Genomic DNA, 72,089 nt, shown 5'->3' with positions numbered 1-72,089 from the left:
GTATGCCTTGTATTCTCACTTCAATCACTGGAATTGGCGTTTCATAGCTGCTTAGCGGTCGGATTAGTAATAGTTCTGATTTATTTGGCGCACATTCAAGGTCTCCAGTCGCGAGGTACGCCTGCACTATATCCACCGCCGTCTGTAGGCGGTCCTGAATGTCTCCATCCGAGCCGGTGCACGTCCAGAGAGTCAGATCGTCAGCATATATCGCGTGGTATAGCCCCTCAACCTTCTCCAGTAACTGGGGTAGTCTTGCCATAGCTATGTTGAATAGCGTCGGCGAGAGCACCGACCCCTGAGGTGTCCCCGCTCCGGTAACTTTAATGTCTGTTGACCGATATGGGCCCATTCCCACTGTGGCTACACGGTCCTTGAGAAAGGCTCGCACGTAATTGTACATACGGGAGCCACAGTGGGAGTGGGCCAGGTTCTCAAGGATGAGACCATGGGAAACGTTATCGAAAGCTCCTTTGACATCAAGCGCCAAAAGAGCTCTCGTCTGAGCCCTGATGGGGGGGTCAACGAGGTCCTCTTTTATCTGAAGAAGAACATCGTGAGCGGACAAATGGGGGCGAAATCCAAACTGTGTGTGGGAAAAGAAATTTTGCATCTCCAAGAAAGGTTGAAGCCGTTTTAGGATTACATACTCAAGCAGCTTTCCGATGCACGATGTGAGGGAAATCGGCCGTAAATTTTGTATCGACAGGGGTTTTCCGGGCTTGAGCATGAAAGTGATCTCGGCACGTCGCCATTCTAGAGGAAGAGTGCCGGCGTGCCAGTGCTGATTGTACATAGCACAGAGCGTTTCCAGGTCCTCATCCGGGAGATTTCGCAGTAGAGTATAACGTATCCCGTCCTCTCCGGGTGCGGTGTTCCTATGAATGTCTGCGAGTGCGGCTTTGATTTCTTGGACAGTTATGTCAGTGCCTAGCGGGTCACTTTCTTCTCTATACGGATAGTCCGGATAGCTTGGCTTAGAGCCACGGGAGAGATACCTTTGTTCAAGGTCCTTCAGGAGCTGGTCTCCGTCTCCTCCGTACTGGTGGAGGAAAATTTGAAGCTGCCGGTTTTTATGGGATGTCGTGTTTGTCGGATTTATTAGCGACCGAAGGATTGCCCACGTTCTCGCGGTGCCCAGCGTACCACTTAGCTTACCACAAAACGTTTGCCAGTTAGCACTGGTTAGCTGGTCTGCGTATTCCTGGGCTGCTCTTGTAATTTGGGATATTCTGCAGCGCAATTTTCGATTGAACTTTTGCCGCTTCCATCGCTTCGTGAGACGTCGGCGCGCGTCCCACAGATGTAGGAGATGCGGGTCAACCTCGGGGGTCTCTGTCGTCGTGGTTATGCGGCTAGTCGTTTTGTTTAGATCATTGCGTAAATCATTGAGCCAACTGGCATAAGTTTTGGGGCTGTCATCTCCTGAGGCTCGATCCTTACGGATTACGCGAAGTTTGGTCCAATTTGTAATGCAAATTTTCTTTTCAGGGCGTTTGTAACTTGTGTGATTGATGCGGATGATGAGAATATGGTGATCGCTACCCAGCGTCTCGCCAGTGTTCAGCCACTCGCCCTGGACCCCCCTGGTGAAAGTGAGATCCGGGCAAGTGTCTCTCTCGACGCTATTTCCCTGGCGACTAGGCTGGGTATGATCTGTTATGAGGGTGAATCGGTGATTATGTGTGAGGTCCCATAGCCGGGTGCCCTTTGGTGTGTTACTGCGATAGCCCCAGGCCACGTGTGCGGCATTGAAGTCACCGCACACTACGGAAACCGGGCCCAACTTGATGAGTTCCAAGAGTAGATACTGAAAATTGTCCCACCGAGCCCGAGGTGCACTGTATACATTTAAGATGTACAGGCTATTTTGTCTCGTGTCCGCGGGGACAACCTCGATGATTTGATGAGGGATATCTGACGTGAGAGTACTATGGGTATATGTGAGTTTCCTGGACACAAGCGCGCACACTTTCGCCTCGTCCGAGCCCCTAATGGCCTCGTAGCCACTGATAGTTACAAGGGTGGCGCCCGGCTCTTGGAGAAGTAGGCGGTTGGAGAAGTCCGGCGGTTCTGACGATGCGGCAACGTACTGTTGCAGCGAGCCCCGTTTAGAACGGTACCCCCTGCAATTCCATTGCCACATCGTCAGTCCCGCCGTTCTATTTTTCATTTGCATTGCAGGCGCCATCATTCTGTAGCTGGGCTGGGCGAACGTACGGGTGAGCGCGCTCGCTTGTCGCTAGTGACGGCGCTGAGGTTGGTGTAGCGCGTGCGACTAGTGAAGATGAGGAGGAGGAGGATGATTTAGGGGGAAGGGGTTGTGCCATGAGCTCTCTCACGCTCTGCTTGAGTTCGTTAGTAATTTCATGCAGCATTGGTTTCAGCACGGTGGTTTGGAAGTCAACAAAGGCGGCTCGGATCATTTCCTTAACCTCCGTGAGAATGCTTTCTCGCATCTCCTGTATAGCTCGGTGTAATTCTCTTCGAAGCTCCTGCTGGAGGTCGCGGCACAATGAAGTTGTGGACTGGGGAGGGATCTTCGCGCGAGGCGCCTGGGATTGGGATTGAGTTTGTGGTAGGGTCTGAGGTTCGGATGAGTGTGAGGGAGATTTACGCAGTGAAGGTGGCGGGCCCTCCGCCCAACTTACCCCTTTAGGTCCGGCTGGCCCTTCGGGCGCTACTAATGGTAGCTGTTGCGGTAGTGGTGGCGGCTTCTTCTTGGCCGGTGGTGGTGCCACTGGTGGTGGTGACGACGGTGGTGATGAGGATGATGATGATGATGGTGGCGGTACCCGCTCGCGGTTCTTAGAACACTCGCAGGGGCCTCGGCTCCGAGATCGTGACCGGGATCGGGACCGAGATCGGGAACGGGACCGCGATCGGCTTCGTCGCTCTCCAGATTGGGCCATAGGACGTTGCTGTTGCCGTTTTTGTTTCTCGAGTTCCTGGCGCACTCGTTGCTTGTTGGGTGGCTTTCGTGCCCGGCCCGGACAGCTGGGATCGGTTGTCGGATGATCCCCTTTGCACGTCAGGCACCGGGGCTGGCACTGGTGAGGTTCGGTGGTGGATGGGTTTTCAGTCCCACATGTGGTGCAGCGCTTGATGCTTGGCGTGGGGCAGACGTCCGCACGGTGGCCCACTGTGAGGCATACGCTGCATACCTGGGCCCTCGGGGTGTGTATGTAGCATCGGTACTCGGCCCCATAATACCTAACGTAGCGCGGTACCCTGAGGCCAGCAAATGTTATGATGGCCGTGGTTGTTCGCCCCATCATGCGAGCATGGAGGATTTCCACCCCAGGTGCCAACAGGTGGTCTAAAAGTTCGGTTGATGTAGTCCCTGTGTCGGGACCCGTGATGACTCCTTTGCAGGAATTATCGGGGGAGGCGATGTATGTTGAGATGGGGTAGCGACGCGGGCCAAGTGCAAGCGATGTCATCTTGTTAAGGCTGGTCGCTATTCTTTCACTTGGCGTGCTGATGAGGGCGATGTTTTGGGCACGTTGAACACGTAGGTGAAGTTCGTCGACCTCTTGTTCCTTGAGGCGCGCCTCGATGCCGACGGCGCGAGTCAGAGTGTGGCGAGGCCACTCACCGAATGTGAGACCGTTTCTCGGGCGCAGGATGACTTTAAAATCGTCAATGGGCAGAGGTGGTGGTCTCTGGGGTCGTCGTGGTACAGTTTGGTTCGAATGCTGCGTCTCTTGGCGGCGGGCTGCTGGGTCAGAGGTATCGTCGGCGCGGCGTCTCCGCCGGCCGCGAGCAGTGAGCCATGATCCATCCGCCGGGTCTTCTGGATATCCTTCCGTTGCTGGATCATCGCCGTTGGTAGCTTCCACATCCATGATCGTGGTCAAGGCGCGGTTTCCTCCTTTTTTGTGGGGAGTAGCTATTCACTTTATGGGGCTAGTGTCTGCCGACCGGGTGTTCGTTGATTGCAAGCTTTACTTTAATTCACCATCAAAGTAACAAATTTCGCGTTTAGTGCAAACGTAGCACTTCACACTGGAGTTAACAAGAAGACATAATGATTCCACATATCACTTTGTAAAGTATACTCAGCTGCACAGAGGGCAATGTATAGCGCGATTTCAGGCTGGTGTGACAAGTCTCCAGCAAATGTAGTGAAATAAAGACATGACGTCTAAATTACGGCGATTGGAGATTGAGCTATTCCTCTCATTACATCTGCTTCCTGCGGTCTAATCAATTACCATGCGCTGAAAGCAATGTGACAGAACGTGATCGATTGTCCATGCTTCCCAAGCCATTTGGAAATACAGAACGCTGTTCAAGCTACTCATATTCTAAGCAAGCCCTTATGAACACTCGATAACCTCATTTGCGCAAGCTCAGCAGGGTAAAGGGTACGCTATAGAAGCGCCTGCTTGACCAGTATTGGATTCTGGAGCACCAGTGTTCAAAATCTTGCCGATGATGGAGGCATTAGGTTAATATGAGCTCCGGAGTATGTTACCCGGGTTCTTCACTACCTTCGCAAGCCTGCGCATCTTTACCTGTCCCAGTGCATCAAAGCTATAGTGCTCGTATTACATGTTATACCGTAGTATTTTACGGAAGACATAAGAAACGGGCCAAGAAGTTCAATCGCAGTCGTCCACCTTTATAACGTCCACTCCTTGACATGTTCCTCCAGCTCCAGCGGCGATAAGCAGAACCGTACCGATGCCCACGTATAAAGCGGTACGTGTCATCTCTGCAGGCTCGCGTGGCCAGCTGCTTCGTTAACACAACCCAAATACCGCTGTAAAGGCCCATAAAGCAGTTTATGAACGCTCGCTGCCTAGCTCTACTGCAGCTGCGTTGGCGACAATGCGGTGGATGTTAACGACCAGGACGCGTTGTGTCAGGGTCATCATCAAACTACCTTGCTGAGCAGTTTTATTTAGCGCGACAGACGAGCGTGCTCTTTCATTATGAATGCTATTTGGTTACAAAAATTTTCCAAAAAAATTTGCTGCAGTTCACCTTTTTACGAGCCCTAAGGGCCAGACAATGAAATCTTCCTTACCTCAGTAAGGAAGCCTTCATTGTAGTGAGGCTACGTTATGTCACTCTGAAAGGTTCCTTACTGAGGCGCCCTCGGTGAAGGCTTCCTTGGTGCTTCCTTGGTACTTCCTCAGCATAAGAAGCCAAACAATGAAACCTTCCTTACCTCACTAAGGAAGCCTTCATTGGGGTGAGGCTACCTTATGTCACTCTGAAAGCTTCCTTACTGAGGGGCCCTCGGTGAAGGCTTCCTTGGTGCTTCCTCAGCATAAGGTAGCTCCAAAGCTACCTTCATGCGTCCTTACGCCGCTCCTGGCCCTGAACGAGCGCTTCACCTCACTGCTTAACCACGTGGCATTCGCTTGCGCATGCGCATTGTCACCCACCTGCGGAGAAGCGCGAGCACGGTACGTCTTGCCAGGCATGTTCGTTTCAGTCACGCGTGCGGCATGCAAGCATTGCTAGGCGTTGCTAGGCGTTGCAAGACGCCGGCGTGCCAGCGTTGCTGGAGCACATCAAGTTTTGCACTGTAATGTGCAACTTTTTTTTTAACTTTAGTAAACGAAACTAGAAGAAAGCGTCCACGCTTCTCTATATTAGCTATTCAATTTAAAGATTGAGCGACGATACAAAATTTTTTAATAGAATAATGGTGTTCGCGGAAAGATTTGAAGAGATAATCTCGAACCCAGGCACGCGGCAACCGCTCCTTAGGTGAGGACGGGTGAAGGGAGCTTTCAGAGTACGCTTGCTTCCTCCATCGGTCCTTCGCTGTAAGGAGGCCTCACGTAAGGTTAGGAAGCGCTCGAAGGAAAGGAACTAGGGGTGTGCGAATATTCGGGATTTCGAATACGAATCGAATATTTTCCATATTCGAAGCGTATTCGATTCGAGAAATGCATGTTCGGAAATTCACGAATATCCGAGCACGGCCGAATAACGGTGGAAACGGCGAATATTCGGATAGACTGCGAATAATTGAGCAATTAACCAATTGTATGCTTGTTCCGCATTCTCCTAAGAACATGTTTATTAACTGAGAACTTCGCATGATCCGCTCATGATCTCTATGCTCTGTTTCAGTCTATCTGCTTCAGGCATTTGAGACATGATCAGTTTCGGTTTCTTTTTCACCAAGCTTTATAATTCCAATTATTTTGGAATGCCCCATTGCCTTGAAGGTTGCAAAGGCAACTCAGGGTTGCCTTTGCAACCCTGAGTTGCCATTATCTGTATGCTCTGTTTCAGTCTATCTGCTTCAGGCATTTGAGACATGATCAGTTTCAGTTTCTTTTTCACCAAGCTTTATAATTCCAATTATTTTTGGAATGCCCCATTGCCTTGAAGGTTGCAAAGGCAACTCAGGGTTTGCTAACATTGATTCAAAATGTATCAAGGCTCTTTGTGCGGATTGCAAATTTGATGAAGTGGCCAGCCTACGCATGTTTCTTGATCCGCGCTTTATGGCCACAGTTCATCAGGCATCTGGTCAGATGATCTGGCTGAAAAACCTTGTGACAAGGGAGCTCCAGGAAGCCGTCGTGGAACACCATAGGGACACCGCCGTGCCAGCGTCGACTTCGTGTCCACTGGTGGCATCGAGTGTATGGAATGCTTTTGACGATCTAGTGATGAATAAAGAGAAGACACATTTGGCATCTGCCCCTGAGAGGGAAGTTACAGACTACGCGCAAAAGCCTCTTCTGGAAAGGGGCATGAATCGTTGTGAGTGGTGGCAGTCCATTGGCCGCTTCAGGTACCCGCTTTTAAGTGCACTCGCCCGGAAGTACTTGGCGATCCCTGCCACTTCAGTTCCTAGTGAAAGAGTCTTTTCTACCGGTAGAAATGTGACAGTGCATAGAGAGCGTTTACTTTCTGGCCATATTCAGCAGTTAATTTTCCTTCACGACAATCTGTAACAAGCGTTTTACCTGACTGAGGGCATTACCTGAGTCCATTATCTATAATTGAGTACCTCTTTAATTTGAAGCAACCTTGTAAAATGCAATGTTATTTTTAAAAGGGTAATAAAGCGATTGTTACCTCTCTTGCAATTTTTTAATACTACACATGTATTCGATATTCGATTCGATATTCGAAGAGAGTTCTTCGCCTTATTCGTATTCGATTCGTAATCGAAAATTTCAATATTCGCACACACCTAAAAGGAACGTTTTATTGTTTGGGCCAAGCTACCTTCATGCGTCGTACGCTGCTCCTGGCCCTGAACGAGCGCTTCGCCTCACTGCTTAACCGCGTGACGTTTGCTTGCGCGTGCGCGCTGTCGCCCACCTTCGGAGAAGCGCGAGCACGGTACGTTTTGCCAGGCACGTTCGTTTCAGTCACGCGTGCGGCATGGAAGCGTTGCTAGGCGTTGCTAGGCGTTGCACGACGCCGGCGTGCCAGCGTTGCTGGAGCACATCAAGTTTCGCACTGTAATACGCTACTTCTTTAGGTTTAATAAACAAAACTAGAAAAAAGCGTCCACGCTTCTCTATATTAGCTCATCAACTTAAAGATTGTGTGACGATACAACGTTTTTTATTGAATAGTGGTGTTCTGGTGTTCGCCTAAAGCTTTTAAGAGATAATCTCGAACCCAGGCTGCAACCGCTCCTTACGTGAGGACGGGTGAAGGGAGCTTTCAGAGTATGCTTGCTTCCTCCATCGGTCCTTCGCTGTAAGGAGGCCTCACGTAAGGTTAGGAAGCGCTCGAAGGAAAGGAACGTTTCATTGTTTGGGCCTAAGTCACGAACTTAGGAATAATACATGCCAGATTTATTTGGCAAATATTGAAGACCTCCTGAATTCGCTGCTTTGCAACATAGTTCACTCTTTATAAAGAACACGGATACTGAGATCGGTCCTTTTAGGAATTAACGACTTGCCACAACCATGTGTACCTTTGGGGTGTAACATCGAAGGAATGAACTGTGACACCTCGTGCGGTGATGTTGATCCGGTTCTTGAGTTCGCAGTTCGGACTCGGGCATCACTAAGAGGGTCGACTGCTTACGACGTCGAAGGGCCTGAAATATGGTAGCGGGCCTGCGCTATACAGGGGCGTCCGACAAAGCTGGCTGACCCTGCCAACGTCATCTTTCGCCTCTACCAGTGAGAGTTGCCTTTTGGCGATGATATGAGGTAGAGTGGCTTCAAGAAAATGAATAGGTTTGCTTTACATATTTACAACTAACAACGCTGCATGGATATGGGAGCACGCTCCATTCCGAAACATTTTACATATCTGATCTCACTACCTCCCTGATCACACACATGTAAGCACACACATCACTGCAACAGAGATGGGCACCTTTAAAAAGAGTCGTTTTTCCTAGGTAAGAAGGCGCGGAAAATTCGTGGCAATGCCTCGGCCCATCATAACTAATCATAATCATAACACGCGGACTCTTTACTGTTCTCTTTACTATTCTTGTTCTCTGTATTGGACTAAGTTTTATCTGACAAGTTATATCACCTGGTCTTCGCAGTTCCAGTTAAATATAGCGACCATTTCATCCATCTACAGCCAGCTTACCGGGTCCTGAAATGTTGATCCACAGAATGTCGGTGGCTACCTAGGATGCTTTAGTATGATTTCTATTGACGGCATTAGGGCTATTGCTGCTGCTGTCATGGCCGTCACGGTCTTCTCGGGAAGAAGTCCACACTCTGGAGGCTGATTTGGCAACATGGTGCTAGCTCGATGGTCAGGAACGACGTTGGTGCTGTCTTCGCGGTTCGGGCTTGTTTAACGGCTTTGGGGGGGGGGGGGAGGCGTCCTGTACAGGAACGCAGCGCATTTGCACCAAAAGTGTTCTGTTCACCTGCACCATGGGATCGATGCTATTTAGTAGGAACGCTTGACACTTGCACCTGTTTTCCATACTCCGGTGACAACTTTTCGCCGGCTAAGAAATGTTAAACGTTATCGCTCGGCGTAGAACGCACCTGAATGTCTCCGAAGTTTCTCGAATGTTATCGCTGGTTGTTTACGCTGTCTGTTGTCACGGGATCTTATGCAATATGATTGTATATGCGCGGAGAATTGTGCAGTACTTTCTCGAAGGCACGCCCGCATCAGCAATTATGCTTGTACCTTCGACCAGCCTTGTAGTAAAAGTTCACGCACTCGGCTCGCACATTATATTTCGACGATCGCCGAAGTTGCTCGATGCGATTGTTGTGCTTCGGCTGTCACTTGCTCCTGTGGGAACCAGTTCGCGCAATAAAATGTTAGTCTGGTGATTCGCCGCCTTGATACTGTGTTTCTCAACGTTACGCCAACGTATATATATATATATATATATATATATATATATATAGGCGCCACGTGGGTGCAGACTTTACGGTGACGCGGCTACACTCTATGTCCGGTCCTGGGTAATAGCCTGGCTAGTAACGGCACCATTCGACGTACTGCCTAATATAACGGCTATGGGCAGCCCGACAAAGGGAGATATACGTGACACTCTCTGAGCGGCCTCCGAACCACCTAGTACTGCCCATATGCACTAGCTCATACGCGGCCACTGTCCCTGTACGCCCTGGACACCGATGTTCGGGCGCGATACGCGACCGAATGCTCCGAAACCGAACCTGCCGAAGCGCCATGCATAACCAAACTCACAACGCATGCGCGAAGAAAAAAAGAATATATGAAAGGGAGGAGAAGTTACAGATTGACATCGGAGGAGCCGTGCTGACGCGCGTTGTCGAAGTTCCCGTTCTACAGGCTTTTTGTGCATACTGGTTGCAAAGCTTTGTAACAGTGTTGGCGGCGCCCTTCGCGCGCGTAGCAGGGCCATTTGTTTTCACCAGTGGCGGCATGAACGGTGCGTTAAGAGGCCAATGCAATGCCCCGCAATGTGAGCGCGATGCATTTAAGGTTCAGCGAACAATGAACCTGCTGCACCATTCCAAGCCGGTTAGCGCTCATACTGTGGGCACAGCCCAGTACAACATCATGAATTGGTGAGTGGCCCTTCTGTTTCTTTTTCTATTTCTGTGTCGTGAGGTTTACTGACACGCGTGTAGGTGCAGTGCCACGCAGTGTGACTAATACAAAAAAAAAAGGGGGAGACAGCAAGTATATGTAGCTCACTGTACGCTGTCGTCCTTTATGAAAGGGAACACGCGAGCGCGTGGCCAGCGGCATCAACGCGTGGCCAGCGCCATCAACCTATAGCTAAAGAAAGCGCGTCCACTTTTGGCGTCATCTATTGGCAAACAAAATAACGAGCGTGCTTGTGCACCACGCTCGATTTGTTGGCGCCAGACCACGCGCTACAGCCATCGCCCGTTGCGCGAGTGAAGAGGGAGCGTAATCTAGCAACGCTTGTCCACCGGCCATGACTCGTTATTAACGCGATAGCGTTAAGGAGCTCGTGTCGCAGAAAAGCCGTGTCGTCGGCGTCGGCGTCGACGTCGGCGTTTGCGGCGTTGACCGTGAGCGATAAATCACGGCAGGCGCTTCATAAATAAAAAGCAACTTCCAAGATTGGCCCGGTGGGAATCGAACCAGGGTCTCCGGAGTGTGAGACGGAGACGCTACCACTCAGCCACGAGTTCGATGCTTCCAAGCGGTGCAAACGCGCCTCTAGTGAATGCGGTGTTGCCTTCGAAACGAGCCGTGGAAAGTTATACTGCGGTGTATATTGGTAATTATGAACATGTAACGTACAGAAGTCACAATTACACGAGTTGCGAAGTGCGTTTCCGCTGCATTGCTTCTGCGCTTTCCGCACACGCAGAGCCATCTTGCGGCGAACACAGAAGACCCCCTCTCAATGTACGGCGCTGCCCCGACAGGAGGCGCGCCGCGCGCGCATTGGGACCGCTGCCAGGCGCGTCGCGGGACTCCCTCTCCCCTGACGACGCTTCGCCGTGCTCCCGGTTTAGATCACTATCTATCTCTCTGCCCGTGCCGATCACGACGTTTGGCTGGCGTAGATCGTTTCCCCTCCGAGACACCGAGTTGTTTGGTTCGTTCCGTTCGCTCAGGCGCACGTTTCGTTGCCGCGCCAAACGCTGCGTTGCTCGACGCTCACCGCGTGATAGGTGGGCGCTAACTCCGATGCGGGGCGCATCGTCAGTGATCGCTGTGCCGTAGCGCATTGTCGACCCCTTGACGGGTCGACGGGAACGCTGTCGCGTCCCACTCTTGAAGGCGAAGCTTAAGCGTCCTCCAATTTTTTTGTTTGCCAACAGATGACGCTAAAAGCGGACGTGCTTTCTTAAGCTCTCGGTTGATGGTGCTGCAGGCAGCCATCGCAGAGCGCATGCCACGCACTCGCGTGTTCCCTTTCATAAAGGACGACAGTGTACATGACACAGAGCAAGGGAAATACGCGTTCAGCAACTATAATAAATGCCATGTACGTAAATTTTACAACGCTACTCAATCAGGTGCGTCTTGAAGAACGGTTAAGCAGGTGCATAATTTAGTGCGTAATTTGCACTAATTGCACTCTAACCCCGAGACGCAGAATAATTTGACTATATTATATTGCAGGAAAAAACCTCGAGATAATTTAATGGTGCGTGAGATTCGTGTGTGTACATATAGTTTTTCCTATGCATTACGTTGCTCGCGGAATGCGTTACCAGCTGACAGCCTATCTTATGATGGCTACTCTGTTTACATCAGATTTGTTTATTGGTTTACTCGTTTGTTTTGCCGCTTCGTTATGAAATGCCGGCGTATATACATTTTCAACATTTGACATAACGCTGTATGTTTTGTAGGGACAACCCAGAACGTGTATTTCTCAGCAACCAGTCAACTGCCAGAAGAGACTCAAACACAGGCCACAGTAAGTGGGCATCAGTTGCAATTTCAAATTATGGAATCGGCTGGTGGCTTGTACTGAGGTGCTTTTTTGTTATGTTTAATGAGGTGGTGATGTCGTTCTAACGTGCATTTTGACTAAAAAGCGCGATCATGTCTCACAGAGGTATATATGGTTGTCATCTGCGAGGGACATGTGCTCGTGTTCATGAAGCATTTTTATTAGTCAGTATTGTCGCGCGATGAGGCATGTGTAAACATTGTAGTTTGCCAGTGCCAGCAAGCAGTTGCGAGAAACACTATATATTATGACGCTGTAAAGTTATTTCATTATTTCGAAGCAAGGCCTTGCAGCACGAAAAAATGTTCCTATTCCAAGTAATCATGCCTTTTTTACAAAAGTTATTTATCCAAACTGAGGATGGGTGAAATTCGTAAGGTATGAATGGATTTTAATTCATCCTTTAGTAATGCTTCTAAGGGAGACTACAAATGGCATGTGACTACCTCTCGAGTCAGCAGATCATACACATACAGTCATAAATGGTAGTTCCATGCAGTGCCGCACTCTATATGACCGTTCCTTTCAGCAGCATTTGAACTGGTGGCTGTGTTTTCAGAAGGAAAAGTGCACTTGACACTGCATATGTTGGAATTTGGTCTCTTTGTATGCATAGGCTCACTGACACAAACAGTGCAAAAATCAGTAGTATCATCAGGCTGACAACTTCTGCTGCTAGAAATGCGGCACTTCATATCTTCTAGTACTGCATGAAATTTAAAGAACACCTAGCACGTAAAATGATCAAGGAAACTAACCTCTGTTATAGCTGTTTTCCTCAAAGAAAGATTGTCCTTTATGGTTTGTGTTAATCTGAGCTGTCCACTGATGTTTCAATAGTATTATCCCGTAGTGAGTGAGAGATTGCGGGCAATTGTTCATGTTAGTGTTTAAATGATGTTATAATTAGGAGCATTTGTTCCAACAAAGTAATCTAGATTTCTTTATTGTGTAGTGTACAGCTTATGAAAGCATCAGGAACTACTGAGTTTCTAACATGCATATGCATTTATAACTATACAGGTGGCTCTCGGCTGTACCACTGCAGTGCTGCAGAAAGTGCCAGCACCAGCGGCTTTGCAACAGCTGTTTCACAGCATGTCGGTATGTGCTAATTTACAATTATGTTAGGATGGGCTAGTATTGTGGACCACTGCTATTCTGTATTGTGACAGATCCTCATGATAAGTGATGTAATGGGTACAGTGAAAACCTTTGGATGTTTCTACTATGGTACATAGAAATGCCCTCCTTTTCGCCAGTGGAGCAGAGGAGAAGAGCAAGCAGGCACTCCTGAATGTGCATATATTTCAAAACATGAGGAGGACACGTATATATATATATATATATATATATATATATATATATATATATATATATATATATATATAAACTAAATGGTTGGGCGTTCCATCTTTCATCCTGAAGTGACGTGGACAGCGCAAAAATACCACAGGTCACAGAGAAGCACACATGTTAACAGAATTGATACACACGTTAATTCAACAGATTTGATTGGAAAGTTGGAACAAAGAATGGAGTGGAAACAAAGGCAATCGTGCCAAAAAGCACGAGAAGCATCGCGCAGCCACGATCACCAGCAAGAGATCTAAAACACACTGATAAAATTACACACAGGACAACCTTACGTACCGTTTGTTTCAATCAACCCCGATCACACGCAGCCATTACTGCAATCAAGTTGTTTTCTTATGTCACATGAGGGAATGATGTGGGCCCAAAAAACGGTTTACAACTGAAGGATTGTGTTTCATGCTAGCCTCTCCATCTGATTTTTTATCATATTGTTATCAGCCGCTTATGTTAGGGACAAAAAGTAAGAGTCCAGCTGTTTCCTGGTTCGCTATTCCAGGCAAAATGTCTTTATGACTATATGTACATGCGGATGAACCACAGATGAAAAAGATTCAGTACAATAGAATTTCGTTACAAGAGACACTTGGTTGTAAGAGACATCACAAAATGGTTTGGTTGGTTTTCCGATGTCTGCCACGTTAACAACACTGTATACAAGAGACACCTTTGTTAGTAAGGATGACTTTCTAGGCATTCACTACTTCGAAGGGACACAACCCAGACACATTCACTTCGTGCACGTGGTGGGCTCCGTAGAGCTTAAAGATCACGCAATCCTCACGGAAGTCAATTGCGCATGTCTCCTTAAGCATGAACTAGAAAAGGAGGGCAACGAGGACACTGCAGGGCAGAAATTGTCGGCAATTGAAGCTGACGAGCGGCTAAGAGCACCTCAAAGGTACTGCGAGCAACAAGGAGGATTGCAAAGTGAAATGTCTAACTTCCAGAAGTTGGGAAGGAACCTCACACAATCTACTTTCACTAAAAGTTGTGAATGTCTTCTTTAAAGGGCCCCTAAACCACCGAGGTTGAAATTATTTAGTTGCGGTGTTGCAGTTGTACATGGTAAGTCAACAAGCACGTAGTCATGAGAATATTCTTAAACGGTGCAGTACTAGTGGAGTTACGCGTGTTTGATTATCGAAAAATAGTCCCCGCTCACTTCACTCTTTCATCTTGCATGCGCCTTCTGGACGGTATCGTCTTTTCCTCGCCGAGTACACCTCCAAATGTTACGTGACAGGCCATCACATATGAGCTCTGTTGCTGACATGCCTGCCCGTCATCCTGAGATGGTTGCCGCTAATGACCTCGTCAATACAATGGAACCCTATAGTGACTTGCTGTGTTGAAGAGCCTCATAGGGAGACCCTTCTGTTGGCGTTTCTGTTCTTTTCCCCCATTGGCTGCCCACAATGGCATCGCAAGCAACGCGACGAGGAAGCGGGAGTGCATGTAGTTGCTTGGAAACCTTGCCGTCAGTCGTACATTCTCGTTCGACCAATCAACAGCACCAGAAACTGGTGACATCATCAGAGACAGCCTGGTGACATCAGGACGAACTGGGTGGTGCAGATTAAGTCCGGAGAGGCGCACAGGGTCGTTTTCTTGATTTTGTGGTGCGCCGTTTGGCATCTTGGATCGCGACGGCATTCTAATTTCGATGCGGGTATTTACTTGAAATGTTTGGATTTTTGGATTGTAAAACTTTATGGGTCCAACAGATGTAGGGAAGGCTTTAAGTCTTCGCACCGAGACGACGGCCAGGAGTCCTTGGACCCTAGCGGCGATTTCGGCCAGTTGGACGGTCTTCAGTTGAATCTCCGGATCGGAGCTGACTAATAAGGTCTCCCACTGTTCTAAAGACTTTATTCTTCCCTCAGAGAGAGCCTGTGGGCATTCCCACAGAATGAGATTAAGATTAGCCCTGGCTTTACATAGCTTACACTGGCTAGAGTACTGACCCGGGTAGTAGAGGCTGCGTGACACCGGGCTTGGAAACGAGTTAGTTTGCAGGTGACGCCAAGTGGAGGCCTGGCTCTTGTTTAAGGATGCATCAGCCGGAGGACATTTAACCCGCCCTAGTCTGTAGTGTTGTGTGATCTCTCTGTAGCACACTAAGCGGTCTCGCCCCGTGAAGCCTTCGGCTAGCCCACCAGCTCGGAATGTGAGTCCTCGAGCTAATTCGTGGGCCGCCTCATTCCCAGCGAGGGAGGCGTGCGCAGGTGCCCAGATAATTTCAATTTTCCTGCTATCTCTGCAGGTCTGCAGGACTCTGTTCGCCTAGGGAGAAATTCTGCCTCTGGAAAAGTTCATCACCGCAACCTTAGAGTCGCTGACTATAATTTTGGCTGAAGTACTTGCAATTGCAAGTGCTATGGCAGATTCTTCTCCAATTTGAGAGCAATCAGTTGGAACTGTGCCACTGGCTATCAATCTAGTTTCAGCGCTCGCTACAGCTAGGGCCATGCGGCCGTTGCCATAGTCTGCAGCACCAACGTAGAGCACGTCCTTCGAGTTTTTGAAACGCTTCTCAAGAGCCTCGGCCCGTTTCTCTCTGCGTTCCTTGTGATGGATCGGGTGCATGTTTTGAGGTAGTGGTGGGATTATTAGTCGGTTCCGCACGCTTCGCGGCAGATCTACTTTGATGCCTTCCTGCCCCTCATAGTTTATGCCTAACCTAGCTAGGATTTTCCTGTCCGTAGGGCTTCCCGCAAGTCTCTCATACTGCGAGATCCTCACTGCTTCAATAATCTCCTCAAGCGTGTTGTGGAGCCCTAGAGCTAAAAGCTTTTCATTTGCAGTGCGGACGGGAAGCCCCAGCGCCTGTTTTATACTTTTACGTATGATGCCATCAATCGTCTTCTTCTCGAATGACCTAAAACTGAGGAAGGGAGCAACATAAGCTATTCTACCTATCACAAAGGCCTGGCCTAGCCTAACTAGATTCGCTTCTCTCATCCCGGACCGCCTGTTGGCGATCCTGCGGATCAGCCTCATGGTATGCAGTGCGCAGCCGTCTAGTTTCCTTATTATTTCGCCATTAAAACTGTTGGCCTGAATCAAAATTCCCACGACTCTGATTTTGTCCACTTTTGGAATGGGGATCCCCCCAGCTGTGAGAGAGATTTGCGGTTCCTCCTTACTGGCCCTGCCTTTCGGCTGGTATAGAAGCTGTTCCGATTTTTGCGGTGAACATTTAAGTCCCCTAGGTCCGACGTAACATTCAACTGCCTGGATAGCCCTTTGGAAGGTTTCCTCTATTTGGGCATCACTGCCCCTAGCTATCCACAACGTAATGTCATCAGCGTATATGCTGTGATTTAGTCCTTCAATAGCCTCCAGTCTTTCAGGGAGTTTGATCATGGCCACATTGAAAAGAAACGGCGAGAGCACAGAGCCCTGTGGGGTCCCTTTGCTGCCTAATTTAATGTCATCCGATTGGCATTCTCCAATCTGGATTTTTGCTTCTCGGTCTGACAAGAAGTCCCTAATGTAATTGTAGGTTCGTACGCCTACTCCGAAGTCCTGAAGGTTCTCAAGAATGGCTTTATGTGTGACGTTATCAAAAGCCTTCGCTAGGTCAAGCCCTATAATTGCCTTTGCGTCCCCCGTTTCCGCATCGATGATTTGGTGTTTTAGTTGCAGCATCCCGTCCTGGGTGGAGAGCCTGGGCCTAAAGCCCACCATCGAATGCGGATAGAGGTCATTATCCTCCATGTAGTTATTGAGCCGCGTTTGAATAACGTGCTCCAAAAGCTTGCCTGCACAAGAGGTTAGAGAAATAGGTCTTAAGTTCTCTATCTGGAGTTTCTTGCCTGGTTTTGGGATCATCACCACCTTAGCGGTTTTCCACTGATTTGGTAGTTTACCCTCTTCCCAGCACTTCTGCATAAAGTTAGTTAATGCAGTTATAGAGTTATCGTCTAGATTGCGTAGCATTTTATTGCTAACGCCATCCGGGCCTGAAGCTGATTTGGTTTTGAGCTTCGCAATCTCCGCCCGGACCTCCGCCTCGCTGATGGGTTCGTCTAGGCTGGAGTTGCCTACGCCTTCATAGTTAGGTAGGGGTTCCTTGCTAGTGTCCCCTATGTATCTCTCCTGTATGTCCTTCATTAGATCTACCTCCGTACCTTCGTACAAGTGAAGAATTTTTTGAAGGTTCTGTCGCTGCACTGTTTTGCAGCCCTGTGGATCCAGCAGGTAGCGGAGTAGATTCCATGCCCTAGCTAGGCCTATATTTCCGTCCATCCTATCGCAGGTGGACTCCCAGTTCTGCCTGGTTAGTTTGAGCGCGTAATCTTCTATATCTTTATTGAGCCTAGCGATCCGTCTCCTGAGATTGCGGTTCCACCTTTGCCTCCTGAGCCGTTTTTCCATGCTGAGCTTAGCCTCCACATGTGGAGGAGGTGGCTGTCCGCTATCTCCAGTGCAGAGTCCTCCGTTATCTCCTTGGTTGCGTTTTTAACGTCCTGGCCCAGTTTCTTAGCCCATTCATCAATATCCCTTATCTCACTCCCTGCCGTCTCCCTTCTTATTTCGCGAAAGGCATCCCATTCAACAATTAGCTGGTTTCTGCCTTTTCTCCTGGCAGGGCCTGCGCTCACCACTGTTTCTAGAATAAAGTGATCGCTACCTAGGTTTTCCTGGGTATTAACCCAGGTTGCATCTCCCACGTTTTTGACGAATGTGAGGTCGGGTGAGGTGTCTATGCTGACACTATTCCGCGTTCTAGTGGGGGTTTGGGGGTCGGTCATTAAGGTGAGCCCCTCTTGCTGTGCATCCAGCCAGAGTTCCCTTCCCTTAACTCCTTCTTTTCTGTACCCCCAGGCAGCGTGTTGGGTGTTAAAGTCTCCCACCCCTACCAAAGCTTGCCTGTTGGCAATACGCAGAGTTTTTTGGAGAAGAGGTCCAAATCGGGCCTTCCTTTGTTTCGGGCTGCTATAGATATTGAGAACAACGATGCTGCCTTCTTTATTTTTTGCTGGAATGAGTTCAACAAGGACGTGGTCTACGTTGATAACCTCCGTGTCGTGCTTAACGACTGCCAAGTTTCTCCTGACCAGGGTGGTTACCCCGGATCTTCCATCATCTGTACTAAATGATATGTAGCCAGATAATTTTGCCATCCCCGCAGTTTCTTGTAAGCTATTACGTCCGGATTGTCTTTGCCAAGAAGGAGCTGCTGTAGGACCACCCTTTTGCGATGGTACCCACGGCAATTCCACTGCCAAATCGTGTGCTTATTGTGACTGGCCATGATTGAATTGTGGATTATCACCCAGTTGTATTAGGGTCGCAGCCGTCTGAGAACCACCATGTACCTTCTGCTCTGTTTGCCTCTGCCAGTTATTAATGCTCACCAACGCGGCCCTGTGTTTCTGGATTTCTTCCGATAGCGCCTGGATGGCTTGGATGACTGATGCGAGCTTTGCCTCCCAGCTCGCCTTGAAGTCGTCCATTTTCTTGCACAGATCTGCCATTGTGGGTTCTTGTGGCGCGTTCGCGCCTGGTTTCCTTTTCAGAGGTGGGAAGCGGGTGTCATCTACCTGCATCGCCACAGTGCTTTCAACGGTTGGGTGGGTTCCAATCGTGTTAGCTGTTTTGACTGCGGTAGCTACTTTCTTCTCCCTTTTTAGCATAGCGTTTTCCTTTTCGAGGTCATCTACTCTTTTAATGAGTTTCTCTACCGTGATTTTCATCTTGGCGAGTTCCTCGGACTCCGTATTTTTTGGGGAGACCGTATCTACCCAGCTCACCTCCTTTTGCTTGTTGGCTTCATTCTTCGGCCTTGACGACGATCTTGCCCTGGAGCCGGAGTGGACCCCGGACCCGGAACGATCCCTGGAGCTGGAGCAGCCCCTGGAGCTGGAACGGCCCGGGTGATCGAGGCGAGGGAAGGAGCCGGAGCGGCTCCGGAAGCCCTCCCGGCTTCTTGATTGGCTTTTTCGCCCAGACGAGGGTGTTTTCTTCGCCTCCTCTTCTTGGAGCTTCCGCTCCCACCGGCGTTTCGTGACGATGTACGGAGTTCGGTAGATCTCGCGACACTTTTTGTTGCCCAGTTCATGTTCCTTTCCACAAAGAGCACATTTGGGATCGCGCAGGTGTCCATCCGGTGGCTTCACCGTACCGCAGCCGCGGCACTTGACGTCGTCCGGGTTCGGACACACATCAGAACGGTGCCCAAGATGTCCGCATGCGTTGCACACCTCAAACTTCTTTTTGTAGAGGAAGCACATGAGGAGCCCACCTCCGTAATAAGTCCAAAACGGCACATTATCGTTTACGAAGAGTATCAGAACTGAGGTCGATGTCTTCCCCATTCTTCTGACCCCTCTGATTTTGGGGTTCCTTGAATAATCCAGGTTGTCCAGAATCTGTGCTTCCGTGTGTTCCACCGGGATCCCATGAATAACTCCTTTGCCACTGCCATCGGGGGCTGACAGGTAGGCGTTTACTTCGTATTTTGCCCCTGATCAACCTGAAGTATTTTTATCTTCAGGTACCGATGCATCCTTTCTTCACTCATGGTGCCCACCAAAATGGTGTTTTGCTTGGTGTTAAGTTGAATAATGTCTTCCTTAGCCTCCTTCAAATTCACGCCCGCAGCGGCTCGAACAATCTCGTATATCTTCACGTCTCCACCCAAAGATAGAGCTTTCAATCCTCCGCTTGGTCGGATTATCACCTTATGCAGGCCAGTAGGTAGGCGTGGTTGCTGTGACGCCACGGAGCGCAGCCCCAATTTCCTCCTCGCCATCTTGATTTATTTGGTGCTCACGTGGCCGTGGCCGCCATCGTGTCTCTCTCTTCGATCCGAGCCGGCACCTTGGCTTCCTCCTTCGCGGCCGCCATCTTGGCTGCCGCGTTGCCGGCTTGTGTTGATCGTGAACCAACCGATCTCCTCGGAAAATTCTTCAGGAGAAATATCTTCCCCTTGTACAACAACCTCCATTTTCGCCGAAAATATCCAGCCATGCTAAGCCCCAGGGGTCGGCAGCGCAACGCACCGACGCTTGGCCGGCGGGCAGTGGTCGGAGTCGACGCTAGGTCGAACGCAGCTGCCGGGACGACTAGCCAGAGTCGAAAAATAGCCGTAAATTGGGTCCACTTGCCGCAATTTTGGTATCCAGGTGATCCTGGTGACTTCCGCTGATGATTCCAATCGAAGTTGGCTTGAGCACAAGCATAAATCCGCCAGGAACATCGAAAAACCTGAGAGCGCACGCAAGACACATCCGCACGCCTTCTCGTCTTCTTCTTGAAATGTTTGAAAAATATCGAGAGGTAGCTTAGGGGCCATTTAAGCCACCCTGAGGAATTATTCCTTCAGATATAGCAAAACATATTTTAGTGATGATGCATAATAACGTGATATAGTCTGGCTCCTCAGTATTTTAAAATTTTTGGTTTCAAGAGACATGTTTCCCGTGCCCTTTGAGTGTCTCTTCTAATGAAACTTTGCTGTAATGTGCACACAATTGTGTAACTCCTGCTGCAAGTATTATTCATTAAGCCTGGTCACTAATGTGCAAAGCTTGCGGTTACGTTTCGATGTCCGTATCTCTGAGAGCTATGTTTGCTAATTCAGGCTGTTCTTATTGGTCCTTCGATGCCGTAGAGAATACCTACGAAATTATGGGCCCCCATGACGAGAGCCCTCAAGGGGCAAACGACATCTCTGTTGCAGAAGTGAGCCCGGTACGACCTATAGTTACTATGACAGATGACACGGCTGCAATAGATACAGAGACCGCCATGCCTACTGGAGCTACAACAGTAGGGCAAGCAGCAGTGCATCAGCATCAGCAGAAGTGTCAGAAGGAACCGCACCACGCCTCGTAGGGCAACATGTGTGCTACCACTGTGACTTTTTTTTGTAGTGCATACAACTCATTTGCTCAACATATAAAAGCTTTTCACCCCGACTGCGAACCAGGGTTCTTGCGCAGCAGGTGCAAGGCTACGTTTGGTGTTATAACATAGCGCACCTTCACTTTAAAATATGCAAAGCTATTACAGTTGTTGCCTCTCCGGCCAGCCCACATCGCGACAACAATGTGGAATGCATGGTGGGACACACATCTCCCCATTAGACGATCGTAGAGAGACTGTCAGTGTTGTTGCTAGATTAACTGGTCTTTGTAGGCAACTAGAAGGACAACACAGGTGTTATCAGATCGTTGTTGATGTTGCTGAAGAGGTAAAAAAGGTGTTTGATGCAGCTGAAGTGCCAATTGATATCGGCCAAATCAAAAGCGACCACCTGAGAAACTATCGAAATTTGGGTATCTATGTGCCGCCAACTCTGGTAAAGCTCCCAGGGTATGTAAAGGCTTATGTACTGAAGTCAGCAGACCTCCTTCAACATGTCCCAAGGCATCCAAACATTGTGTACTATGTAAGGAAGCCGTGCAGAATGCAGACTGATTCTGTACTTAGTGACTGCTAGGATGGAACAAGGTTTCATTCACATCCACTTTTTAACAAACACAAAGAAATGTTCTTCTCAACCTGTATTATGATGACATAGATCTTGCCAACCCGGCTGGTATAAAAAGAGGCAAATTCGGTAAGCTCAGTATAGATGGGTGCGCTTAGCTACCAGTGACATAGAAGCACATGGCGGGCATGCTGCGGAAACTGCGGCATTTGTCTTCATTGCTATACTAATACGGTACGTTTCCGCTAATGGTGGGCGAATATATTAGCCGCGTTACAAGCATCGGTGCATAAAAAGGGTACACTTCTAACGTATCCGTGTAAACGTGGCCACTATCGTTGCCGTTCGCGATTTGTTGCGTGCCCAGGAGTGCAGACGAGATGAATCGAAAGACGCCCTTTATGCTCTAGTTGGTGGCCAAAACCGTTATGAAGCCTACAAATAATAAAGCCGAGGCAAGTTTGGCCATAGTTTTTTTTTTCATAGAAGTACGGAAAGTGATGACAGGAATGAAATGGGACATCTGCTCAAGCATGTTGGGTGCGTGCAGACCGCTTGGTATGTCTTCAAGAGTCGTTCACCTAGCATTTGACAGGTGGTAAGCACGATCAGTATTAGCTAGACTTGGCACACGACATATCGCTGCAACATGTTCAGGGTGCGATCATTACACGGGAAAGAAAAAAAATGAATTTCGACGACAAAATTCAGGGGTGTGATCATTATGCGAGCGCGATCATTACGCGCGTAAATAGGGTAGCTTTGCTGCCTGTTTGATGGGCTCCTATAATTAGACAATGTTGAATTGTGTCTGTTATGGTTAGAAAGTTGTTCGAGTGGTTACTTACTGTTCTAATTGCAAAGCCAATTCATTCTGCCATGCCTCCAGCCATTGCTGAATTAGTTTTGCAAAGATATGTGTATATCTCGAATCGCATTGGAACAAATTTCTTTAAACACACTTTACATGTACTGCACCCAAATGCATGACTTACCAGGACATACAGAACTTGTCAATGAAATTCTAATGGCTGTTTTCTGAAACAAATGTCCAGTAAATAAAGTTGTGGCCAGTCTAAAATAACGTAACAGGTTTCATGTATGTAGAGTATGCTCCATGCTCATTTGATATCCATTTCAGGAATCCTTTTTTGACAAACATGCAGCAGTTCCTGGTCCAAGTGTTTTCTGGGGATTGTCTACAAAAGCACACAGTTGTGGGGGACCAGATGAGATTATTGAGCTCCAGGATTCGTCCTTGGCAAAGGCTCTACTTTTTTGTGTCTCACGGTGTATTACATAAAATAACTGACATATCGCTCTGCATTTGGACAAATTCTGGGATTAGTTCAGAGTGTCGTGCTCAAGAAAGAAAAAGAATTCCTCACTGCTGGGCAAGCAGCAAGCTCCTGAAAACTTTGCACAAGCTATAATGGTGATGAATGCAACATTTGTGACATTCTTAGTCATTTTTAATGGTGTAGAACCATTGAAAAATGCAGATAAGCATTTCCTTTTAAATTTGAGGTATATCATTGATTTCTTTAAAGACAGCTTCCTACAAGGGCGTGGAGCTAGATTTCAGTTTTAAAGATGACAGTTATTAGATAAGAACTGAAGAATTACATGGAGTGCACATGGCGTAGGACCAAAGTGCGTTGAAAATCACACAGACACTGCTGCTGCATCACTGGCCACAGTGATTAGTGACCTGTAGGGCAAAAGAGTGAACTGAAAGGAACATTATGACAATGGCATGCTCCCATGTCACCACTTGCCATGGTATTTTGCATGATACAGTTCAACCTCCAGAAACGAGACCGCAACTTGGCCGTAAAAAAGTTTTCACAAAAATTCTTCATAATACTATTAACACAGCAGTATCTTTTTTTCAGGTTTGAAGTTGCCGGACGTTCCTTAATGCAAAAAGTTAGAAACAAGGAACCCGTCTCGTACTTACACATTTTTAACAAGTTCGATGGGGACAGAACATGTCTTGACATGCATCTTCATCGCAGTATCAAGTTTCTAAACGCCTTTTATAATAATTAACAGTTACTTATATCTGAGTGCATTGTATGCACGTAGCAGGCGTAAAATCAGGTCAGTTTGATACGATGCCTTATATGCAAGGCAGCCCTATATTCAAGAAACTTCAATTAAGATAGGTACGTTAGACGCTCTCTTAGCTTAGTCTCTTAGTCTCTTAGGTCTTTATTGCTTGTGGTTTAAGCATTGCTCAATACTTTTGTGGATGGCAGTTTCAACTGGCACAGCACTGCACTTTGCCCCAGTCACAAGTGTCTTCAAAGTGGTGTTTACCAGTTGTGTTGAACCGTTTGTGCCTGCACAGAGCAAGCTATTTAATAATATTTTTTTGCATTCTCCATATTTCCTTAGTGCTTGCACGAAGTTTATATAAGGCTCTTACAAAATGTGCGTCGCTTAAGAAACTGTTATGTTAAGCTTACACCTGCAAATATTAGTGCTCAGATTGCCACACTTCAATGTAGGTGCACAGCTAGCTTCGTGTATGTTCTCTGTTCTCATGTTTGTATAAAGCTTATATAAGCCAGCTACAAAATGTATGTCAGTAAGCACTGTGCTATTCTTTAAAGAAGTGCTTGGTTGGTTTTACACTTGTGAATTAGCACTGAGGCGGTGGTATTTCAGTGTAGGCCCACTGCAAGCTTTCTGTGTGTTCACGTGTTTGTATTAAGCTTTTACAAGGGAGTTGCAACATGCACGTCACTAAGCACTGTGATATTTTTTTAAAGAACTGCCTTGTTGGTTTTACACCTGTGAGTAATAGTACTTGGGTGGCACTAGCCATGTGTAGTTACACTTGGGACCATCGGTGTACATTATGCTCATGTAAAGCAGATACAAAGTGCATGTCACTAATCACTGTGATATTCGTTGAAGAAGTGCTGTGATGGTTTTACATCTTTGAATAATAGCGGCTAGGACACTGTACTTGTGATGTATTGTTGAATTTATACAGTGCCAAGACATGGGCTGTATACGTACCAAAAGAAATGCATGTCATTATATTGTTGTGATCATGATTAATATCTTGATTTTATTAAACTCTAACAAAATTGTTTGTTGTAGCAATTGAGGTAAGGCAATTTGCTATGCAACCAAACTGAGCACCGTGACTTACGCACATAAATAAACAGCTAATTTAACAGTATACTGCTCATATTCTGCTAAACCAGTGTACCAAATCTTGTACTACAATGCTGGACAAAATTACAGAGCGGACTGAGATGTACAGAAAGGGTTCTGCACTGGCTCAAGGATTGCCCCACACTGGAGTTCGTAATGTTGCGTTTAGTGTCGAGCAGAAAGTGCACTTGTATTAAAATGGGACAGTCAGTGCAGAAACATAAGGCAGACGAGCAGATGTGGCACATTTATTTCAGGCCCTCCACGCCTACTGCTCCATTTCTAGTTTTCCTGTGCTCTGCGTATAAGTCCCTGTTTAGCCAACATTTTAACTCCATCACAGTTTTTCTACAGGGTTTGTAGCAATAGTAAAGCAAAAAATGCAAAGGTGTTAAAGGGCTTTCGAGACCCTGACATAGCAACTTCAAGGACCTCATGCGATGCGTTTAGTAGCTCGGAAAGGCAATAACTTGTTCAACAATGACATCGTTAATTCTAATGCAAACAAAGGAAAAGAAAACAAATCGCATTTCACTGATTTCAAACATTTGAAACTGTTAATTTGCCTTTCACCACCCATCACTAAACGCACATAGTTCGTTAACGCATACACAAGGAGCCACTTCAATGCAGCGCTCGAAGTTTTTCTGCAGTAGCAGAATTAGCTGGTTGGACCTGCAACATTTGGAGTCTTTCAATACTGTTTCATTTGACAGTGTATGTGATGTCATTTGTCGCCTCAGCGTTTAATCATCAAATAAGCAATGGCCATTTCTAGTTTCTTTTTATTGCGTCTGTAGCTCTCAATTTACTCTTCAACGGCTTCTCTTCGAATGCCTGAGCTGTTGAGCTTCCTGCTTCTTCTGCTCCTCCAAGTACATTTCTTATCGCTTCCACGTGCCTAAAACTGGTATGCACAGCTCCTTTGTAATTTACACTTTAAGGATGTCGCTTTCCTTCTATTACTTCCACAGACAATTCTCTGTGATATGCGAGAGAGTGTCACAGAAGAAAAAAAAGCGCTCGCTAATCTCTGTCTGGTATGTCTAGCCAAGTTTACAAATGTAAGGACTTTTCACTACTTCTAAATATTCAAGGGTTTTCAACGTCTTGAAGATGAGATTTTAGAAATCAAAGGTTTTCAAGGATTGCTAGAAACACTGGATTCTAGCACCTAAATAATGTGACAAGCTTATTTGGGAACGAATTCAGAAATTCATGCTTTTTAACTAATGCTGCACTATCTCTCTACATTGAAGCCATGAGAGCGCAACCATTTTGGAGAAAAGAAAAATACTGAAAGCCTTTAATACCACTCTTATTTATTCTATGGAGTTTCATATTACCTAGTTAAGTTTACTAATGTGCTTGGGTTTGGTGGGCGTTTCTTCGACATTTTCTGCGAGAAGCAGGTGACTAACCCCTGTATTCAGAAATGCATCTTAACTTGAAGATCATGCTTGACTTGGTATGAGGCCTGGTGCGAACGGCCCCAAGACGCCCAATGCTTTTCTTTCGGTGCGTTCACGATATGCGTCAGTTAGATCAAGTCAAGTGTGGGCTTCAAATTAAGATGCATTTCCGAATATGGGGGTAAGTGTGCACTATTCGGGGCAGCGCACTGTGCCAGTGACACGGAGAGGAAACGGGGAAAACAAATTTAACCCCCCCCCCCCCCCTATGCTCCTGAACTTTCGCGTACCTCTGGTGTGCATGTGTCGTGGAAGAAGAGCCAGCGCAAACACAACGACGACGAAGAAACATCAACCGCACCTGCGCTTCGTGGTGTGGCCCATGTTTTTGTGTCGTCCGTGTGTTGCACTGTTTCTTCTTCTAAAAAGCTCAACCAACTAGCCGGCAAGTCCAACCTGTGCATATATATTGAACACACGGATGAGTGTAGAAGGTCTTCGAAGCTTCCAGAACGAGCACTGGCACAAGGTACGAGCTGTGCACGCGTAAGAAGTGGACACATTAGTCATGTGAACATGCGTGCCGATGCATGTGACGCGGCTATCGGCATTCACAGTCTCCATATGCTGGAATGCATGTGCTCCAAAACGCTGATGATCCGCTGCTAATGCAGGACAACAGCTTACAGCGGAGGGAACCCAACCACAGACCAAACTCTAAACTAATGCACTTGAAAAGAACGCCTACATGGCAGTGTGAAGCACGTCGAAATGCCTGGTACTGGCACACAGTTTACCATATATGAATGGAACTGGCGGGAAAAAAAAACGAAATTCTCACCAGTATACGCGCGAATTAAATTCACATACGTGGATGGTTGGCGCGATACTTTGTATCCGCGTATTTGCGGAGAAGATGTACTCTATGGACTGGAGACGCACTCGATCGTGAGCTGAACGGCACATTTGTTATTTTCCTGCGGTGAGAACAAGCCGTGAAAAATAGTCCTCACGTTGTCGTCTACGTTGTGTTCCTTCATTACTCGTAGCAAGGAATGAAAATGATGCAAACGCAAAGATATTCCGATACTCAACAGCACAATGCACGAAATAGAAACGCCACCCACCACCGCCGTTTCCTCAAATCCATTTGGTAGATATTTAACCCGTAAAAGAACACCACAGGGCGTGGTGGCGCTTTGGTGCAATCGTTACGATGTGTGCTTTGAATTGTATAAATGCGAGTATACGCTGATTCGAGCCCACGTGATGTATAGAGTATTGCTAAGTGTTGATAAGTATGTTGATTGTGTTCTAATTAAGTTATGTGACTCCTGATTGCGAAATTGGCCAAGATAATTGGGGATCAAGTGTTAATACGCTGTTTTTTTCCGCATTGGCGTTCGGCACGCATACGCATAAGGCCTACTTCAGAGCAGACACGCCTCATGGTAGGCCCCATATAGCCAGGAAAAATTTGACTTCAAATCATGCATAGCTTTGCTCACGCCTATTTTGAAGGCCGCTTGGAATGGGGCCGCCTGACGCTTGAGCCCCTCGAAAATGGGCCGCTGTCTCTGCGAGGCCACCTGTGGAGCCGCCTAGCGAACGGTATATCAACGGGCTTAATTTTATCTGATTTTCTGCCGGCATGCGTGGATTCTAGACAGGACTTGGCTAAGAATGCAGATGACGAAGCCTGCCGAGAAAGGAAAAAAAAAAAACGGAGACACTATTTGGGATGCCAAGTTTGGAAAGAAGGAAGACCACGATGATTTACAAGTATGCCAAGACAGAGAATGAAAAAAAAATTAAGCCTGAGCTAGTTGCCTAAGGAGAACAACACACCGGAGCATATATGCAACAGGATAAACCTTATGTGAGCAGCAGCCAATACCCTGAGACGAGTAAGCAAGTCCTAATGGAATGCGAAAGTATTCACCAATCCAAATACACAGGACCTTGCAGAGGCTGTGGGACTTAAAAGGGATGGAAGGATTAACCAATAAGCAGTCGAGGTAAGCATGAGGGGTTTAAAGCGTTGGCAAAAAAAAGCACGGAAGAGACAGAAAGAGCAACATCCGTTAGAGGCACAGGACGCAATACGACGTAGCTTTAGGTGTTTGGAGTAAAGGAGGACAGATTAAGGCGACAGACAATGTTATACGCATATTACTTGATTAGCTCAAGCAGGCTAGGCGACATTTTTTGCAGGTCCGTTACAATACAATGTCAATAAATGAACATCAATAATTATCGATGGGTGGGAGGAGCCCGGATGTACTACGTGCCTCATACTTGACGTGTTTCGTTGGTGGCAATACGATGCGTCGCCACATTGCTTCAAAGCTGATTGCTTTATACTGTCGGTGTTCAGCGTCGTATGCGTTCTGCAGGATTCGTCTTTTACAAAAAAAAATTGGACTCTCCTTTAATGAGGAATATGTAGGCATTTAAAACAATAAAACATGAAATAAACTTCCTTGAAGGACGGAGTTCTTTTGCATGCTTACGATTCCTTTAATCATGGAAAGAAACACCACATGAAAAATTTCCCTCAGAAAGATCACAGTTATTACGCAGAAAAAAAAAAGCTTTACTCTCTAAAGAAGGCGAGCTTTACTGCACACGTTGGAAGCCATGTTTCCAATTTCGTTCTTCAACAGCTACTCGCGCCATCTGATGCTCTTTACCACAAACGCAAAATAAAAGCGCGTCTTCTGGAACAACAACGGAGCTGAAATTGTCTTCAAGCAAGCACAAAAGAAAAAAGAAAGCGCTGGACCGATTGGTCACGTAGGTCTTTTCTTCTTTTTGCAACAACATTCTTGACTGCTTGACAAGCGCAGCTCATCTTTTACCTTAAAGGTTTGTAACGCTCCCGCCTTACAAAGTTCCCGTTTGTTCATGCCGTAATTCCAGCCAATCTACGTTTGGTCATTAAATGCAAAATGCAATGAAACCATAAACTAAAGCATAGTCGCAGATTCCCCTTTAATGCTGTTTCTTTTGTTTGATGGTGCGGCAATTAGCTCTTCTGTAAGGGAGTGCTCCAGTCTCAAGCTGTGGAATATTGCAAATTTGAGGAGTCGGAACTGCACATAAGATGTCTGTTTGCTAAAATAATCTGAATGAGATGATTCTGGCGAATAGGTTTGAAAAAGAAATGTAATTTTTACAAAGAAGAAGCTTTATTCAACTGTGGCAGCAGTCACAGCCACACCAATTGAAACTGGTGCAAATATAACAAGAAGGCTACTTCACATGTAAGACAAACGGAAGGTGACAAATGTTTGTCCAATACTCCTAAATCATGTCCGGAACAATAATGATGCAATCTCCTTAAATTGATTATGCACAAACATAAACATAACTTGCTACACACAGTGCACTAAACGCCAGCTAGATATGCATTGCGTAACGAACCAACAGCACGATCGAACACTACAATTTATAAAAGGGCGGTCCTCGCCTATCCAATACCCAGACAAATAAAGCGTGCGACTATGCAAATAAACTTCTGCATTCCACTGTGTATATTCAAGTCACAAATATTAGTTTTGTTGGATGTGCGAAGTGCATTGTTATTTTCGACATTACTACGTTTTTAATGCGCATAAAAGATGTTCGTAATTGCTATAGCTGGATTTCTGTTATGCTACATAAATAGTATGTTCACTCTTTCTGTATACCCAGTGATGTAGAGTCTTTCAAAATTTGGTATTGTGAATGTATCACTATGGGTTGCTAGCTGTATGGTCCCCAGGTTCCCTCAAGTTGTCTATAGGCGCTTCTTTGCTTGGAGGACCCCGAACTTTGGTGTTGAAAATAACATGATTTGATTTGATTTCATAACTACAGCTGCAGCCTGCACATGGATTCTCGTAGACCGCACCAGATCCCGCACACTGCCACGCTTATTCTCACCTTCATCGACGGCATGTGGGTCATTCTAAGATGCAGATTGAGCATATGCGGCTACTAGATTCACTAACGCCAGGCCCATGTGGAACGCCACTGCATTTCCTAAACGAGTTGCATGGGGCAGCTTGGGATGAAGGACAGCAGCTTCAATTTGGTAGTGAACATTTTCGGTTTCCCCTTCATGGGTAATTCATGACGAATTGTCTTCAGTTCCTTCTGCATTTGAGCATATGCTTATGGCCCACATCGCGAGAGACGAAACAACGGCATGCTTGTGGCCAAGTCGGATGGCATAAATTAAAACGTAAGTAACGGCATGTACGAGTCGCCTTCGTGTGCACTGCATATGAAAGCCCCGCCCCACTTCGCATCTTGAGGACGTCGAGGAAGGCGAGGTTACTATCGCTCTCCTATTCTGTAGTAAATGGTATGGTTGCTTCTGCTGACTTGAGAAGACGCAGGAGGCCTGGTGCGTCGAAATGGAGCAATGCAACAGCAGTCGTTTACGTAGATGATGAAAATCTTTGGCTTGGGAGCGAAGTCCACGAAGGCCTTCCGTTGAATGGCCTCCATGACCAGAGTGGCTATAGTAACGGAAATGAAAGGAACCACGGCACCTCTGCTGATCTGCACGTAAAATTATTTGCCGTAAGAGAAGTAGGCGTTGCCAAACAAAGTTCAAACAGCTCGCAAACGTGCCGTATCTCCAAAGGTGTGCGATCAGCGAGCATGTCGTCCACCAGCAGGACAACTTTGCGTGTTGCTACGGCCAGGTCGGCAGGAACTGAAATGAAGAGCGACTTCACCTCTAATGACAGCACAGCGACGTCAACGAGTTCTCCCTTGTTTGTGTGGAGCGGCATGCATTACACCACCAAGGACGCTCATTCATGGTAATAATGTCGTGCAAGACAAAGTCCGTCTTTCTACGTCATTCCAAGAACATCTCGAAAATGGGTTTGAGAAAGCTCCCTAGTCGACTACACTTACGATAAGTGCTGCGCGATTTGTTGAGGACTGCCATCACAAGCTCGTAAAGGGTTGACTCCAGTGCTGCTACACTGTGAGGTGCAGCGGTAGCACGTACGGTGTGCTCTGTGAAACGTATTTTCTGGCTCCCTTGGTAGGTGAGAGCCTCTTCCAGGAAAAATTATTTACAGCACCTGCCTCATCAAGAAACTTTCAGCCAAGTGCCATCGGGACCAACAAACCAGGCATTTAGGCAAAACCCCGTCTCTTCATGCTGCTGTTGAATGTGATGGCGCTGGCGAACACAGCCTTCAGCTTCGGTTAGACGTCGTCTCCGAAAGGAAGGTTGCAGTCCAAATTACTCGAGAAATAAAAGCGGGGTACTCAGTGCTACCTCGATTTATCACTCGCCGAAGACTACCTTAGGTGAATTTTGGGAATGATAGCACTGCGTCTATTACTTTTTCCTTGGATACTGTAAGAAATTTTTTAGAGCGTAGCTCATAGGCACCCCTTCCTGCAACGAGCGTCGACGTTGGTGGCGGTGGCAGCGTGACCGAGTGAACGAGCACAACGAAAGAAGAAAGCGAACGTGGATCGCAGCGGGGCTGAAAGACGTGAGGAAGAAAACGGAGAGGAGGGTGCATCGAAACCATGAGGCGGAAACTGAAGGATGGTGTGGCAAAAGCGTGGGAAGTGTAGCGGACCCAAGTAGCGCACCTCGTCTTGAAGATTTGTCGGCGGCGTATACTGGGAATCGCGCCCACATGCCAACCATGCACTGGCTCTCGCGATCATGAGATTAGCAAGTAAGACGCGCCATGGTTCGCTCCGTTTCCAACGTGTCGCACGAGACAGCTTGTCCAGGCCAGCCAGTATACCGTGACATGAAAACCCGTATCAAATTTTTGCGCTCAAATTTCCTATTGGGGAGTACCGTAATCATCGGTGAATTATTTTTCCAGGTAAAGAAATTAAGTAGCATGTCATCGCAGGTTATTTCAGTATCTTGATTGTTTTGTGTGCTATCAAAAATGGCGTATCATCCGCACATAATAGCAAGGTGACTTTTTAGGTGGAGGATGAAGAGGAAATATTGTTCATATCACCAATGAAAAGAAGCGCCTCCGGAATTTCTTTTCTACGATACCCTGATGCTGATGCTTTCAGTTTACGAATAAAACATTTTGAGGGAGACGTACGTCCTTGACGTTGTAGATGCGTGGACATGAGGCCAAAGGCGACATCCGTGAACATACAAAAACATATCTCACTGATAAAGGTATTGTGCTGCAGAGAATAAAATGCACTAGAGAGTTCCACGTACACTTGCACAGTTTTATAGAATTATAATATGCTTAATTATAGGAATAATATAATAAGAATAATAAGAATAGAAATTATAAAAACTATAATAATAATAATAAGAAGAATTGCTTAAATGGAGCAATTAAGAACACCTGGGTAATTGCAGCAAACAATATTAGGTTCCTCGTCAACAAATGTTCTCATCTCTAACAATCCCATCCTCTCGTGAATTGCACATTTCGCTCTAAAACAAGACTTTCCAAGGTTAATAAATTTTTGCATTTCTAGAATATACACCTTACCCTGGCGCACTTTCTCTTCGAAGTTTAATCTCTTCCTATGAGTGCCGTCCTGCTTAGCAGCCCGTCCTTTGTAGTCGGTAAGCGTCATCGTATAAGAAACGACTAAGCCGAATAGGAATACATAGCGTTTCTAGCAGTAACTCTGATAATTATCCTAGCGTTATTCTACCTATCAGATCAGCATTTGTTTCAATGGAATTGAATTATCCGCAGTCTTTATTACATTGTACTTACTCTAACCTTGACTGCAACCTCGTTTAAAATTCACCGTTCAGTTGGTCTGACTGCCCCTCCGATACTTGTATAGTTATTCTAATATGGTTGGTCCTTGTCTTTAATTTGTGTTTCTCATATTCAATTTCAACAATTTCTAGATCTACCTCCTGCCGCCCGATTCTTGGCTTATACCCGCTAGTGGGTACAACCCATGACAGATGTTCAAAGGCATCATCATCATCATCATTTTGCTGCTATCGCCATTTCAGCCGCGTTCTATACTCTTTGTCCTTGCTACGATTGCTGTTGCAACCGGAACCCTGGTGCTGCCTTTTACGATGACCCGACGCCTCCGGGACATTCTCGGAGGAAAGGCGGCTCTGCTGGTCGACCGCAACGCCCTGTACACGGTCGTTCTCCAGCGGAGGCAGGCGCTCAGGCATAATGTGCGCCTCTTGCCATTCAATTTACGAAGCCTCAGACAGGTGAGTAGTTAGCACCTTGATCAGAAGTTTCGCAGCGAGCGTGTGAAAGGCATGACTTCCTATGGTCCACTGCGGCTGGTGCCGCGATCTTGTCTCTCCTGTGCAGCGAGAGAGAGGAAATCCACTGTAATACTGCTGAAATCACGAGAACAAATTTTAAAATATGCTTCAGAGCATCCTTGTGAGAACTTCCCGAAAAATATTCTCGCAGAAACGTCCCTGGTAGTTGTCTAAGTGTGCCTAAGCATTGTGCTACTTGCTCATCTCCATGCACCCCGGTATCATTATCAATGTTATCAAACCCGATCCGGCCAGTACAAAGCTCATCAACCCTTATCAGTCGTTCTCAACCTTAGCGAACTAGATCCCACCTTTATTAACCCTTATCAGTCGCTATAAAACTTAGCTCAATGAATCTAATCCTTATCAATCCTTACCTGTCCTTAACCACCTTGCCGGAGTTTATCAACATTTATCGGCCCTTATCAACCATATCAGACTTGATCCAACGTTTCACAGCCGTTATCAGAGCTTATTAACATTATCAGAATTGATCAGACTATCGCCATTTAGCAATGGTCTTTAGCGATCACCCTTATCGCTCTTTGGCACCTTATCCATTTGCTTCGAATCATTATCAACCATGATGATACCCATATATTCCCTCATTACTCCTTATAATTGTTATGAAGTCACTGACTACTACTCTGTCTGTGTTGCTCGACGTGAAGTACAAGGGCACTCATAGATCGGTGGCTTTTTGGTGGGTGAAGGAATGCCGGAACTGAAGGCACATCCCACGACCACCAAAATGCAAATGGGATGAAGCGCGATTGGCATTAAAGTTTCGCAAAATTTGAATGTTTCTGACGTCTCGAATGCACCAAGTAGGCTGTAGACATATGGCGCTAGAGATGACTTTTACTTAACGATCACCAAGTAATTCAACAAAGCCATCAGGAAGACAATGCTTCATACATTATTTTCTCTTTAGTGATTCGTCTTAAGTGACGGACACGTCTCCTCGTCGGGTAGGTATAGAAACGTTTATGCATTTAAAAGCATCACATGCGAAGACCATGCAAAGCTTAGTGAGTCATACTTCCCCGTGCATGGGAGGTTACGATTATTAACCTCACAAAAGCAATACGCCCATGTTTCGTCTGCGAACGCTGAGAATTGTTCCCTTGCTTTCACATACTAAGGGCCCAATTTATCAAGACGTTCATAGATGGCGTCACGTAGCCAGTGCACTCTTTTAGCTGCTCTTCAAAACCTAGGCGGCAAAGTGTTCATTGAAAGCGACACATAGCCTGTATTTTTGTGGCGCAGCCTGGTAGTGCTAATACTACAATTTGACCTGCTTCACATCCCTATTTCTCCCGTAAGCAATCGGGTACTTCTTTCAATGAGATAGTTTCTGGGATTCCTCCCTAGAAGCACCAACACACAACTAAAGAGGTTGCGCTTGGCACATAGCATCGCGTCGAATCATGAAGCCTGCGTTGCTTTGCTATAACGCCAGACAGTGATGGCGCTGCTCTAGCCACTAGCATCAGTTCTAATACGAACTCGGTTTTCGTTTGTTGCTGGTCGCCCTAGTGACCTGGGGCCCACAATGGCACCGGCGTAAACGTGCTGTTAGAAACGAGGGCGCGCTGAATAGTCGTGTACTGACTTGCGAGCATACTTCACATATAATGGGGTCGTTCCGCCTTTGCACATGTTTAATCATTTCTCCAAACGTTCCTGTTTGCCTATTGTACACTACCAAGAGCGGCATGAGCACTGCTTGAAATTGCTTCGTTTTCGAGACTTAGAAAACTGTCTGAGAAAACAAAATAGCTGAGAGCGTTACCTCCAGTTTTGCAAGATTTCTTTATTTCTAGCCATTACAACATATTTTATTCAATTATTTCCACAGAAACTCAGATTCCAGCCCAGCCAGCAAATGCTACTTCACGCGTGGAATGGCGAGCGTGTTGTGGCTCACCGTTACACGCCGGTGACTTTCTGCGATCAGTGTGGCTCTTGCGATCTAATCGTTCAGGTTAACAACGCCTCTGCAGCCTTCACCACAGGTGGTCTCATGTAGCAATATCTCGACAACCTCATGCTAGGAAACATTATTCAGGTGTGTTTTTTTTTGACATCAGATTGTACCAGGGTTTGTTGCCGACATGCTGGCTGCTGCGAAATCTGCTCTCAAGCGCGTACTCATGCAAATATGCCCAATGTTTTGTTGAAAATAATTCCAATTTCAAAGTATTCGTTATCCTACTTTGCTGGAAATAACGAAAATAATTGCACTACTAGCAGAAATGCAGACGTAGCTAGTGCTTTCCGACAGAGGCTTAAGACAGCAAGCTGCCAAATGAAATTAATTAAATATTCGCTCAGTGAAATGCGGGGAGCCACGCACAATTTATTTTATTCGGCTGATAATAAGAAACTATTTGGACTTATGCCAAATTGACAAAAACAAAACGTTCAGCCTGAGTCTTAGGTTCTAACCGAAGCTTGTTGAATCATCACGAGACGTTTGCTCTTTTTTGACAAGGTAGAACTTGGTATTTCTGTGAAAGCTTCACCATTGACTTTGTGAGAATGAGTGAATGGAAGTTGAATCAGCGTGTCAAACAAGCGAGTGGGGATGGTATTTTTTTTTTACATGCATGGCCACTAATGCGGTGCTGCACCTGCAAGCCTAGGCTAGTAGATTCGGTTGCTGATTGCTGGAGCCACATAGTCACTGCATAAAAAAGCTAAAATTCTATAGTAACGTGAATTCAGATGCAGTTGTACGTCGTTCCTGTGGACTACGTAGGTTGTAGAAGCATTTCGCCTGGACATGGTCGCGCCTAGAACCGCATGCAACGTTGTCAAAAATGTCTACGGGCATTTCATATCTTCTTTCCGTTCGTTCTTTGTATATATTCTTTACAAAGGAAACACGTTCGGGTTCTTCGTTACAAACATATTAGGCCTAGTAAAAAAAGCGCGTGTAACAGCTCACAATTTATCTAATCTTTTCGATTCCGCATACAATTTTGAAAATGATGAAGCTATTGATGGAAACGCTCGAGTTTCTTCCAAGTCATGGGTCATGTGAATTGGAAGTGACGACTGCCTACAGACTGGGCGAATATATTAAGGCAAAAGCCTTAAGTAGTTGATGGGTTGAAAGACCTGTTGTCCAGCGTTATCAACGAATTGACCGTTTGGCCGTGCGGCACCAAAATTCAATGGCACCGAAATGATTGTGCCACCCACGACTATTGGAGGGACTGTAACCCGCGACCATTCGTAGGGTTCGATACCCCGGCCTCTCGTGTTGATTAGGGCAAGGTAATTAGGGCACCCGAACCCACCAGCTGTGGTGGGGCCACAATTCCATTGAACCAAAGTTGATGGCACCACCATTCATGGTCAAATTCACGACCTATTGGTGTTCATTAAAGCGAAATTTATTAAGGCAAAGTAATCAGGGCAGTCGAACCTATGACCATTGGTCGGAGTCAAACCCATGACCGTTGATGTTAGGTAAGAACAAGGTAACTAAGACGACTAATTAGGGTAGCAATAATTCAGGCACTTGAACCCTCCACCCTCGCCATTTGGTGGGACCGAAATTCAATCACCAAAATTGATGACGCTATCATTGATGGTCAAACCCAGGACAGTTGTACGGAGTCGAACACAAGAGGTTTTGTGGCAATTAATGTGAAGATAACGCACAGTCAATTAAGATATAGTTAATAAGGGCACTTGAACCAACGGCCTTTAGTAGGAGAAAACTGTAATAGGAAACAACAAGGCATGCGTACGAGAACGTTAAGTAATTTAACGAATATCTTGAGCACGCAGGCTTTCGACTTCATTCTATTTAGCGTATCCTAAAGAGTGGACGCAAACATTAAAAAAGCAGTGCATGTACCACGCCGCAACTCCTTCTATGGCCTGCACAAAGTCAAGGGCGCTATAACGTTAAGTAATTTTATTAGGACCTAGTTATTATTACCCATGGCGCTATCACGCAAAGCTATTCCAAACTGTTCTGTTCCCATTGTGCAATCAGCCCTCGACGATTGGTAAAAACTTTTTGGGCCACACCTACTTCGCCTGTCTGCCACGCAATTTCACGAGAACTGCGACAGCTCCCCATCTGATATTACGTGCTCACAGCGGTTTCGCATGCTTAGACTCAAGAAAAGCAATATATTTATATATGATTCGACGCCTTTTCGCCATTAGCTCTCTGCTATTAGTCAAAAGCTTTCCTCTTGTGCCCACTTCACTGGTCTCTCACGCGACGTCATACGATCATGAAAATTCACCGGGTCACTGTGATGAGCACGCTTTAAAGACGCACAAATATGTGGAACAAAACTGAAATTTTATTCCGTATAGACCAAGACCGTTCAGCTCAAAAGGAATAGAAGATGGCTGCCCGCCGATTGCTCAGCCACTGGCGAATCGCACTGCCTGAGGGCATAAATTTACTTGCGTGTAATAAAACTTTCTGCATGACAATATAACGTTGTCGAGCCTTATCGGCCTGATCAAGAGACGGCTAAGCCGACTCTTCTTTGTTGACGATCTGTTTTAGCGGCATTCTTAATCTTCATTTGCACGTCATCGCGATTTTCCACCAGCCACGGCAAGCTAAGTAAGGGGAAGTAGACTAATCGCAGGCGCCTGTACCACCCTCGTCATCCGGTTATCTATTTTCACAGCGCTGGCTCGGCCCCAACGAAAACTTCAGCGCGCTCCTCGTCTCTCGTCAGCCAATTACATAATAAAGACCACTCAATGTAGGCAACGGTATTACATCTGAAAGAAAATAAATGTGACTTCGTGTAAGTTAGGAAAGCGTTTGATTTGGCTGTTCTGACAACGCTGCAGGTCATCGCTTTAGGCTTCTGATGGCGGTTACGTTAATTTGACTTGAGGAGGTTAGAAGAAAAACAAATTGCCATGTTTGACCGGCTAGGTTGCTCGAACAGCCGATACAAACGCTCTCCTCGTTCAGAGGAGGTGGCCTTTATTTGGTTTCGAAGCAAATAGCATACGCTACAGCGACAGGTTTTCCATATTTAGTTGGAAGGCGAGAGACATAGAACACACAAGAGATGGCCTCAGTGGAGCCGGTTTAGGGAATTGCAAGCTCACAACCAGATGCGGAATGTGGTGCCAGCTCTAGGCTTGGTCCACTTCAAGCTGCTAAGCACATTGTGGCAAATTGAAAATTGTGGTGGCATGCAGCGGAAACATAACAATGTCGCCAAAATGGATGTACAGTGAATACATTTTGGCAGGGCGACCTCGTATACGTGCCAAAAGGGCTCGAAAACGTGATACTGCAACGTAATTTTTTACTAAAGGCAAAAAAAATCAAATTCTTGCTGGCAGCTACGAGTAAACAGCGCCGAAGTGGTCAGTGGAACACCACCTTCAATTCCTTTCGAAATGGGAGAGTCTTGTCAATTCACCACCCCTTAAGAGTTAGTTTTTTTCACCAGAATAATGCATCATTAGTGTGCACACGTCATTTGACGTTGTGGGGTTCCATTGTTTCTTGAATTCGCGTGACCGACAAGTGAGCTTGGCTCTGTCGGTAAACATTTTCAGCGTTCTCTTAAGGCCAATGTTGACATATGGACAGCGTCAGAAAGAAGTGCTTTGCTTTTGTTCGCCTAATCATGCATTATCAGTGCGTTCGCATCATCTTGAGATAGGGAGGTCAATCGCTATTGGTGGCGTCTCGTGACAGGTAGACGACATTTTTCTGGCCTCAGATATGAAGGACCGATTGCGGAGTACTAAATAGGAACTTTGAATAGAAACAGATTGGAACAGGTTTATGTTACAGCACCCCATATTTTATATGTATCAAAATTATTGTACTGCTTTAGACGTTCAAGATATCATTGGAGTCCTTGTCGCTGGCACTCTGAACGAATGTTTTCTTTTTTTTGTGTGTGTAGAAGTTAGAAGCACGGGGTGTCAGCAAATAGTTATAGGCCTCGCTTTGGTCTGAGCGCTAAGCCTATTGAGAAATAACTGAGCTGGAACACCTAGTTGACGTGTATCTGGCGCGTTGTGATCCCCTATGAATTCATCTGAATTTTGTATTAGATGAACAATGGAAGCACGCAAAAGCTAATTTGCACGTGTTCTAAAAGCATAAATAAATGAGAACGCAACAGCTACGAAATTGCAAGAATTTATTCCTAGAAAGAGCTCACTTTGAAGTTTTTCTAATCACGTTGAGCTCTTTTACACTGTCGTGGTAGCGTTTATGCTGTGTTTAGAAACTCCCTAATGCCAAGGGGGTCATATTACGCATTTATGCGGCTAAGGTGTAAATGCCCTTAACCCTGTTATATACTGCCTGTCGCATCAAATACACAGTGTTTGGTGCACTGAAATGCTGCTTTAGGTGCGTAATGCTGATTGTAATGTGCCCTTCTGTACAAATTGGAACTTAACTCATATAGCATTTCGTATTGTACGGCCTTTCCTACAATATAGACTGTTTATGAGCACACAGACGTCGAACACAAGTTCCAATTTTACTTTATGTATAAATATGTTTGCGTGCTACAGGGTTACAGGACTCTAAAGAGAAAATAAAGCGAACTGTAGATTACATTTTATGCAATGCCATAACAGCTACGCTTGCTGCTAGCACAATTTTGGTTTGGAAGAATTAGACCTCGTAATGTGATGGATATCAAATGAAACATCATAAAACCATACTTCAACAATGACGCCTCCTGGAAACTGGTATGATGAAGTCAATAGTGATAATGACATGTATTTTACTGGTACAACAGTTGTTGTGATTTGTGCAAGTCGTGAATGGGGTTATTACCGCTATAATGAAATGAGCATTATGGTTAGCATTGCTATGGAATAGCACCGAGTCTACCTTTCATACGCCACGTAGTGTAAAAGCTTTGAATAGAAGGCGGTGACCGCAACTGCTGGACTTGCTTGTTGATGGTGCTTTGTTGAGCTCCTGTTTCTCTGGTGTCGCCTTGTCGATGCTCTGTACTCATTGTGCTCGATTTCGTGTTTCGCCGCGCACCCTTAGAGGAAGTCCCTCCGCGTTCGGCTGAGGGCAACCATCTGTTTGTTGTCCTCTCTCTTGGCAATTTTGATTTTGTATAGATGTAAAAGTAATAAATAATTATACGTATTATGTAGATTTATTCTCCAATAATATGTATGTATATAATTATATAAATATATTATATTACTTGCATATGGTGTATAATTAAATATAATTATAGAGAGCTCAGCCCACACTAGATCAAGTTATGCCATCTGTTAGCTATTGTCATTATCATGAGTCGCTATTAGCGCTGCGACATCCTGCTACGCGTTATGTTATAGCAATGACGATAAGGCGTAACACATATACGCAAAATGAATCTAGTAAGCGAATCTTGGTAGGTAGGATTTGTAATGAGGCTTGTTTCCTGATGTGCTGATGTGGCTCTTTTGTAGCACGATGGGGATCGCATCACGAAACTTGCGAGGTTACTACTCCTCGTTGAATCACCTCTGTCCGAAACTCAAGCCAGTCCCCAAGATCTACACCGGCCGTCGTTGGCGTGCTATGCTCTTCCCAGCGAGGAGCATGGACTGCAACCTGGGCTGCATACAGGAATCGGGACCATCTGCAAAGGGCCTCTGTCATGCCATCGCAGAGTTGTCGACATTTAACGAAGTCATCGTCGTCATCGATATGGATCTGTGCGAAGTTCCTACCGGGAAGCTTTCGCTGGTGTGACTCCAACAAATGCGTGGCTGCCGTGGCTTGGCAGCGTGCGAAAGACACGTGCCCATGTTGGTTTACTAGGACGTCACATTTCACCGATGTGTCGCCTTAAACAAACTAGAGAAGAACGTGATTACTAATTACGCAACGCATGGCTCGGTTACTGCGACGCCCTTCAATGCAGTCTTAGCATTAGGGATCTATAAGTGTGTGCATGGAACTGCTGTCGCGACGCACGTAGGTCCGTCATGAATTCCATTGTCTGCATGCGACGGCACAAAGCGCACCACTACGAAGCGCTCGGCCTCTCTGCGCAAGATTTCAGAGAGTACCTAGAATCACACGTCGCTCTGAAGGAGCTTTCGGTGGCGTATGCTAGGTAAGGTCCCGTTAATCCCGCAGCACTTATTCACTGCTCTTCAATAGTTCCTTAGCTCAGCTTTCAATTCGCCGTTATTGTTTCGATGCAGATAAGAAATGGTTTGGTTATAACATAGAACGAATTGCGACACAGCACTGCATTAAGATAACAAATTTCTTGCGTTACTTTTCGTGCTCTCTGGTTGCAACAGTTTAGCATTTATGAAATAACAAGGATGTCCTAAAGAGTGGCCTCGTTCGGTGTAACTTAGACACTGATGAAGCCTGGTCTTTTGCTGACTTATCCAATGTGAATCATAATTTGGGGATCGCGAATTTGGTCATGTGTAGGTGGGCTTTTGCAATGTATCCACGCCAATACAGAGTCACAAGTACATGCATCATGCCTGAAGTGGGCAGTACATACCGTGCAGAAAAACGCACGACACCTCTCGTTCGCATCCTTGGACCGGCATCATCCTTGAAGGAAATAAAAGGAAGCAATCTCGTTTACTTCTTCCTTCATGATATCTGTCAACATCTTCTAATAGAGGATGATGTTCTCTCGTAGCCATCTGCGTACTGAACCAGTTTGATCACCAAGACAAAGCAAATGTTCCTTTCTCCCGTACAAAGTTATTGAATGGATAAGATGATATAAAACGAGTATATATCCGTAGTTGGTGTCAAAAAAATTCGCATTAACTTTCAGATAAAGGATGATGTTCTCTCGAAGCCATCTGTGCACTGAACAAATTTGATCACCAACACAAAGCAAATGTTCCTTTCTCCCGTACAAAGTTATTCAATGGTTAAGATGATATAAAACGAGTATATATCGGTAGTTGGTGTCACAAAAATTTGCATTAACTTTCAGAAAACTGTTTATAGATTTCAGTTCACGCAAAAGACCTCGAGCTAAGCTTCCACCAGTGCACATAGTGTCTCACACAATTTTTCCGTGTAATAAGTGTTCATCTTTAGATGTTCAACTGGACTCCTTTCTAAAATTTATTTTGCATGTCAGCTTCTTAAGAAGAGAAAATCGCGTATGGTATCCGGGTGCTTTTAAAGTCCAGACACTAATTTGTAACGCACACTCTCCTGATATTGTATTGTGCCTTTATTCATAGCCATACAAATTATTATATCCGTTCGTTGGGTTTCTCATATCGCTCTCATGTATCCATTGCAGCACATCCAAAATACTGCTGCTCGTATCATCGCATCGGCTTCTTATAACGCTCATGTTAGGCCCACCTTCGCTGAGTTAAATCTACTCACAATAAAAACTCTTGTACTACTACTGCACCAAACAAGAATCTTGTACTACTAGAGCACCATTGTTTACCGCATACTTGAAATCTCAAAATAACATTACGCCAGTGGCCGAAATAGTCTTCCTAACCCTGACTCTACTAGGTTCCGTTTACAAGATAACCTTTTTCTTCCAAAATCATGTCATGCAGCAACTATTGCAAACGTTTTGTTTCGGTAGTGGTAAAATGTGAAATAATTTACTACCTCACGTGAAATTTTCCCCTACATTATTACCGTACCAGCGTTCACCGAGTTGTTATATTCATCATCTCCTTCTTCATCATAATCAACCTGGCTACGCCTACTGCAGGGCAAAGGCCTCTCCCATACTTCTCCAAATAGCGTAATGAAGGAACTTGCATGCTATATCAAAACACTGAAGAAGACAGGTAAGATGAACGGCTTTTTCAAGCTCTGCCCCAGTCACACGCGGCAACGTAACGATGCACAAAGTAGTATATGTTAATCCGAACGCAACAGCGAGGTCACACTCGCCTCGCACGCCATCGTGGCATGGCACCAGGTAATCATGTAGCTGCGCGATTGCGCTTTGTATTGTGTGCTCGAGAATAACGACTAGCACATCAAATACATGAGGGAGACATTTCTATGGTACAAGATCCAAACCGGGAACAAATGAACACGCGTATATATGAGCTTCGCAACAGAGATATATAACATTGAGTACTACGGTCCTGATTGATTTTGTTCAGGGTGACGTCGGCGTTTTATTGAGCGTTTAGGTCGCAGAAAATGAGCTAAAGTTATGTTTACTTGCATCACAAAGGCGTACGTGCTCGAGCAAAATGTCGAACCACTACTTTTGCTTTTCCCCGAGTGTTCTGCGTACACTACATACGACAATGACCGCAAGAATTCAGCACACTTAAACGAACAGTATCCGAAAACAAGTTCACTTATTAGTACAGTGCAGTAAAAAGTGAACACTCTCACAGTATAGCTGCGGAGGGCGCGAATATTCAAGATGCTAAAAATAGTCTTGTATGTCTCTAGTAAACTTGACGGACAGATGGCGTCTGGTCAAGAGAGTAAGGTTATACCTCAAGGCAGAAGACCTAGTGGCACTGTCGGCCGGTTGGCTCTCACCTTCGTAAAATTCCGCAAAGGATGCGATGTCACCACGACGACAGGCGAATGTGCGCCAACAAAGTAGAACAATATTGTTAAATCGAAGCTTTCTTTGCCTCTTCCTTCGAATGTTTCCATCGCAACGGTTTCTGCCATCCACACAACGTCGGCGGTAGGATCTGAGCGTGCATATATACGGAAGGAGTGTGGCAGAGACAAAAGAAAACGCGAGAAATTTATTTGGGCCTTTGCATGACATCGTATGAGTACAGTACCCTCAGAACTACGTGGGTGTTGTCATATTAGCCGTTTGGCAGCTGTAATTATCCATGCTCCCGCTAAATTATTACAGGGGCTGCTGCTCTTACCCTTCAACTAACGTGCAAGTCCCAAGAAGCGTACATAGAATAGTGGAGAAGTGGCAGGGACAAGATGGGTGAGCAGAACCGGTGCAGTCAAGGGATAATAAAGAATAATATTTGGGGTTTTACGTGCCAAAACCACTTTCTGATTATGAGGCACGCCGTAGTGGAGCACTCCGGAAATTTTGACCACCTGGGGTTCTTTAACGTGCACCTAAATCTAAGCACACGGGTGTTTTCGCATTTCGCCCCCATCGAAATGCGGCCTCCGTGGCCGGGATTCGATCCCGCGACCTCGTGCTCAGCAGCCCAACACCATAGCCACTGAGCAACCACGGCGGGTGCGCAGTCAAGGGAAACGAATGAATAGGAGCCTTGCCATTTTTCGCTTCCCCTTCTCATACAGGGGAATAGCGGGAAAGGGACAAGCCGGCATGTGAAGGCAAGCAAACGCTGCTACAATAGACACGACAGCGATTGCGGGCTGACTAAATGGGCGATGCTGTAGGTTCACGCTTTTCCTAAAAAATAAGGACCATGCGAATTGGCCAAGTGGACAAATGGCGCTGGGCGTGCAAACGAAAGGGCGAATTAGCCGAAAGACATCGCTGTGAAAGCGGTCACATCTCATATCAACTATTCTGTGATCGCCTAGGTAGCTATGCGGCTATTGGCCTCGAGCTCCACCACTGGAAAAGCTGGCGCCACCGTCGGCGTGACGTGCTAGGAGGGATCACGTGGACATAGCGACCGCGTCGGCTGCTTCGGACGCGCCGAAGCGAGCTGAAAACGAGTTTAAATTCCCTCGTACGCTGCGGTCCTCATTTAGTGGCGAAATTTTCCCGCTTCGAATGTCTCCTTTACAACGCTTGAAAGCACTACAATAGGTAGTGGCTGCCTTTGAAGGCGCGCAACATGGTAGGCTACTGCTCGGTGCTGCAGGGCCGAACGCACATAACGGAGGCCGGTGTCAGCCTTATTCACACGTAGCCGCAGGACAAGAAGCTGCTTGAAGCTTGGCTCGCGAAACGTAAAAGCGGCAAACAGTCATCGGCTACAACTCGGGTATGCAGCAAGCACAGACGCGAGGAAGATTTCTGCTACGGCGCCCGGTCTGCGATGTTCTGAAAACGCGCACTGAGACGCTCGCCCGAGTCCGCTGCACGACTAATGTCATGACGGTTTGGTCTATGAACTTGTCGATGCTGTAGATACTGGCAAGTCCAGTGGAGTGGAAAGGCAGCGGTAAGAAGCACATTTAAAAAAAGCATGGAATATGGTCATGTTTGTGTTATGAATTAATGCACTGGATTACAAAAAAAAGGAGCAGCGGGAAATTGCACGCTGAGGACACCGATAAACATACAGTGCGACGCAACTCGAGAAATAGTTCTGAAATGTCAAAGAATTTAGAAAAAAAGAAAGATTGAATCGTCGCGACGGTACATCACAGGCGTCAAAGTCTCTACAATGAAATTATTTTTGAACAGCTCTGATAGCGCCCACACAACAATGGTTGCTTGTATATTGTCAAATGCTCATATTCTGCGACCTAAAGCTCATGGCACGGTGCGAAAACGCGCGCGCGGAGAAAGCGAAATAGTGCGTCGACAAGCATGCAGACGCGCAGTCGGTCGCTGCGAATCTGCGCGATCGCTGCATTGAGTCTTCGTTCTATTACGCTCCATTTAGTTATACAAACGCTATAAGAACATTTTTCACATAGTTTGCTCTCAGCGTTTATCTACCTTTCACGCAAGAAGCCGGTTCGGGAGACTCCATCGTTGCGACCGCGCGCAGTGACGTTCAATGTACTACGTATTCGGTAAAGAGGTAGCGTCTGTAAACGATTGTGTGCTTTCAGTTTGCCCAAGATTATTATTTAGACAGTAACAAACTTCTCTTGTTTCGAAAGTACTTGCAGAAATGTCCGGGAGAGCTCGCGCGTGGTGTTTTCAGTGAGCGCTGACAGCAAAACCTATGAGGAGCGCGCCACGTGATCCCTCATACTACGCCAGCGAGGCGCTTCCGATAGATGGCGACTCCGTAACTCCTCGCCGCCAATACCATTGCTCGACATCGTGGTTTTGGTCGCGGCCATGGCAGCCGGATTTCGACGAGGGCAAAGCACGAAAATGGAACTGCACTTAGATTTCATCATCATCATCATCATCATCATCATCATCATCATCATCCTGGCTGCGCCCACTGCAGGGCAAAGGCATCTCCCATACTTCTCCAACTACTCCGGTCATGTCCTAATTGTGGCCATGTTGTCCCTTGAAAACTCAATCTCATCCGCCCACCTAACTTTCTGCCGCCCCTTGCTACGCTTGCCTTCTATTGGAATCCAGTCCGTAACCTTTAATGACCATCGATTATCTTTCCTCCTCATTACATGTCCTGCCCATGGCCATTTCTTTTTCTTGATTTCACCTAAGATGTCATACCCTTGCGTTTGTTCCCACACCCAATCTGCTCTTTTCTTATCCCTTAATGTTACACCTATCATTCTTCTTTCCATTGCTCGTTGCGTCGCCCTCAATTTAAGTAGAACCCTTTTCGTAAGCTTCCAGGTTTCTGCCCCGTAGGTGAGTACTGGTAAGACACAGCTGTTATACCATTTTCTTTCGAGGGTTATTGGCAACGTGCTGTTCATGATCTGAGAAGGCCTGCCAAAGGCACCCCAGCCCATTCTTATTCTGATTCAATCAGTCTCATGATCCGCGGTCAGTACCTGCCCTAAGTAGAGGTATTCCCTTACCACTTCAAGTGCCGCGCTACCTGTCGTAAACTGCTGTGCTCTTCCGAGACTGTTAAAGACTACTTTAGTTTTCTGCAGATTGATTTTTCAACCAACCGGTCTGCTTTGCCTCTCCAGGTCAGTCAGCATGCATTCCAATTGGTCCCCTGAGTTAATAAGGAACGCAACGTCATCAGCGAATCGCAAGTTACTAAGGTATTCTCCAGTAACTCTTATCCCCAATTCTTCCCAAACCAGGTCTCTGAATACCTCCTGTAAACACGCTGTGACTAGCGTTGGAGAGATCGCATCGTCGTGCCTAACGCCTTTATTTATTGGGATTTTGTTGCTTTTTTTATGGAGCACTACGGTAACTTTGGAGCTACTATAGATATCTTTGAGTACTTTTACATACGGCTCGTCTACACTTTGATTCCGTAATGCCAGCATGACTGCTGAGGTTTCGACTGAATCAAACGCTTTCTCTTAATAAATGAAAGTTATATATAAGTGTTGGTTATATTCCGCACATTTCCCTATCACCTGATTGATGGTGTGAATATGGTCTATTGTTGAGTAGCCTTTACCAAATTCCGCCTGGCAGTTTTGTTGACAGAAGTCTAAGGTGTTCCTGATTCTATTTGCGATTACCTTAGTAAATAGTTTGTAGGCAACTGACAGTAAGCTGATCGGTCTATAATTTTTCAAGTCTTTGGCGTCCCCTTTCTTATGGATTAGGATTATGTTAGCGTTCTTCCAAGATTCCGGAACGCTCGAGGTCATGAGGCATTGCGTATACAGAGTGGCCAGTTTCTCTAGAAAAATCTGCCCACCATCCTTCAACAAATCTGCTGCTGCCTGATCCTCCCCAGCTGCCTTCCCCCTTTGCATATCTCCCAAGGCTTTCTTTACTTATTCCTGCTTTACCTGTGGGATTTCGAATTCCTCTAGACTATTTTCTCTTCCATTATCGTCGTGGGTGCCACTGGTACTGTATAAATCTCTATAGAACTCCTCAGCCACTTAAACTATCTCATCCATATTAGGAATTATATTGCCGGCTTTGTCTCTTAAGGCATACATCTCATTCTTGCCTATTCCTAGTTTCTTCATCACTGCTTTTAGGCTTCCTCCGTTACTGAGAGCATGCTCAAGTGCATCCATAATATACTTCCTTATGCCAGCTATTTTACGCTTGTTGACTATATTATAATATTTTATATTATTTTATAATATATTATATTACAATATATTATATGGGACGTCAATTGAGTGGCACTTTCTGGAAGGCGAGCCCGCGCCAACGGTTACGCTGGTACCTTCGACAAGTCATCTGTAAGTGTCCATGCGCTAGACCCGCGGATTAGATTTCAATGATCGCTGAATTCGCTCGCCGCTGTCATAGTGCTTCGACTGTCACTTGCTTTTCTAGGCGCCAAGTCTTGCAATAAAAAGTTGTTTTCACAAATCACAGCTTTGCTTCTGTGTTCTTGAACGTTAATACAACACGCGAACTTTGCGGTGTTACAGAGCGACGCCTATAAATCTACATCAATGATCATTGGTACGTGAGAACTCTCCGGCTGCACAACATCCAGCACAAATTCTGTGTTTCTGGGGTGACAATACGGTGTGCTGCAGCATTGCTTCAATGCTAATCGCTTTACCGTCCGCATACATCGTGACGTGCGTTCTGCCGGATTTTTTCTAGAAGTTCGAGGATAGATTTAGCAGTGGTTTTTCAATACACTGTGTTTGTGACTGGCTTTTTTATTACAATACATTAGCACAGCGTATGCCGAGACTGCACCCAGTTCTTCCAAATGTGCCAACTGTTACGTTTTTCAGTGAAATCGTGGGTGTTGATGTCCCTTTTTCTTCCCCTGATGTGAAATTATCAGTCCCAGAAGGCAAATATTTCGCCAACGTTTTATTTTGTACATTAATTTGCTTTAGCAATTTATGTACGCAGCTTGAATGATAAGAGACATTTGCAGAAAAGAAGTCGTCGCTTGTCGTCGTGGTGCTCTCCGGTACTGTAAATGAGACGGGTGCGACTGTCACTCTGGATACTGCGGACGTGGCACACTGGGTGTAGCAAAAGGGTGTGGTGAACATTTTCGGTTGGTGATGCCTGCCTCTAGGAGTAAGAGAAGCATGGGCAGACTGGCATGGTTCATAATATGATGTCGGGGAAGGGTGGCTTATAGGCATTCGAACTACACATGTACCGCGCTAGGTTACTGTTAACAAATCTGACAAATGGAATGACCTGAACTGTGCTCACTGTCAAGAATTATCGTGGTAGGGCCTGAGGTTGTCCGGTGATTGATGCAATCGCACGTAATAACGCATAAGAGGTGGGGTGGAAGTACCCTTTGGAATTCATGGGCCTCTTTGATTTGAATTGTTTGCCGTGCGCTACTCGACAACCTTCACTGGTAAGAGCATTTTGCCCTCGAAGACGGGCGCGCAATGTGCGATCAACGTGCGTTACCAAATGTGCTTCCTGATTGATTTCTATGCCTTGATGTCCAGAAGTACCCATCGGTAAGGATGTGAGGAGAGAAGTATTTCGACGAGCGCCAAGGTGAAAATAGAGGGCATTCCCGAGCCCCTCCGTGGTTGTCAGATCCAATAATAATTCTGCTGGTGGCGTTTGGGGGCTGGAAGATCACATGCGCAATGGCCTGTGTTTCAGCGCCACGACAGCTGGCACATTTAAAAATGAATATGTCAACAAATAGGACTCATTTAGCACTGTAGTAACCATCCATTCCGGTGGATTGACAGCGTCCCCATAGTGCGCGGTGTGCAGCGGTACACGTGGCGTGGGCTTGACGGTGGCGTGGTCACTACCGGTGTCGGTTTCGGAGTACCGGAAGTACGTCTATCCATGGAATGGAGTCCCACGCTGGAGTCATTGGCGAAATAAGCTGACGGTGGACGTAAATGTGCAGTATACCTTACCATATTGATATTGCTTTGCCGTACATGCATGTCTGTCTAATAAGAACTCCAAGATTATTTGCACACACAAGTATGGCTCGTGACAGAATGAGATTCGTATTCGTTATTTTTCTTCAGGACAGATCATTTTTGCAGAGATACCGCAACTACAATCTACGTGGGTTATGTCAAACAGCGGTGCAAAACCGCCTTTAGTCTGATGACTGCAATATCCACTCAGCCTGTGTTTTCGCATTAGAGACTTGAGCTGATTTAGCTTTTTGATGCATGAATTAACGACACTAGCTACGAATGAGGCTCCTTCGTGGAACTACACAAAAGCACAAATCGACTGAACTAATAACTATAAACAAAATCCTTGAGACTATTTGAGACTGGTAAAGGACTTAGCAACTAACAACAGACATTGGGTGCTGTGTGGTGGCGTCTAAATATTTGTCTCTTTTGTGTATGGGACGAGCTTTTCAATTTCTTGTTTCTGGCTGTGCTGCTTTCCATTTGTGTTCGATGTAATGGCTCCCTGTGAAAAAAAGGCACGCATTAATACTCGTTAATAAATTCTTCAAAGGTCTTGGAATGATACGCACCTGAACTTTCTCTTCGCGACAAAGTGCCATCAGTTTTCTCCAAAACGCGACAGCCCCGTCACAACAAAGATGATATTGCCATTTTGCACTCTTCATTTCGCCTGAATCAAAAATCAATTTTGAAGATATTAGGCACTATATCAATGCCTTGAACAGCTTTATATAAGGTAACAAAATATTTCAAGGGGCAGCTTAGCAAAAACAAAAAAAACTCTTAAACATACTTTTCAGGAAAACACGCACAATATTGAAAACGTTCTCAGAGACGTAGATGCCTGCTGTAGATTGGCAGTTTGTGTAAAGTTTATTAGTACATATTGTCTTGTGTACAGAAGCACTCGGATTTAAACAGAAATATGTAGTCATTCAAGAACAGAAAATTATGAAATAAACTTTACTAAAGGACCGAGTCCTTTGCAATGTATACGATTCCTCTGCTCATGTAAAGCGAAAGCGTACGATGAATGTCTCTCAAAAAGGTAAATTCTACTGGAAAAAAAATTTACTCCATAGGGAAGGTGGCTTTCACTGCGAAAGAGCCAGTCTAGCTTTCCACGTTTCAACAGCTTCTTGCGCCCTCTGATTTATGTACCGCAAGCACAACATAACAACACGTGATCTCTAACAACGAAGCTGAAACCATAGTTAAACCTGCGCGAATAAAAAAAGAAGGTGCTCGACTGGCTACAGTCGTCAGTCTGTTTTTCTTCTTTTTTTTTCAACAACATGCTCGTCTGGTTGATAAGCATGGTTCCTCCTTCCTCGATAAAGTTTTAATGGCTTTCCCACCTCAGACACTGTTCACTCCTTCAGGCAGCGATTTCCGCTATTGTTGGTTATCTGGATTAAAATGAAATGCATCAATCAAATAAACGATAGTTCGAGATTTCCATTTCCAATTTCTTGTACTGGTTTTTGTTGTGTCCCGGTGTTCCACCTAGCTCTTCTGTAACCAAGCACTGCAACATCAAGCTGTAGAATTTTCAAAATTTTAGCATTTTTAGATACATATAAGCTGTTTGTTTGCTAAATAATCCGAATTACAAGACCATTGTAGTGAATACGTAAGAAAAAAAACTTAATTTATAAATAAAGAGTTTGATTCACCTGTAGCAGCACTCACGGCAACGCCAATTATAACCGTTGCAAATATAGCAAAAAAGCTAGTCCACACATACGACATCCGAAACAAAACAAATGATTCTTCGAGCCTGCAAAAAAAAATGCAGTGATGCAGGCGCTCCCGTACCTATCAGTATCAAAATCTAAATCTAAAATACCCATTAACAAACCACGAAAACATCCCTGTTGCTATGAGCTTGATCTGGAAATGCTGTAACCTACCTGGAAATAATACTAAGTTCAAAATCAAAAGGATGTGCTGCATAATGATCAGGCAATTTCATGAAACTCTTTTCTTTCTCTTATTTTATTGAACTAGCACAGTGTATCTCCAAGTAAATGTCCTTAGAATGCATTAGTTGCATACCACCTGCACTGGGCCTTGTCAGCCATTTTCGACGCATTTCAGCCTAGTCAATTTCATCAAAGGAATTGGCGAGCGTATGAAATGAAACACAGCAGTGCCAGCAGTTAGAGAAGACGTTGTTATTACTTGCACATATATGTGCTATGCGGAGATTATCACTGCGCACATTGCGCGCATGGGAGATGCAGTTTTTCCCGACAGGTTTTGTTCCTTTTACAGTAAAATGTCCAAACAAGTATAGATTAAACTAGGCAGGGAATAAAAGGAATATGCGCTGCATAACGAGGAGAAATAGTGCCAATTCGGAAAGATACAATCCTTGCTTTAAAACACACAGCACCACTAAGGTACGTAAGACCCGCCAGCTTACTCTCTGTGAGTATCGACGAATGTAGCATTTATAGCTGAAACAATGCTGCTTTCATTTCCAGGGCAGCTGTCGAGCGAGGTTGCCATTCTGGGAGGCCTTCGTCCACTCCGAATAATGGTCGTTATGTGGCAAAGTTGGTAAAAGACCATTGAAAGCGTTGCCACGCCAGCACCCTGCGAGAGCAAAGTTTTTCCGTGCAAAGGTAGCAGCATGGAATAGATAACAAAACGAAACCTTAGCACACAGTCACTAATTTGTCGAAATAATTCTTAATCATAAATAATGCATCTTGCACAATGTGGTTGATGCAATTTTCGTTGTCCCGCTGTCGACCAATTTCAAGTCTCTGTCCTATTTTGACCCTCTCCATCTTCCCTGGAAAGATGAAGGGCATTCGCCTTGTATAATGACGTTGCTTGGCCAAAATCACCTTGAACATCATCCCACAAAGGGTCTGTAGAAGGGCCTGCGATACCGATCTTCAATGTTTTGAAGTGACGACGTCATGTATTGTGCTGCTGTTAGTAACGCACACTTTTACCTAAGACGACAACGCAGGAGATACTTGGACAAAAGTAACGTAAATCTGGCATCAAGAGCACGGAGCTTCGTGTCTGCGTTTAAAATTGCGTTTTCAATTTTATCTATGACTCTAAAATCCAACTTACATGGTGTGAAAAAGACTGTTTGTATCCGGTACCGATTGGCCGCTTTCTTGGCACTACGAAACAAACACGGGATGTATGACATTGCATGATGCATACAGCTGCAGGAGCTCGTTGCATGTGTCGCCCAAATACCCTCAGATGCTTTGAAACACATTCACTAGTGCTACAGTAACTATAGTGGAGTGTATGTAGCCTTAACTCAGGCACTAGACCTTATGTCCGAACTTTCCCCAATTCTATGCAAACCAATTTTAAAGCACTGAGAAAAACTATGACATCACACAAGCCGTTAATGTTAGCCTACTGCATTGGGGTCGTTCAGGGGCAGCGCATCGAACATATATGGTGTCATTCTCGCAAGAAATAGCTGTGACACCCACTTGCGGGGTCTTTAAGGAAATAAAGTGTAGTGAAGTAAATAAATCAGGCTTCACCGACATTTCAGTAGCAAATGTCATATATATATATATATATATATATATATATATATATATATATATATATATATATATATATATATATGTGTGTGTGTATGTATATCCCTTCCATTTCTTTCTCGTGTTCTGGCGCGTTGCCCTGCCTAAATTTGTGCAATTTCAGGCTCCATGCGAAGGTAACTTGATCACAACATTTGGATGACGGTTAAGCTTCGCCTTTAAAAGTAGAATACGATAGTATTAAAAGATCCGTGTCCGCTTCTCACGCTTCAGGACAACTGCAGCTTATATGTAAACGTAAGTTTTACCGAAAAGCGCTGGCGGCGAAATCGATGCACAAAGGCAAGGTTTCTGGTAAAAACGCGACCTCCTGCACGGGCCGATCTTCTGTGACTGTTTTCCATTTTTGATACTTCAGTCTGAGAAGATTTAACCAAGGTTTCTACTAATTTGACATTTCCAAATTCCTTGATTTTTCCAGGTTTTCCCTGGGTGCCTTCGAAAAATTCCCTGAGTGATGCAGAACTGTGTTTTATGTCAAGATGGGCTGAAACCATATCGCCCGACGCTGGCGCTCTCTAGTGAGCATATGAACATTAAATAAATAAAAAACCGACCTAATCCAATTTGAATACAAAGGAGTAGTGTTTATGTTATTCAAAAAAAAGATTAGAAGGGAGAAGTTAATAAAAAGCACAGCGAATAAAATGACTTCGAAAAAAATTGCAAATCGAGGGGGACATTCTCAAATACAAATAAAAAGGAGATTTATTTATTTATTATTTATTAATACCTCAAGGGTCCAAAATAGGACATTACATGAGGGGTGGGCATGTAAAAGGCGGGATTGATGATGTGGAAATTAGAAGGATGAGTCGGAACACTCAATGGCAGATCGAAAATGTGCTGTATCGCGGATGAGTGCAGTTTGTCTGGGAAGGCCATTCCAGTCTCGGGCAGTTCGGACGAAGAATGACTGCAGGAACGTAGTGGTGCGGGCTTGTGGTGGGATTACGAAGTTCGGATGGCCTGTTCGACGAACACGATGAGCCAGCTGAACCAGCTGGCTGTCAGGAGGTATGGAATAAAAAAACTTGTGATAGAGGCATAGGCGAGAGATGAGACGACGAGAGGCAAGAGGCGATAGGTCTAGTTTAGATTTTAGGGATGAAACGCTAGTGTGATATGAGTAATCTGAAAGAATAAATCTAGCAGCACGGTTTTGAACGCTTTCAAGGGCTTTAGTGAGATTAGTTTGGTAAGGATCAAAGATAGCACATGCATATTCAAGTTTTGGTCGCACAAGCGTTTTATAGGCAACTGATTTCACGGGTGGTTGTGCCATGAAGAGATTACGGCGAAGATAATCAAGAATTTTGTTAGCTGAATTAATTATGTGGCTTACGTGATTTGTCCAAGACAGATCTTTGGATAGGTGAATTCCTAGGTACTTGAAGGAGTCGGTAGTAGATATAGTGCAGTTGTTAATCTTGTAGGCAGGGGGAATGTAGTTAGGTCGACGATGGAATGAAACATGTACAGTCTTACTAATGTTTAGGGACATGAGCCATGTAGCACACCAGTCTTGAATACGAAAGAGGTCCTCCTGAAGAGTAGAGACGTCTGCGATGGTTTTGATAGGGCGGTACAGGACACAATCATCAGCGAAAAGACGTATTGCAGAGGTTACAGCGAATGGCAGGTCATTAATGTAGATTAAAAATAGGAGTGGCCCAAGAACAGTGCCCTGAGGTACACCAGATAGAACGGAGGAAACGGAAGATGTAAGGTTGTTAGCACATACAAACTGTGTTCGGTTAGTTAAAAAACACTGGATCCAGTTAAGAACAAGTGGGTGGATGTTTAGGCGTGATAATTTTAGTAGAAGGCGAGAATGTGGAACCTTATCGAAAGCCTTTTCAAAATCTAAAAACAGGGCGTCAGTCGGAATGTTAGAGTCGAGGTTTAAATGAATATCATGAATAAATAAAGCTAACTGCGTTTCACATGAGTGATCTTTCCTGAAGCCATGTTGATTAGGGTGAAAGAACTTCACTGAAGTTAGGAAGTTAGCAACATGAGAGTAAATGACATGTTCCATGATTTTGGAGCATACGCTGGTGAGTGAAATGGGGCGGTAGTTACCTGGGGAAGACCGATCACCTTTCTTGAAGACTGGAATGACCTTCCCTGTTTTCCAGTCTCTTGGAACAATGCCTGTGTCAAGTGATTGCTGAAAGATGATACAGAGGATCGAACTACAGACATACTTCGTATTTTTTAACACTTTGGCATTAATGCCGTCGGTTCCACAGGATGATGAGCACTTCAGGCCATCTATTACCTTAACTATGCCTTCCGGCCTAAAATTAATACCTTCCATTAGTGTAAAATCGTAAAATGGTACATCTGGTAGTTCATTGGCAGGTTCTTTTGTGAACATTGAACAAAACGCAAGGTTCAAGGCATCAGGAACATTTGAGTCAGGAATGGGTGAGCCAGAATTATCACATAGAGAGATAGAGCTATTAGTTTCGGGTTTTATCGTTTTCCAAAAACGCCGCGGGTTAGAGTGCATCATGTTTGGGACGGTAGTAGAAAAGAAATTACGTTTTGTGTGTGCTTTTAATGAGTTATATTCCTTAGTAGCTTTGTTATATTTTTCGCAGGCAGAAGAAGAACCTGAGCATTTGGCTACACGAAATAATCGTTTTTTCTTATTGTTTAAGCGCTTTAAAGTAGTGTTGAACCAAGGGGAACGCGCTCTTTCATTTATCGTGATAGATGCATACAGTAGCAAATAATTTCGAATATGAGCTATTTCTATCAACTAATAGCAAGCTCAGTGGTACCAAACACGAAATTTTGCAGAATTGGGGCTCCTTTTCAACAGCTCGCAAGTCAAGCTCAACTGTCCTGACATACTCTCCGCCCGCGTACGACGCCTCAGTGTTATTTCACTGCTTTAAACAGTTTGGTTTGGGTGAGGGACACCTGCATCTCGGCGTCAGCCAACACTGCTTTTTGAGCTCAGGTTCCTTGAAAGAAGCGGTCGCATACTTCATTCCCCGTTCATACCTCAATGCGCGGGTCCTTTCTGTTCTCGTCCTCCTTTCGTCGCGCGTTCACCCTACGGACCATTTGGAGCATACTCTTGGTCAGATTACAGTCAACGTCTAATTTTCTGGGCCCCCCAGGGGCAGCGAAAACATGCAAAATATCAGGCAGTCCGAAAAAATAAATGCATGTTTTTCACTGCCCTTAAGGGCTCAAATCGACACAGTCTCGTCAGAAAAAGATCTGAATGCCTGCCAGTATACATATTAGCATATTGGTGCTCCTACTGGGACAGGAGATGGTGGGTGCAGGCGTGTAAAACTAAGAAATACACACTGTGTCTGCCCCTTTTTTACGCTTGTTAGGCTTCACCGCAATACTTTGTTTGTGCTTCGCCGTGCTACAACACTGTACTGAGAAAAAACTAACTTTCGGGAACAAGCATTATGCAATGCGCCGTGCTTTCCGAGCTTCGAAGCCAAAATTATTGCTGATAGCGGAGAAATGGAGAAACACAGCATCGAATGGCAAGAACCTTAACAGTGAACGCTGAAGCAGCTAGGCCTAGTGTTGTCGCAGTGGTGGCTAAGACTGCCAGCGCATCTGTGTGCGAGAGCGCTGGTTCGAGGCGGCGAGGTAATCAAAATGGCAGTGGTGGTGGCTTTGGTTAATGCCGTTTTCGACCTGCGGGCACGGCAAAACGCCCAGAAAATCGGACGGCGAAGAGTTGTGAGTCCGAAATTTCAGACATTGTGGTACAATGACTCTATGGGGTACGTGATGGTGCCGCCAAGCCGTCCGAATTATCGGGAGGGAATCCGGAAAGTCGGTCGTTGACTGCGCACTGGCAACTCCTCCAGCCAATGACAGGGCGTCAAAGACGATTTGTTACGATTGCTGTGTGGTACTGCAGCCAGCATTACGGCGAATTTCGACGTTTTCAATAAAATTATAATGTTTTCTGATAGAGACACAAATTTCCTTAGTTTTCCCTGAGTTTTTCCAGACTACTCAAAATTCCTGAGAATTCGCTGTTTTCCTGGTTTTCCCGGTTGGTAGATGCCCTGTTCAACATAAAAGGCATGCGCTGTCGGTGTTTTGTTCTATGCCTTTTGTTTGTCGGCGGCCATTCCCAAAATTTCGAAAGATAACTTTGTAAAGAATTGAAGACAAGGTATAAGGAACTTTTTGTTAGAAAAACAACTTTAGTGCCGTACAGAATATGAGTCGTTCGGGATGATTACCTCTGCCGCGGAGGCTGGCGACGGCACCTACGCCACAGCGCTTGCCTGCGAGACGGGGCCCTTAAGGCTGTCACGTTAAACTAAAAGCATCACCATGGTAGCACTTACCTTTGAGTGAACAAATGGGAACAAAACAGCCAGCAGACATAATCCTACAAATGGTGCTGTTATGCCATTGTAAGCCATCAAGAAAGCCTGCAGAGAGAAAGAAAGTACAGAACGAATTTGACGATTGAGATGTTGAAAATAATGAACATCGAGGTTCCTTTTAAATTTTGAACTTTCACATTTTACAAGCTTGTACACGAAGTAAGCATTACCAAGTCACATCATAATTGAGACTTCAGTGCCTAAACAATTTTTGTTCTTGCCTGTCGGCCTGGAGACGCATTATGTATATGGTGTCACAACTATAGTAAGCCAAGCCATCAAAAGAAATAAAAAGTAACAAAGACATTGTGTACAACTTACTCTTGAGGTCTGAGCCACAGAAAGGCTGCCGTAGCTGTATGTTCAGTTTCTCCCTGAGGAATCGGACGAGCCACGTCAACAGGACGTTCTATCAGATCTCGATTGTGCAACAAGCTCGAAGGTGACAACGCCTCCGAGAGCTTTGATAGAGAGCACAGAGCTCTGAGTGAACCAGACAAATGTGTCCCGAGCGCTCAGTTGCCGCTTGCCGAATGTAAAAACAAATTATGTGGTTTTATGTGCCAAAACCGCTATCTGATTATGAGGCACGCCGTAGTGGGGACTCCGGAAATTTTGACCACGTGGGGTTTTGCAATGTGCACCTGTATCTAAGCAAACGGGTGTTTTCGCGTTTCAACCCCTTTGAAATGCGGTCGCCGTGGCCGCAATTCGACCCCGCGCCCTTGTGTTTAGCAGCCCAACACCATAGCCACTAGGCAACCATGGCGGGTGTAGCCGAACGTAAATCGCATGGTGAGAGAGCTCTACCTTACATTATACTTTGGGGCCTTACGTGCTAAAACCCTAATGTAATTATGAGGCACGCGGTGCTCTACAACGCACGAAAGCTACCTGTGGAAGGTCCGAATAGTTTCATGCTGTACCCACGGTGAAATACCAAAAACATATTCAAAATTGTGAACGAAACTTGGTGTTGGAATAACTTGTGCTAGAAAATCAAGCAACAGTCAAATCCTAATAGCAGCAATGGAGTCGTCCGCAGTCGATTCTAATATCATGGCTCAGGTCTGTCCGATCTTTATAAACCTGTCAAATTGTACATTCAAGACTGTTGTGGGTTAGAGAATGTACAACCGTGGGCAAAAGTATTGTGTTGCGTAGTTGTTCGGAAACTCACACTACGCAGTCATGAAGTTGTATACTGTTACGATCGGCCTGCAGGGAAACCGACCTACACAATTTTCCCAACCAGCCGCCGCTGCGGAGATGGCGATATCCGGGCAAGTGACCTTGGAACTCTCCCCAGCCCGCTGCGGCGACTCACTCTGTAAGGACAACAATGCGCCTCGTCAACAGCCCATTGACGTCATCATGTCTAGACGCGGTCGGTGGACCAAGTATTGTTAGGGATTCGCCGTCACCAACACGGCTTGTTTGGAGCGGGAGAACTCCTGGAAGAAGATGTCATGAGCCGCAGAAGCCGTCACAGTCAATGGACAGACGCGGCGGCCACTGGCTGCAGGGCCAACCCTGGGGTCAAGAGGCGCATGCTCGGGGCAAGACCCCTGTCGGCGAGAACCCTCTCACCTACGTGTGTTCAGTGAAACCTGTGAGGAAGTGAGTGCGTAAACCCTTCCCCTCAAAGGAGAGTCGCTACGATGACTTTCGACGCTCCCATTGGTCGAAGGTTCAATGGTCATTTGCCCTCACCTAGGGATCTAGGGAGGAGAGAGTGTTTTACGGAGCCGTTGCGCGGCTGCGGGGTGTGTATTCGCTTTCAGTCCTGCTAGACTGATGAGCTGTAATGTTCTCATGTAGATACTGTAAACAAATCCCATATTCCTCGTTCTCGATGAGAACGAGTCCTTCCCTTCAACAACATCTTCAGCGTGGATGAGTTGGACGACGGCATGGTCGAGCTGTCATCTATTTCATGCCCGACCTCAATCCTTACAATACAAAACTACTTGCCATTGCCGACTTCATAATCCAGTATTGATTCCTATATGCCCACATGCAGATACGTAAGTAAATTCTCATTTACGTGGAAGCCGTGAAATATAGGACTGTAAAATTACTGGCCAGCACCAGTTCGCTCAAGTTGCTGGTTTCTGCTTCCGGCTTCACTGATCGCACCTCCTCACCAAGAATCCACAACTAAGCACACAAAGTTTCTAATTCAGAAATTTCGACCTCAGGAACAGCGATAACCAAAACGCTGCAACACTTAGTAAAGCGAGAGTGAGGAAAGGTAAAGGAACGATGTGTAGGAACTAAGAAGTATTTCTTTATTTCCTTGGCTATCATGCGGCCAGTTCATGCAATTCATGCAGGGCACGGCAGAATGTTGTAGGATTTTGGTTTGGAAGTACTCCCACATCCGCCATAACGTTCTGACATCATTTCCTGCGACTCTCTTTTCTTTTGAGCAGTGAGGCGATTCCTAGGAGGTCAGCATTTTAGCATTGACTATAAGGTCAAACAAGCTGTCTGTTCATGTCCGCAAAGCAAAGAGAAATCTTTCTATGGCGAAGGCATCAATGTGCTCCTGAAATGCTGGCATACTTATGTTATCTTCAACAGGCATTGTCTCAAGCAACCAGACCACTTCCACGTGTCTAAATAATTACGTTTCGCAATATTGAGAGATGAAACTACGTGTTTGACCTTAGCATCCGTTAGAAATTCGCTCTTTGAAGCATGGCTTAGGTTAGTTTAGTAAGCTTTCTCTCAATACGCCATCTTTCATTTTTGGTTTATACAAGTAAAGCAACACATACCGCAAGGATTTCTTCGACGAGTTGCGTTTCAAGTATTTCTGAAAGAGATGGCTTTTCTAAAGTCGTTGCGGCAGATGTTTGTCCTCGTCAGCTGACGCTTTGTACTCGGGGCTGTACGAAATGATCAGATTTGTTTTATTTTCGATGGGGTGCGTATGTTTTCTCTTTAACTCCTAACGCAGAGTAACATACGTATGTCCATCGAAGATAAACAGTCGATACATGATGTGATAAAACAGGCTTTCCTGGTTCGGAAATGGTGTAGAAATATGCGTGCGACAATCCTAACGTCTTCAGAAGAATCTGCAAAGTGACCCGAAAGCAGAGGAAACTTTCTGAAGGCGAAACATTGACATCCATCCCCATCGAAGCGCTAAGCTGCAAAGAAACCTCCCATGCGGCTTTTTAGAAAGGAAACTTAGTTGATGACGAAAAATTCGGCATGAGTTCGTGATTAGGGATAATTTTTTCTTGAACCGCAAAGTTCTGATCGTGGGAAACCAGCCGAGCTTCCTTCTTAGGTTTGTGTTACAGTGTGGTGGATTACAGTTTCTTTCTTCTCATGTAACTTCTTCATACATTTTAACGAAAATGCTTAGTTCAATCAATCGAATCAGGACAATATAACTTCAAATGCTCATTGTGAAAAGTGTTTTTCCAGAAGTAACGATTATCCATTGCAAACAAAGAAATAAGGGAGTTTGACTTTTCCCAGGATTGTAAACGCTATATGAAAGAATCAAGGAATGTGTTTGGCTTTTAGGCGTTCATCAACACGGTAACAGCAGGGTCACATGTGCAGAAAAAGGGAAAGATGCCATAATCAGAAAAACAAAAACCACTCCAGTGGTCTAAGAGAAATGTGTCTGGAGCACTTACCCTCGTCACAGAGCGCATATTTGCGCAGAGCATGCTGTAGATTGTCATTAGAATGCCCAAACCTAAAGCTGAAATAAAGTAAGACGTTTCGCTAGTTAGCCATTATGAGGTGGTCCTTTGGCCATAAATTTTACTTGATAAATTTCATTTTACTATGATGTAGCTACCTTATTTGAATGAGTATGGCTACAGTGGGCATTCTGGGTCTTAAAATTGAGCAAGCTTTCTCACAACGAATACATGCTGACTTAAAATATGGTATATCTCTGTCGTTGTTTGGTGTTTGGTCGTTTTTATTATTGCAAATATAGGAAAAAGGGCAAGACTAATAAGAAGTGAAGAGAAGCGTTGCGTAATACGTACCTAGGAGACAACGTCCCAAGTAGTCTTGAAGAGATCAACTACTCTCTCACTTCGATTGTGTGCACATAAAGCTCACCGGGGAGTGTTTTTTTAGGTACACAAGCTAGGTTTGCCAATTGCATGCCTCCTTGCAATAGCTTTCTCCCGGAAAACGTATTCCCCTTCATTCTAATCATTGGCGGGGAAGTCAGAGACAAAGTGAAAGCCCTTTAATTGAAATGCCGTGAATTCTTCGAGAACGTATTTATCTGTCTAAGACCAAGGCTGTCAAATTGAGAAAATGTCTGTAGACGGCGCTGCATAGTTGACCACACCATTGTGAGTGCGTATACAGAATGGGGACCTTCTAGCCGTGTTGTAAAGCGCAATTCAAAGGAAACATTTAGTCAAGCGGAATGTGTGCTGCCATCTCCCTCATAAAGTAATGAACGATGGTTGCATGCTTGTTTTCTAGATGGCGCCACTTAGATCGCGTTTACTTCTGATTGGGGAGGCGCGTCTACAGACGTATATGTCCCTCGCCAGGTAGAAAAGTGCTATTAAAAAGGCGTTTTTCAATGATAAGAATATCTTCTGTCGTGCCTCGGAAAAAAATTGTGACCCTGGCTTAGATGCTTCTTTTCTAGGTTGCGCCACTTGGATATTGCAGACAGCAAGATGTGGAGTACGCGGTGTGGAACGCGTCTTCAGACACATGCTATTGTGGGCGTGGGAATTCTTCATCTTCGTGCAAACTGTGCCAAAGTCGCAAGCGTCCCGAGAGCTGGCGAAAAACTTTTGGCGGACACAAAAATTGCGTTCTTTTCTGGAACAGAGTGACGACTCTGACAATAAATACGCGTTGGAGCTCTAACAGCGATGGCAACGACAGAAGACGAGAACGATAATGGGAGAGCCTGCCACAACGAGCGGGAATTCAAAAAAATGGCAAGGCAGTAGAGCCGGAGCATTCGGTTTGTTCTTTAATGTCATGGGATGGAATGTGATGTTCGCATGCTGCTTCAAGATTTTCACACGAAAACGAGCTTCTCAAGATAAAACGAATGTGACACAACGTTAAATAACCAATTATCTTTTTTTTCGTTTTTCTTCTTTAGCTTTGTTTAAAATAAATTTCGAATTAGGCTGCCCAAGCTGTAGTAGTTCTTGAATAAACATTAAGGAATATTGAAAACGTCGAACCTATCACCACCTATCAATTTGTAGCAACGCTTCTAATTTATCTAGTATTGGGCACGACAAAATGAAACTGCTCGCCCGACACGACAGTTACATGCATAGATGCTAAATTGGCTACATTAACCCAAGTTCCCTTTTTGTCACCTCACACATATTAGCTTTTATATGCGAAGGAAGGGGTTTCTGTACAACGCCATTAGCAAGCTAGGCTTCTTTTTTCCACAATAGAAAAAAAAAACTTTGGCGAATAAAGAAAGCACACCTTTGGAATAGTGGCCTACTCTGATGGCGTATTCCATATGGTTTCTCCATTTCTATTTCTGTACTGTGACGTGTTACCGCGACCCTCTAATTTTTTTCTTCACATTAGTTTTGCTTAAATTAGCGCTAAAGGGAGCGTCTTGCTTCTGTATGAATAATTGTTTCGTAACGCGAACGCCTGTTAAACATATATGAATGCGACTACATTAACTTTTTTTGTGAGGGCAGTGCTTTTGTATATAGAACACATTCAGGAATGTTTAAGCAGGGGGTTTAGGCAGTTCAGCAGTTAAGCTAAAAAAAATTCATGATAGAATTAAAAAAACGCCTCACGATTTGTCAAAACACTGACCTTGCCCAAGGTATTTGGCAGACAAAAAAAAATCGAGAAAGCATTTGGATTTGCATCGAAAAAGAAAAAAAATGAGAAAAGAACATTGACAATTAGCATAAGCATGCAGATAGAACATTTATTGGTGTCGTTTGTTCATTGAAGGGCTTACAGAGCTCTCAAAATTCTACCAAAGCGGTTTCGCCTGAAGAGAAAGAAGTCGCAGTTTCGCCCTTAAGCCATAGCATCAAGAATTGCAACAGCAAATTAGACGACGTACAGGTAGCTATACGCAGTGAGGATAGTAGTTTTATCGGCAGTATACATTTGTGAGCATACACATGCTAACTAAAGTAACAAGCTCGCTGTCACGTGCGCACAAGCAAACATGAACACACTCTACTCGATGACCACGGAAACTTGCGGTCAAAACGCTGGAGGGATGAAGCGCGGCAGCAGCAAGCAGCGAATTGACCTTCGTAATGCGTCTCACATCAACGCGAACAAAGCTCCGAAAAGGCCGCGCCTCCCTACTGTGCCGCAGGAACGCTGCCCGCAACGAAAGACGACGCGCTTCGTCCCCGCTTCCCTCACTTGCGTTCGCGAGATTGAGGAGCGAGCGCAAGCTCACCCTCATGCACTTTCACTCGCGAAATCAAAATACGGTGCGCCGCGAGGATATTACCACCCTCGGAATTTGTACTGAACCTCACAGCGACGGCGACGCCGAAAGGAAAAATACGCCTATAGAGTGTCCATATATTGCCATAAATGCGGAAGAGCGGACATGACGGCGGTGCACACTTCCCTACAGATCTTTACATCAGTTCATCAATGGAATAGAGAATGTTAAGGCTTGAAGACACTATCCTCAAGCTACACATTGCAGCAAGGCGTCAAATCGCATCTGCAACTCTTTTCGCTATTTCCGTTTGGCATTTAATTACCGCGCAACTGCGTGTCCTGCTTTGGTAGGTAGATGCTGTGCTATACATTGTGCCTAACCACTCATTCGCAGGGTGACTCGTGCTATTACGATGCACTGGATGCTGGAGTGCCTGTAAGTAGCTTGGTACACGATAAGTAGGAGCGTCCGCAAAAGGAAACCTGTGCCTGGACCGCCAGCGACAGAGAACACGCGCAGCAAACTATTGCGCGAGAACTCGATATGTGCGGCGTCGAGCGACAGTAAACTTCACACTGAATAAGGCAACTACGACCGTCAACTTGCAGGTGACATCATTCCTTCGTTTTCACGTGAGATGCGTGTGCGATCCCACTCGCACAATTTTCGTTCACACACCCAGAGCGTAAATGCAACATGAGCGAAGCAACCGTAGTGCTCTTTTTTTTTTTCCTGTATGAAGCTTTATCAGCTTTATCAGTGGACGTGGAGGCGCCCGAACGGCGAGACTAGAAATGAAATAGACTTCATACTCTGCGCTAACCCTGGCATCATACAAGATGTGGACGTGCTCAGCAAGGTGCGCTGCAGTGACCATAGAATGGTAAGAACTCGAATTAGCCTGGACTTGAGAAGGGAACGGAAGAAACTGCTACCTAAGCAGCCAATCAATGAGTTAGCGGTAAGAGAGAAACTAGAGGAATTCCGGATCAAGCTACAGAACAGGTATTCGGCTTTAACTGAAGAAGAGGACCTTAGTCTTGAAGCAATGAACGACAATCTTATGGGCGTCATTAAGGAGTGTGCAATAGGGGTCGGTGGTAACTCCGTTAGACAGGATACGAGTAAGCTATCCCAGGAGACGAATAATCTGCTCAAGAAACGCCTATGTATGAAAGCATCTAACCCTACAGCTAGAATAGAACTGGCAGAAATTTCTAAGTTAATCAACAAGCGTAAGACAGCTGACATAATCAACTACAATATGGATACAATTGAATATGCTCTCAGGAACGGAGGAAGCCTAAAACCAGTGAAGAAGAAACTAGGAATAGGCAAGAATCAGATGTGTGCGTTAAGAGACGAAGTCGGCAATATCATTACTAATATGGATGAGATAGTTCGAGTGGCTGAGGAGTTCTATAGAGATTTAGACAGTACCAGTGGCACCGACGACGATAATGGAACAGAGAATAGTCGAGAGGAATTCGAAATCCCACAGGTAACGCAGGAAGATGTAAAGAAAGCCTTGGAAGCTATGCAAATGGGGAAGGCAGCTGGGGAGGATCAGGTAACATGAGAATTGTTGAAGGGTGGTGGGCAGATTGTTCTAGAAAAATTGGCCACCCTGTATACGCAACGCCTCATGACTTCGAGCGTACCGGAATCTTGGAAAAACGCTAACATAATCCTAATCCATAAGAAAGGGGACACCAAAGACGTGAAAAATTATAGACCGATCAGCTTACTGCCCGTTGCCTACAAAGTATTTACTAAGGTAATTGCAAATAGAATCAGGAACACCTTAGACTTCCGTGAACCAAAGCACCAGGCAGGATTCCGTAAAGGCTACTCAACAATATACCATATTCACACTATCAATCAGGTGATAGAAAAATGTGCAGAATATAACCAACCTTTATATATGGATTTCATTGATTACGAGGAAGCGTTTGATTCAGCCGAAACCTCAGCAGTCATGGAGGCATCGCGGAATCAGGGTGTAGACGATCCTTAAGTAAAAATACTGAAAGATATCTATAGCGGCTCCACAGCCACCATAGTCCTTCATAAAGAAAGCAGCAGAATACCAATAAAGAAAGGCGTCAGGCAGGGAGATACAATTTCTCAAATGCTATTCACAGCGTATTTACAGGAGGCATTCAAAGACCTGGATTGGGAAGAATTGGGGATAAGAGTTAATGTAGAATACCTTAGTAACTTGCGATTCGCTGATGATATTGCCTTGCTTAGTAACTCAGGGGACCAACTGCAATGCATGCTCACTGACCTGGAGAGGCAAAACCGAAGGGTGGGTCTAAAAATTAATCTGCAGAAAACTAAAGTAATGTTTATCAGTCTCGGAAGACAACAGCAGTTTACGACAGGTAGTGAGGCGCTAGAAGTGGAAGGGAATACATCTACTTAGGACAGTTAGTGACTGCGGATCCGGATCATGAGACCGAAATAATCAGAAGAATAAGAATGGGCTGGGGTGAGTTTGGTAGGCATTCGCAGATCATGAACAGCAGGTTGCTATTATCCTTCAAGAGAAAAGTGTATAATAGGTGTGTCTTACCAGTACTCACCTACGGGGCAGAAACCTGCAGGCTTACGAAAGGGTCCTACTTAAATTGAGGACGACGAAATGAGCTATGGAAAGAAGAATGATAGGTGTAACGTTAAGGGATAAGAAAAGGGCAGATTGGGTGAGGGAAGAAACGCGAGTTAATGATATCTTAGTTGAAATCAAGAAAAAGAAATGGGCATGGGCCGGACACGTAATGAGGAGGGAAGACAACCGATGGTCATTAAGAGTTACGGAATGGATTCCAAGGGAAGGGAAGCGTAGCAGAGGGCGGCAGAAAGTTAGAGGGGCGGATGAGATTAAGAAGTTTGCAGGGACAACATGGCCACAATTAGTACATGACCGGGGTAGTTGGAGGAGTATGGGAGAGGCCTTTGCCCTGCAGCGGGCGTAACCAGGCTGATGATGATGATGATGATGATGATGACTTAGATTTAGGTGCACGTTAAAAAACCCCAGGTGGTCAAAATTTCCGGAGTACTCCATTACGGCGTGCCTTATAATCAGAAAGTGGTTTTGGCACGTAAAACCCCATAATCCAATCGAATAGATTTGCGGAAAAGCCTTTGCAATTGAGACACATTTTCTTGCGAACGCAACGAATCAGTGGCATCGTAGTGCAATACAAGGTAGCTCCAGAGGCTTCAGCCAAAAATTTGAGAGCGTATAAGCAATTGTACATAAATCACTTCACTCGCACATCGCCGCAAGCATAGGCTCGGTGATGCTTTCGGTTTCAGCGCAGTACGCTTCTTGAGGCTGCAATAGGAACTGATAGAAAAGGGAGCAAGAACCAGTGGCCATGGGCTTGTTTATACGTGGTGGCCTAGTGACCTTGAATATTCAATAAACGCTGGGCGATGAAGGCTTCTCTTGCGTTTTTAACGTGTTAAAAGCCTACACCCCCATTACAGATGGCGGGGGCGGCCAATGTTGCCAGACCACTATGCCTTTGGAGCATTCCCTGTTCCAGAAGTAACAAGCTAAGAGCCGGAAGGCGGAAGAATGGATAAATTCCAAAGATTTTCACTATTGAGATATTCGTATCTACAGTTGAGACGAAGGCGAAGCTGCAGAACTAAATAGGCAGGAGCTTGTCAATTAAGCAAATATCTCAAGAACGACTGAGGAAAACTTAAAGCATAACGTTCCTATGAGGGAGAACCCATAGGTCCTGGAATGACCTTCTAGATTACGGAGTAGCCCTTTCTTATAATTTGTTACCTGCTAGTACGTGTTTTCTTAGTAAGCAGAGCCTGTTCTAAAAGTTTATCCATCTCTGTAAGCTGGAGATTTGAACTGAAGGAGTTTCACGCGTTCTAAAGCACAACACGTATTACTATAAGGACTGATTGTCAGTGAAAGATGAAGCGTTGAGGCAAAGTTGATTGACTCAAGGTGACGAGGAAGCTAATGTTGAAATAGTGAAGTGAAGAAACTGCTACACTTACCTGTGCCACGTGTAATCCACAGCACATGGTTCTCAGCATTTTTGCATCGAGGTGCAATGACGTCCACGTACAAAATAGCAGCTTGTGAATTCACTGTCGAGGACACTGTACTTCAATGGAAGAAAGGAGAAAGAAAATGAACGAACTAGACGCACTCTAAGTAGGCATAATGATTTTAGTGTCAATATACACAGAATTAACGATTCTACCAACAGCTATTTACTACCTAAACCTTGAAGTAATTACGGTATATTTACTACTAATTTTTCAGCCACACTACTTTGGAACTCATTACACATTACACATAATTTTTACACATTCAAGCCAAACCTTCGTAAATTTTTGCACTCAATATAACAATTTGATCATTATCATTATATTAATAAATTCTTTGTGTCGTTAAATATTTTACAGCGTAAGCTAGTGACCAACTTATATGGTGTTTTTTGTCTTTGCATATAGCTGCTTTGTATTTACATATCCTACTCATTTGTAATGGGAGGTACCCTGTAAAGTCTGTTGACTATGGGACCTCCCTCTTTATGTATGTATAATCCCCATTTGTAACCTTATTATTACGCACAATAAATAACTCTCAACTCTCAGCTCTAAAACACCCCTGCCACTGTTCATCAATATTTTGCGAGACGTCATTCGTGTGGAAATGTGTGGTTGTAGATACTCAACGTGAACACAATAGCTTATAAGTCAAACTCGGATAATCTTTTGAAATTATGTATTACTGGTGGGTTTCGCAAAACCACCATTGATGAACGAGAGACGCTACCGAAAGAACTGGAGATATTTATTAAAGAATTATTGATAATTCAGTTGTCTCGATATGTTCTTTATTGTCCTCAAAAGATTATGCAAAAGTAGCAGCTGTCTTTCTTTTTCAGAAGGAGTAGCGCACCATTCAAGTCATGCTCGAAATTTTCACACTGTGAGAGCATAGGTGGTCGTTGTTTGTGCGATTGCCGATCACTTAAAGAACTAAGTTACGTAAACTTCGAGAAGCTGAACAACCGAAGTCGAAAAACCAGTATTCTGAAAAAACGCCTGCAATATAGCTAACAGTTCTGCGCAAAAATATTGATTACTTTAACCAGATACAAGAAAATAACTGGAAGCGTGTGAATGTTTCCCGCCTGCGAAAATGGGACCAGTAGTGATCAGTAATATTAGAAATAACAAAATAAAATTATATGTGCACACTTGCCTAAAACGGCAGTATGAAAATCATTTGATATGCCTTGCCACATGCTGTCCTGTCTTTCAGAATGGGTTGATGTGCCTTTTTTCAAAGCGATTGTTTTGAATATTCAGAATTATGCGTCTCAATGAGGTAGCGCTTAGCGATGTAACGTGTTGCTGCAAATACTTCAGTTATACGAAACCCCTTGATTGGTATAGCGTTAAGGTACAAATCACTATAATGCTTAATTTTGTTCTGGCTGATATTGCTATAGATTTTTACAAAATTACTGTGGTAATTTATTGTACTGTAGTAGCAAATTAATGTGCCTGTAGATTGCTGTACTATCTTTAAACTGCGTTTTTAGAAAAAAAATGTTTTGTTGGCTTGAACAATGAAATCACTTTCAATAATCTTTAATATTGATAATAAGGGTGTTTCTGCAAGAAGCCAGAAATAAAAGCTCGCACTACGTTGTCACCTGCAGAAAAAATTATATAGCGTATATAACTAAATTTTCCGACATGCAAAGGCAGAATGACCGCAAGTTCCTGGCTAAAACAAAGTTTACATGAAATAATAGACAAGCCAACTGTGTTTCAGTACCTTGTTGCAGCGCTTACAATACCAGCTAAAAATAATCCAGGAAATCCAGGAACGGCCATCAGGTATGTGTTAATATAGTACGGCACAATCTACAAATTTGCAAAAATAGAATAAAGACTACATAAAACAACGCTCCCAGAATTGTGAGAGCAGTTTTAGTATTTTGGCACTAATTTCCGCAGTAAAGTGTCAAGCTTCTTCTTCTCTATTCAAAGACGTTAATCCGAAATGTTAAGACAAAAAAAAATATTAAGGTTAGGCTTCTAAAATAATGAATTGGTAATTCGTAGCGAGAAGAGAGGTTTTCTATGCGATAAAATGACGTATATGACAAGTCGTAGCGGTACCATCTGTTGTAGACTAAGGTACGTCTCATCTGTTGTCAGCACTGGTTGATTCCAAGAGAGCAGCAGTGAGGTAGGTCATGCGCTGATTAAGTCAATTCGTTCGCTTTGGTGCAGGCGGTCAATTATGAGAAGCAACAGCGGGGACTTCGGCGGCTTTTTTTTTACGCAACAAAGGGAGATAATGGCACACAGAAGACGATGATATACATCTAGGCGAAAAAAATCTCTTACGGTGTGAGACAGCCACCGACATCGTTGGGTGGCAATCGCTTTTTAATTGCAAGGACATAGCATTCATTTGTGTGTATGACTGTAAATGTACTGAAATGATGAACAAGAGCATAAATCGGGATGCCTCTAGAGTCAGCGTTCACACAGGGGAGTAAAGGTAGGGGGTCATGTCCCTTTGTCTAAACGTTGGCCTATTATTCCATTAACCTGTTAACCAATTATTCTTCTTCTACTTATTCGTTTGTTTTGTGTGAAGTGTATCGATTTATTCATAAGCTTAACTTACTCTCACTTTAAGCAATACTGGTTTAGTTGCACTCGCCAGGAGGGCGGTTTTCTCTAGTGAGATTCCTTAGGCTCAAGAGCACGAGCAAGGGACAAAAGACAAGCGAGTACGAAACAACAGTTCTTCACCGATGAATGCTGTTAGGAATGGCCGTACGGGGTGACAAAGTGCCAGCTATTTCAGCCCGCTGCACGTGTTCCAATCCAACCGGACTGGGCGCACTTCAAAGAACTGCGAATAACCGGCCGCCACGTGGCGCGGGGTCCGCTCAGAGGAGTTCTCGAGAGGAGGTAATTGGTGGAACCTCCCCATGAGCTTTCCGAGACAACAGGCAATGTGCCACCCGGCGCGCCACCCGGATGGAGCAGAGTTCTACGAAGCCCCTCTGACGTCGGCTCCGGACCTTTACACCAGTGTGTGTGTACGGCACGTCTATGTGAGCTCTCCTCCACCTCCAAAAGGGCGGGTCATCTTCGGTGACGTCGAACGATGACTGGACGAACGTTTCCATCCGCTTGGAATCAAGGGGGGGGGGGGAGGGGACCAAGGGCTTATAAGCAGTGATTGTCGGCTGCTAGCGCGTGCTCGTTGTGTGCTCGTTGTCGTGCTAGAAATGTACTCGTGAGCTGTGTGCTCGTAAGCTGTTTGCTGTATATTAGTCTTGCGGGCTCCGTATGGAAGTCACGCTAGACTGTCGATGTATGTCTTGTCTAAGATGTAAACAGTGTAAATAAATCCTGCTCTCCGAAGTCCCGACGAAGTGCCAAGGGTCCCGACAACTACGACCGCTCCAATCCCAACAATACCAATCTGACAACTGATATATAATACAGCAATCGAAGGCGCATAAACGAGTGCTC

The sequence above is a fragment of the Dermacentor albipictus genome, chromosome 5 (genome assembly GCF_038994185.2).
Source record: "Dermacentor albipictus isolate Rhodes 1998 colony chromosome 5, USDA_Dalb.pri_finalv2, whole genome shotgun sequence".
Classification (NCBI taxonomy): Eukaryota; Metazoa; Arthropoda; class Arachnida; order Ixodida; family Ixodidae; genus Dermacentor; species Dermacentor albipictus.
The sequence above is the reverse complement of the archived record's forward strand: the minus strand, read 5'-3'. Positions refer to the sequence as shown.